The 69,983-nt window shown below is 48.9% G+C and overlaps 3 protein-coding genes across 3 annotated transcripts; all 3 read left to right on the top strand.

Moving 5' to 3' along the window:
- The first annotated feature begins 1,873 nt into the window (after positions 1 to 1,873).
- Positions 1,874 to 8,386, top strand: LOC138812014 (sulfotransferase 2A1-like). Its single transcript, XM_069999966.1, has 6 exons — positions 1,874 to 2,009; positions 3,597 to 3,808; positions 5,088 to 5,214; positions 6,765 to 6,859; positions 7,268 to 7,445; positions 8,274 to 8,386. The coding sequence occupies exons 1-6, from the start codon at positions 1,874 to 1,876 to the stop codon at positions 8,384 to 8,386; spliced, it is 861 nt and encodes a 286-aa protein (XP_069856067.1).
- Positions 8,387 to 36,370: 27,984 nt separating this feature from the next.
- On the top strand, positions 36,371 to 43,144 carry LOC138814539 (sulfotransferase 2A1-like). The gene is made up of 6 exons (XM_070003495.1): positions 36,371 to 36,562; positions 37,872 to 38,083; positions 39,365 to 39,491; positions 41,306 to 41,400; positions 41,758 to 41,935; positions 42,790 to 43,144. Exons 1-6 carry the CDS (start codon positions 36,427 to 36,429, stop codon positions 42,900 to 42,902), a joined length of 861 nt encoding a protein of 286 aa, XP_069859596.1. The 5' UTR covers positions 36,371 to 36,426; the 3' UTR covers positions 42,903 to 43,144.
- A 22,120-nt stretch (positions 43,145 to 65,264) lies between these two features.
- LOC138812002 (cone-rod homeobox protein) lies at positions 65,265 to 67,792 on the top strand. The gene is made up of 3 exons (XM_069999963.1): positions 65,265 to 65,367; positions 66,678 to 66,829; positions 67,193 to 67,792. Exons 1-3 carry the CDS (start codon positions 65,268 to 65,270, stop codon positions 67,790 to 67,792), a joined length of 852 nt encoding a protein of 283 aa, XP_069856064.1. The 5' UTR covers positions 65,265 to 65,267.
- The last annotated feature ends 2,191 nt before the right edge of the window (positions 67,793 to 69,983 follow it).

The following is a 69,983-nucleotide window of genomic DNA, read 5'->3' as shown; positions in this document are numbered from 1 at the left end:
AGGCTCACACTCTACCACCCGAGCCAGAGCTCCACTTCCAGTGCTCTGCCTTGGAACCTCCAGGCCTGCGCCCCCATTCCCTCCTCCTGTCTACAACATAGGGACCATATAGTAGCTCCGTTATTGAAGACCTGTGGCTAAAACAGTAGAGCGCCAGGCAATTAAACCCAAGTATCCACAGAGAAATGGCTGCATCATCCAAACTAGGTTAAGAGATCAAAATGGAATATTACTCAGTGTTGAAAATACAGACAACTCAGACCCATGGGAAGCACATAACACAAGACTGGCATTAACAAAACCTGTGCATTAACTGTAACCTCTCATGTAACTGTAACCTCTCTGTCCAGTATCTTTACAATAAAATTAAATTTAAGAAAATTAGCACTGGGAAGTTGGCTCAGTGGTAGAGTGCTTGCCTCATATGAGTGAGGCCCCGGATTCAATTCCTTACCATCGCATACACAGAAAAAGCCAGAAGTGGCGCTATGGCTCAAGTGGTAGCATGCTAGCCTTGAGCAAAAGAAGCTCAGGAATAACACCTTGACTCAGAGTTCAAGCCCAGGACTGGAAGAGAAAAAAAAAAAAGCCAAGCACCAGTGGCACACACCTGTAATCCGAGCCAATCAGGAAGTGAGGATCAAAGTTGGAAGCCAGCCCAAGAAGCAAAGACCAAGAGACTCTTATCTCCGAGAAGACAAGAAGTGGAGCTGTGGCTAAAGAAGTTGAGCACTAATATTAAGCACAAAAACACAGAGATAGTGCCCAGGCCCTGAGTTCTAGTCCCAGGAATGCAAAAAAATGGCTTTATCTTCCAGAGAGAATATCCCTCGTCCAGGGTACAGCCTACACCAAGCACAAGCCCAAACATTTCCCAGTGCAATGCTATCTAGATTTGCTCGCTCTTGAACATCATAGACATGGTTCCTGGGGGTTGGGAAGGTGACAGAGTGGTAGAGCATTTGCCTCACATTTATGAGGTCCTTGGTTCAATCCTCAGCACTACATAAACAGAAAAGTCCGGAAGTGGTGCTGTGGATTAACAACACTTGAGCTAAAGAACTGAGAGACCCAGGGCCAGTTCAACCCCCTTGAACAACTACAAAAGAAAGGAAACAAGAAAGGAAGGAAGGAATAAAGAAAGGAAGGAAGGAAGGATGGAAGGATGGAAGGAAAGAAAGAAAGGAAGGAAGGAAGGAGAGATATCAGTCTCTGTGGAGTGAACACACACACACACACACACACACACACACACACACACACACTCACTCCATCCCCATAAAGTTACAGAAGTATTTGTTGTTTGTCAAATCTGCAAGGTCAGGATAAAGGAAAGAAGTCTGAGAAACTGTCCCTGCATCCAGGGGCTTGAGGAATCATGGAGACCCATGACTTGAGGGATCATGGCTGCCATCCTGGAGTGGAGAGAGATCCTAGGTGAAACAGAGGAAATTGGAAGGACAAACCAAAGAGGAATCTTGGCAAAGATCTTGGAGTGATATTAGTAGATTGAACTTGGGGTGTTGATCCAGAAGTCCAGCCCTTCCCTCCCAGCGATTTTTTCTCATATCCTACACTTCTTCACAAAATAAAGGATTGGTGTATTAAAAAATATTTGTTAATCGTATACCCTAGCCTATTTCCTCTTGTATTTCTGGTTTTCTGCCATGAACTGTAGATCAGGTGAGCACAGTTCACCCTTTGCATGATTTAACATTTGCCCAATAAAAACCCCTGGGGACAATTACAGGGGTTTATTTATTACCAGCTCACCTTAGTTGATGATAGTCTTCACCATCCAGACTCAGCCACCACTTCCAGGGTAGCAGTGCCACTGGTCTGGGACCAAGAGCCAGACACCCAAGACTCTGCCATGGCTCAGGACTACGTGTGGTACCAGGGCATTCCTTTCCCTGTTGTGGATTACTACCCTGAACGCATAAAAGCAGTCCACGAGGAGCTGGTGCTGAAGGACGAAGACATCATCACAATGACCTACCCCAAATCAGGTGAGCAGAGGGAGCTGTGGCTGCGTGGGAAAAGCCAGAGCTGTGGCCTCACTCCCAACTGTGTTCCACGTAGGAATGGTGTAGTAGCTCATTATTGAAGACCTGTGGCCCTGTGGTATTGTGAGAGTCTTGAGTGCAACAGCTCGCAGACAGCGCCCAGGCCCTGTTCAATCTCCAGTGTTGGCAGCACAGTATTTTAAATAGGCTTTTTGGAGGTGCTCCATAGTTCATAAAATGAAAAGGATGATTTTCAGGTTACCAGGAGAAAAAGCATGATCTCAAATAGAACAATCATGATATGCCATAGTTAGGACCTGGAAAACTTGGGGTAAACACAAGGCACTGACAGGCCAGGGAGCCTGTGTGAAGGGGCACGGGGAGTGGGGAGGGAGCTCTGAGGGCACACTGCAAGGGAAATGTGCTGAAAACCACAGCCAGTGGGGGCACTGCAGGATTTCAGCAACAGCTGACAGCTGCATTAAACCCAAATATCCACAGAGAAATGGCTGCACAATCCCAAACAAGTTGAGAGATCAAAGTGGAATATTATACACTGTTGAAAATGCAGACAGCTCAGGAAAGGATCCATCACATGCTTCCCAGGGGACCATGCAGAGGCAGGCAGGCACAGTAGAATGATGGTTACAAGGTTTATTACAGGAGCCATTTCTCCCCCAGAGAGAGAGCTCATGACCACCTCCACTATCTAGCAGCAGCAGGGGCTGGGGGTAGGAAGTGAGGTAGGTGGGAGCTCAGATGGGTCTGGGTGGAGAGAGGGAGGGGCCAGCTGTATGGCAAGATCTCCAGGACAGGGAGCAGCTCAGAAATGGGTGGAACTGAGGACCAAAGGTGAGCATAATGCTTCCTACTTAGACCCATGCTCTACTATTACCAGGACATTTTGCCATTTGAAACCACATGAGTCAAGGCCATAGAACAAAAAAAAAAAAAACTGTGTACTATTGCACTCAGATACAAGGCCCAGACCTGCCAAAGTGCTGGTGTGATAATACAATGATGGGGGTCAAGGCAGGTGGCAAGAATATCAATATTCAGTTGTCATGGACAGTGTAGACATAGATGACAAAATACTGGCATTAAATGAGCTATGATTAAAATACACTAAACAGGGGCTAGGAAGGTGGCTCAGTGGTAGAGTGCTTGCCTTGCATGCCTGAGGCCCTGGATTACATTCCTCAGCACCACATAAGTAAAAGGAAAAGAGCCAGAAGTGGCGTTATGGCTCAAGTGGTACAGTGCTAGCCTTGAGCTACAAGCTGAGGGAGAGCACCCAGGACCAGAGTTCAGGACCCAGGACAGGATGCAAAAATAAGTACTTAAATAAACAAACAAAAAAATAACTAAAAAATAAATGAATAAAACACTCTAAACCCTACTTATCCATACCAGATTGCATGCCTGAAAAAGTTTATATCCCTAAGGTCTATGTTACATATGCTTTAACATTATATATGTGTGTGGTGCATGTATGTATATGTGTGTGTGTATATATATATATATATGTGTGTGTGTAATATTGTGTATTCACATAGAATTGTGTGACCTCTGCTTTTCTTTCTGCCCCAGGAACCCATTGGTTGATTGAGATTCTCTCTCTGATTCACACCAAGGGGGATCCCAACTGGGTTCGATCTGTGCCCATATACGTTCGTTCCCCATGGATTGAGAATGAAAGTGGATACAAATGCACAGTGGAGAGGAAGGAGGGTCCCCCCCTCATCACCTCCCACCTCCCCATCCAACTCTTCCCCAAGTCTTTCTTCACTTCCAAGGCCAAGGTCAGTGCTCAGTGCCCAATAACTGTTCCATCAAGGCCTTTTCCTCTTAAAAATGCACATAGCCAGCAGGTCTGGCATTCTCCCTCTGTAGTTCATGGAGGACCCCAGACTCTCCTTCATGAATTCAGGGTCCTCAGACCAAACCAGAATCCAAGATGTGGACCATGGCTGTGTAATCCCTGCCAGATGAACTGGATGACTAACTGAAAGACTAACCAAACTGTGTTTTAAGTGGATACCAATGCCTCATGCAGTCGTCCCAGCTAAACAGGAGGCTGAGATCTAAGGAAAGATTACAAAACAGTCCAGGTAGGAAAGGCCAGGTGATTCTTATCTCTGATGACCTATCAAAAACAAAGGCAGAAATAGAGCAGCAGCTCAAGTGGTAAAGCACCAGCCTGAGCACAAAAACACAGGGACAGCACCTAGGCCCTGAGTACAACCACCAGCCATGACAAAAAGGAAATAAAAGAAAAGAAAAAGATAGTTCAGGTTGTGTGGTTTCAATGTCATGTGACCTGGTTTCAGTCATCTGACTCTGAAGGCTGTGCAGTGAATAGATCACACTAGGAGCCTTTGTCCCGCTTCACGAACCTAGGCCAAACCAGACACGATGCACACTCTTCCCTGGTGAAATGCTACCTAGATTTGTTCCTGAACGCCATAGAAATGGGCGCCTGTGCTGTGAAATCTCTGTTGTTGTATCATTTCAGGTCCCTCCTTCAATGGATTCTTGTTGTTTTGTTTTTGTGCCACTCCTGGGACTTGAACTCACAGCTGTCCCTGAGCTATTGTACTCAAAGCTGTTATTCTACCAGTTTGCGCCATATCTCCCCTTCAGGTTTTCAGGTAGTTAATTGGAGATGGGTGTCTCATGAACTGTTCTGCCTGGGTTAGCTTCAAACTATGATCCTCAGATCTGAACTGTCTGAGTAGCTGTGGTGACAGGTGAGAGCCACCCATGCCCAGATGTTTCAATGATGTTTATAGAATAATTCATAAATCTGCAGCCAGCAAAGGCTAACCAGCGTCTGATCTTCTGTGCTTTCTACTTAAATATCCCAGATATGTTTAGGAAATGCATTGTCCCACCATTGTTTTATTTCTGGCAAAGTGATTGGATTGTAGGAACTCTGAGAAGTATTTCACAAACTAATGCACAACCAAAAGATCAACACATACTTCAATGTTGGAGCAAAAATGGCTAGAATTTCTCTGAACACAAAGAGTACAAAAAATGATGGGAATATTGTTTAATTCTCTCCTTTCTCCCTTGAAGATGATCTATGTCATCAGAAATCCTAAGGATGTCCTTATATCTGGTTATTATTTCCGGCGTCTTACAAATCTGGCTAAGAAACCAGAGTCACTGGAACAATATTTTGAATGGTTCTTGCAAGGATATGGTGAGTAAACAATGAGTGAATGGAGAAGGATTTAAACCTCTTTGAGTGTCCCCTCCCTCCAAGGTCTCCTTTAAATCTCACCATCTGTGGGTCCAATGCTTCCTCATCCCAGAACTCACATTGGCTAAAGGCAGCACCAGACTTCTCCCATGAAGGAAGGTCCCAAGGTGTTTTGAGCCCCTGGAGCTTCCGTAGCCATGGAGGACCCACCTGTGTGCTCTACTCCCAGATGTTGGCTCACAGCTTCTCACTGGCTTCCCACACAACCCAACTCTACCTTCCATACATATATTTATGTTTTAAAATCGTTTTGCTGTCCTTGTCAGAGTTTCTCACTTGAAGTTAGGATCACTCTGTGTCTAGTCATGCAAAAGTTCTGGGTCATTCCTCATGCTTGTAATTTTGTCACTTCTCCATGGTTCTGTCAGGGGTCCATGGCCTGAGTTGGGTATGAAGGGTGGGGGGACCCCACATCTGTGCTCTATGTACCTAATCATCTGGTGTCTCAGGCCCTCTGGGTTTAGCTTCACAACCTGTAGAAGCGCCTGATGAGCTGTTTCTCCCCTGATTCAACATCTCTTACCACTTGGATCTATAGTCAGGGATGGTGGATCACGCCTTTAATCTCAGCTACTCAGGAGCTGAGAGCTGAGGGACAGAGTTGGAAGCCAACCCAGGCAGAAAGTCCTTGAGGTTCTCATACCTACTCAATCATCATGATGCAGGGACTGAAGGTGTGGCTCAAGTGGTAGAGAGGAGTGTAGAAACCGAGGGACAGTGCTCTGGCCCTGATTTCAAGCAAAGATGTTTCAAGTAGAATAAAGCACACCAAGGCCTCTGCAGACTGACCTGCTGGGAGCCGTGGGCAGGGATGGAAGGTGCCTCATGTGCGTGTGTCACAGCTCAGGCCTTGGACTCAGACTTGTGCTCAGTTGTGCAAGTGATGGATCTGGGCCAAGCTGGCATGGAATGCCCTCAGCCTGAGTTCTGTGAGGGCCTGTGGAGTTCTTTATTCTGGTCAGAGGTTTTGGTGTGGCCTTTGGTGACCTGCTCCAGATGGGACAAAGGTTGTACTACAGGAAAAAATTGCTTAGAAATCCATATCCTGGCTCCACAGTGCTTGTGTTTGCTCTCTTTCCCTCTCCCTCCCTATCCCTTCCTTCCCCCTCTCTCCCAGTCATGGAGCTTGAACTCTGGGCCTGGGTGCTGTCCCTAAGCTCTTTAGCTCAAGGCGAGCACTCTACCACTTGAGCCACAGCGCCACTTCTGGTTTTTATTATGGTTCATTGGCGATAAGAGTCTCATGGACTTTCTTGCCCAGGCTGGTTTGAACAGTGTTCCTCAAATCTCAGTGTCCTAAGTAGCTAGGATGACAGGCGTGAGCCACCAGTACTCCGCAGTGCTCTCTCTTTGAGACTATAAAGAGGCAGGACTTATTTCTCAGTTACACCCTGTGAAGGTGACAGGGACCAAAGCGATCAGTGCTGAAACCACCATGCAGATCGGGAATGGTGGAGACTTTTCACAATGCCACACTGTTCCCCCTGCAGTACCTTATGGGTCATGGTTTGATCACGTCCGAGGCTGGATGTCCATGAGGGAAAAGGAGAACGTGCTGGTCCTCAGTTATGAGCAGATGAAAAAGGTAACCATTGATTTTACATGTACCCCACCACTGCCCTCTCCACCCATTCTACCATCTCTCCTGCTCCTCCACTATCTTCTTCCCCAGTATCCTCCCTCTAGTCTCCATCCCACCTTCTATGTCAACTTTCTACATCCTGTTGTGTGTTATTCCTTCCTGCATTCCTCTCATGCTCTTTTTCTTCCTTTTTTTTTTTTTTTGTTTCAAGATGGAGTCATGAACTCAGTACCTGATGTTTTGATTTTGGGTTGGTACTCTACCCACTGAGTCACACCCCCAACTTCACAGGCCACCCATCCTTGCTCCTACCAGTACCTTCTTCTGTTTCTGTCTTCTCCTGCTCCCTCCTCCTCAGTCATGCTCTCTGTTGTCCCCTCTCATACCCGAGCCATGTTTTTCTCTCCTTAGGACACAAGGAGCATGGTAGAGAGGATCTGTGGGTTCCTGGGAAAGGCACTGGAACCGCGAGAGCTGGACTTGGTCCTGGAGAACAGTTCCTTCCAGGCAATGAAGGAGAACAAGATGACCAGCTTCCCTGATGTCCCAGAGTGGATTGTTCCCGCTGGTTTCAAAATCACCAGGAAAGGTATGGAAATGTCCTAGGGAAGGAGGTGCTGGAAGCCAGGGAAAGAAATCTGCTCTCCAACCACACACTCCTGGCCAGGGATCAGCCAGGAACAGGCTGGCTGTTCACTTCCAGCTTCTGTTAAAACAAAGTAAACTGGAGGTGGAGCTGGGGTTCAAACGCCAAGCCTTCAGCCAAAGAAGCTCAAGATCAGTGCCCAGGCCCAGACTTTAAGTCCTACAAAAGACAAACAAGTAATGTAATAGTAAGTGGATCTGAAAAGAAAACAAAGTGTAAGTAATAGCTGGGTGTCCATGGCTCAGGCCTGTAATCCTAGCTGCTCAGGAACCTGAGATCTGAGCATCACAGTTCAAATTCAGATAGAGTAGCATAGTCCAGGAGATTCCTTCTCTCCAGTTAACTACCAAAAAAACAGAAAATGGAGTTTTGGATCAAGTAGTAGAGCATGAGGTTTGAGCAGAAATTAACTCCCAAATAGAACCTAGGCACTGTGTTCAAACTCCTGTATAGACACACACTTGCACACACATGCACACATGTACACACACCTAACTCTATTATATAAAAACTCTATTCAACTTCCTATTAAATAAAAATGCTATTGTGTGACAATGAGACCACATCCTGAGCTTCCTGATTCCCACACATATGGGGAGGATGTGCCCCTCTGGTGGCAGGGGGCAGAACTTGAGAGGAGTGCACTGGACATGGAGCGTGGTGGCTGTCTGTGGCCTCAACCTCAGGGCAGGCAGAAGGCAGAAGGGACACCAGGGGACAGGGCCTTCCTGCCCTGACCCAGTCTGGTGTCATTGTTTTTCCACGGCCTAGGTATCACGGGGGACTGGAAGAACCACTTCACCCCAGCCCAGACCCAAGCCTTCGAGGAAAAATTCCGGGAGAAGATGGCGGGACTTCCTCCCGAGCTGTTCTCGTGGAACTAAGCCCAGATTTAGCTCCTTGTGTGTTGGGATGAAGACTTGTGTCCCCACTTATGAAGGTGACAGGACTGGGCGGAGGTCATAGCATTAGTCTGTCACTCAATCAGGAGGTCTGACTTTGCCTGTCACATCTTTAGTGCAATTACCAGGAAGGGTGGCAGCCACATGCAGGTGAGGAGCACAAAGGGACCCGTGTGTGTTCTTGCAGAAATAAATGGAGCCACGGCACCGAGTGCTGACAAACATGCCTTAGTGTTCTGTTTAGCAAAGATGACCTGGGTGAAAGGTTGCGGAGGTCCCTCAGGTGGGGACAGTGGGCTGCCCACCGCAGGAGGTTGCCTGAGAGTTTGCTGGATGTCCTGGGGAAGGGGTTGTCTTCCCCCCAATTGATCTTGAGTGGAAGCTCTGTCCCAACTTGGCACAACATGGGACGAGGCTGGAACAGAAACCAGGTCCTGAAATTGAGGTTTGGGGCACCAGGAGCCTGAAGCCTTTTGCCAGCTTCCGGTGCCCTGAGTCCATTTGACAAGGTATTTATTGAGTAGGGCACAGGGCTGTATGTGTACAAAGTGAGATCACAATTTCCTGACATCACAAGCACCAATACTACAAAACAATCTTAATCACAAGCACCCATTGTGTGGTATCATCTCCCTCAAGTGATAAATAACTCCTTTATCTTAAGCAGCAGGTGTGAGCAGCAAATGACTTAGAGTTCACATAGATTTTTGTCTATCCCAAAGATCCCAGATGGTCTGATGTGGAATTAACCTACACTCAAGAAAGAAATCTGAAGTCCTATCAATCCAGAAGGGATTGACCTTTCCAGGAAGCTCTCAGGATTCTAAGAGTTCATGTTCAGAGGAGGCCTTCCATCCTCCCAATCCTTTCTGCTCTCACAGCTTAGCATTTGGGGGCTCTCACAATCCCCCCTTTTCCTATGATTTCAGAAAGCATAATTCTCATTTCTGTTTGAGCTAGCGTATGCTGCATGCTAGAAGATAAATATTGAAATAGACAGGAGGCTAGCAGGATAATCCATAAAATAGAGGATCTTGGGCCCAGAAAAGGCATCTCATGCATGCAAGGAGAGCACTGTAGCACTGAACCACCTTCCCAGACCTGTCTTTTTTTACACCATCATGACAGATTTTAAGCACTAAAACACAAGATTATTTTGAATGGTTTCGCATATATTTACACTCATACTTATGTACTAGAGTTTTTTTTTGCCATTTTTTGTGTTGTTTTTTTTTTTGTTTTGTGTCCGGTTTTGGGCCCTGAATTCTGGGTCTAGGCACTGTCCCTCAGCTCTGTAGCTCAAGTTTAGTGATCTACCACTTGAGCCACAGCGCCACTTCCGGGTTTTTTCTTTTTGCTCATGTGGTGCTGAGGAATCGAACCCAGGGCCCCAGGCATGAAAGGCAAGCACTCTACCACAATGCCACCTTCCCTGCCCCTATGTACAAGAGTTCTAATGCTCAATTAGATTATAAAAATGAAATTTGGCCATGTGCCTGTGGCTCACAGCTGTAGTCCTAGCTACTCAGGAGGCTGAGACTGTAGATCCAGGTTCAAATCCAGCCCAGGCAGGAAAGTCCATGAGACTCTTATCTCCAATTAACAACCAAGAAACTGGAAATGGCACAGTGGTTAGCCTTGAGCTGAAGAGAACAGAGACAATGCTCAGGCCCAAAGTTCAAACCCTATGACTGACAAAAGAAATATATATATATATATATATATATATATATATATATATATATATATATATATAGGCAATAGATTCTTTTGGAATTCCAATCGCAAAGTACCATTGTTTTGTCCGATATGATAAAACTGTATGGTCAGTGTTAGACAGACAACACAAAGCCAACTATGAGGCAAAATACAAACACAATAAATAACATTTTTCACAGCTATTTGAGAAATAGATGACAAAGAACAGAAAATGTTTAGACAAGTTTGTTAGCAAGGTATATTAGTATACAAATGGATCTTTGAACATGTCCGAGGCTTCTAGTCTTCAGGGTCTGTAAAGAAAATTGGGCAAAAAGAGAGAACTCTTCCTAAATCAATTTATAGATGTAAGAGAAGTTTATAGAAGGTTCTGGCAACCTCCATCCTATCCCAAGAGGGTTATTTAACTTGTACAAGGCTCTGAATTTGTTAGGAGTTCTTACCTTTTGAACAATTCCTTTGTATGTATCCCATTTTTTTCACATCTAAAAAATTTTAAGACATTTTATGGTGTGTAGTGACCGCCTACTCGACCAGCGAGGAAAAACGACCACCACTCCAGGAGTCTTCTCAGATCACGCTTTATTGGAGAGCCTTTTAGTTGTAGGAGAGCTTGGGCGCGAGAGCGCGTGCACCCGAAACACAGCCGCTTATATAGGGAATTCGAACACGGGTCTTTTCTATTGTTGGTCGCCTGCCTTTTACCGTCACCAGGTGTCATGGGATTGGCTGGGGACACTACCTTGCTCGCGCACGCGCACAGCCCAGGCGTCCCGCCAAGCACCGTCTGGAGTGGTAATCCTCAAAACTGCAAGGGAGTGGGCGGAGTCTCGCCTCGGCTCCCTACAGTTCCCCCTTCTTTGTTTTATGGCAACAGGTAAGAGTAGAGGTTGGGCCTCTGTCTAAGACATTAATGAGAGGACCTTGCACTGGCCTTCACCTGAGGGGCGCCTTCCCCAGTGATGACCAGGCCCGTCCGATGCCTTTTTTGCAGAGGTGGGATCTTGGGCATCAACCCACTTGCAACCCAGCATGCTCTTCTTGAGGAGATGAGAACCATCTCCTCAAGTGCAGTGCACTTGCCTTGCACCCTGTCCCAAATTGCAAATTGCATACCTGTCCCGGTGCAATGGGATCCCCTGATCCCTCGGGGTGCTAAGGCTATGCAGGATGGTAAGGCTTAACTGCCTCTCAGGGCCGACAGCCAAATCTGGGGTGAGGATCCACTCTCCAAAGCGGCTAATGCTTGCAAGATAACAACCTTGTCCCTTCTGGTTTGGGCTCGAAGGCGACAGACCAACCATAGGCAGACCACGCATCCTCCCAAGCAGCAGGCTAAAAACATTCGGACTCCCACCCGCTCTTTGACAAAGGACACCGCAGAGGCAATCCAGTCAGTAAATTGTGACAGCCCACAGCATCATCGGTTTAGCTATCACAGGGATTGCTATTAGCACTGTTGCTAACAGCAGGAAGATCAGCTGTATCAGGAGACGAGTGGATGGCATCTTCAAGATGGGGTTCTTCTGCAGTCTCCACTGGCCTGGTCAGTCTCGTTGGCACCCAGTGAGGTACTTCTTGACTCTGTGGAAAAACACAAACAGCTCCCCTGGATCTCGTTATTACCGGATCCGGTCCATACCATTTATTATTAATAACATCCTTCCACATAACCATGTCTTTAGTATCCATGGAGTCTCTTGTCATATGCCGATCTGCGGCAGACTGATCGTTGTCATTTAGAATTAAAAAATTAAGGGTAAAGAGCGCAAGAGAAAGTCTTTCCCTGGGGGACGCGGACTCAGCAACTCCCCCTTTTTGTTTTTGAAGCATTTCTTTTATGCTTCTATTAGCTCTTTCCACTATACCTTGTCCTTGAGGATTGTAGGGCAATCCGGTGGTGTGGGCAACCTGCATTTGTGCGCAAAAGGCGCGAAAACCATGGGAAGTATAAGCAGGGCCATTATCTGTCTTGAGTCTAAGGGGCTTTCCCCAAGCTGCCCAAGCTTCTAAGCAGTGTATTCTGACGTGAGACACCTTTTCTCCTGCCAAAGGTGTGGCATGAATGACACCGGAAAAGGTGTCCACAGACACATGTAAATATTTCAACTTACCAAATTCCGTCAGATGAGTAACATCCATTTGCCATAGGGCATTTGGTCTCAACCCCCTGGGGTTTACCCCCACATGGGGAGGATGAAGAAAGGTAACACAAGATTTACAGGCTTTAACAATATCTCTTGCCACATGCCTGGACAAATTATATCTTTTCCTAAGGGTATTAGCAGGTACATGATACAATCTATGAAAGTCTTTTGCCAATTCTACAGGATCAGCAGCAACCAGAGCCATAGCCCGAGTTGCCTGGTCCACCAAATCATTACACTTTGCCATCGGGCCCGGCAACATAGAGTGGGCACGAATATGTCCAATATAAAAAGGATGTTTTCTGTTTAAGATAAGGGATTGAATCTGTAACAAAACATTAGAAATTGTACTGGCCTGCTTAATTGAAGCAGCAACTTCAAGAGAAGCAACGGCATTTACAACATATAATGAATCAGAAAATAAGTTAAAAGGTTGATCAAATCTTTTAAAAACTTCAAGCACAATTAAACATTCAACAGCCTGTGGGACATTCGGCCGAAAATTAAAGACTACCGGCTGTTTGTGTCCTTGAACAAAAAAGGCACCTTGTCCAGATTTTGATCCATCCGTAAAGATGGTCAGAGCATCAGCCAAGGGCTCCTTTGAAGTGACAACAGGAAAATACACTAAATTTTTGTTAACTATGGCAAGCAGAGGATGCTTAGGATAATGATTATCAATTACATTTGGAAATGAGCAAACAAGAATTGCCCACATATCCATTGTGGCTGCTAAAATTTCAACTTGCTCACGGGTGTATGGAATAATTAATTTATCTGGAATTTTTGCAAAATGCATTAAACAACACTTTATACCCAAAATTGCCTTCTTTTTTTTTTTTAATTTTTAATTTTTATTTTTATTTATTTTTATTTTTATTTTTATTTTTTCTCAGATCAAAATTGCCTGTTTAGCCACTAATTCAGGAAAATATTGAACAGTTTTTGCTCCCACAGAATCATAGCATTAATAGTTAGCCTTTGAAGCAAGGCAGTGGTATAATTGGCCATCACTCCATAAGTCCAGACTGCCTCAACTAAATCCTTAAGCTGGAAGTAGGAAACCGGCTCAAGAATTCTCTCATTAGTAATGGGATTTTCAAAAACTGGAAAAGCAGCCGCTAACGGCGACCAGGTGCTGCCTTTTATAAAGTGACTCTTCCCTGCCGGCGGGCACGGCGGGGGGGGCCGACGGGTGAGGGCCAGCTCCGTTTCCTCTCCCTGGCTGTTGCGGTACTCCCACCCCTAGGGGGCGCCACCCTCCATATCTGTCTGCCACGTGTTCCGCCACAGCCTCTTCTAAGTCTTCACTATCAGCTGGATCGAGCTGCTCTCCCTCCTCCTCTAACATTTCTTCCTCTGAGTCACTCACAAGATTACTATATTCTTGGTCCCGCCCTTCCACATGTAGGGCTGAGAACCGGTTTGCTTTTAAAGAAGGGCACGGAGGTCTCCTTGAGACCCCCTCCCTAAAACCCTTCTCCTTTTGTGAGGGCTGCAGCCCCTCTCGCTTCAATTCTTTAGGATCCTTCTGTCTTTTTTCCCTTTTTCTTTTAGGCCTCTTTTCCTCCCCATTACTGTATACTGACTCTGATAGACTATCCTGATGCTGCGTTAGTACTTTGCGTCCTTCCTGGATTAAATCAAACCCTCCCTCCTCGAGGCAAGTGCGCACCATCAAAAAGACAAGCCACAAGGGAAGAAGCAATGCAAGCAACCAATAAATATCTAAATCTACAGTGAACAGCATACCGGGGGATATTTACCAACGTCTCCTCTCCGCGTGTTGAGTTCTGGCTCCAATTCGGCCTCTTGCGCGGGTCCCGTCCCAGGTTCGTTCCCGGGTTTCAGCACCAGTTGTAGTGACCGCCTACTCGACCAGCGAGGAAAAACGACCACCACTCCAGGAGTCTTCTCAGATCACGCTTTATTGGAGAGCCTTTTAGTTGTAGGAGAGCTTGGGCGCGAGAGCGCGTGCACCCGAAACACAGCCGCTTATATAGGGAATTCGAACACGGGTCTTTTCTATTGTTGGTCGCCTGCCTTTTACCGTCACCAGGTGTCATGGGATTGGCTGGGGACACTACCGGGCTCGTGCACGCGCACAGCCCAGGCGTCCCGCCAAGCACCGTCTGGAGTGGTAATCCTCAAAACTGCAAGGGAGTGGGCGGAGTCTCGCCTCGGCTCCCTACAATGGTGGACCCCATCGTGGGTGCAGCAGAGGAGCCAATGTCATTACAGACTTCAATAAGATTTGTAACACCGCCGTTTGCAGACTCGATGGAGTGTAAATCTTTGGACACTAAATTAGCATCCTTAAATGGTATATATTTGGAGAAGTTAGTCTCTTAACTCAGTTTGCAGTTACAGTTTTATGAAGATTATCTTTAACAGGGCTCTGAAAACAACCAAGGTTACAGGCCTCCTTGCCTGCTATGTACAGAGGTGATAGCTGTTTATCCTGGCTGGGTTACCTCTTCCCTGTTCTGATACCTGATCAATCACGTCATTTTTGCCCAGTACCTGTAGGACCACTCCCAGTCTGGTAAGCTGGTCCTCCTCAGTTACTATGGGAGGGTAGACACATTGATTTTTTTTTTTTGGTCAGTCCTAGGGCTTGAACTCTGGGCCGTGGCACTGTCCCTTAGATCTTCAACTCAAAGCTAGCGCTCTACTGCTTCAGCCACAGTGCTGCTTCTGGATTTTTCTGCTTATGTGGTTCTGAGGAATTGAACCCAGGGCCTCATGTATACAAGGCAAGCACCCTACCACTGAGCCACCTTCCCAGCCCCAAGAATATCTATGGTGGTTTTATGTCTGTGTGTTTGTTGTTCTATTTGTCAGTCATGGGGACGTGTTGATTTTTCAAAGCCTGGAGATGAGCTTCCTCACTCACCACATTTCAAATTGTAGCTATTGACTGGGCTTTAGGCAGGTTTTGGTCAAGTTTTCCTAATCAGGAGTGGAAGAGAGATCGCCTCTCAGGGGACCCCATCACACCTGAGAGAGTGTGATGACATCACAGCCTAGGTCTCACGGGGTCACAGCACAGGCCCTGGGTGGATATGTGCATGGTCACCACCCCCATAATGCCCTGTGAGTCATTCATGTCCTGTGGGTTCCAGACTGCTGGGTATTGCCCAAAAATGTCAGTAGAAATGTAAGTATGGGAATGCATATTCAAGTGTTTGCTGGTCCTGATACTTGAACTCAAGGCCTGGGCACTGTCCCTCAGTTTTTCCCTCAAGGCTCACACTCTACCACCCGAGCCAGAGCTCCACTTCCAGTGCTCAGCCTTGGAACCTCCAGGCCTGCAGCCCCCATTCCCTCCTGCTGCCTACAACATAGGGACCATATAGAAGCTCCGTTATTGAAGACCTGTGGCTAACATGGTAGAGCACCAGGAAATTAACCCCAAATATCCACAGAGAAATGGCTGCATCATCCAAACCAGGTTAAGAGATCAAAATGGAATATTGCTCAGTGTTGAAAATGCAGACAACTCAGACCCATGGGAAGCACATAACACAAGAGTGGCATTAACAAAATCCTGAGCATTCCCTTACTCATGTAACTGCAACCTCTCTGTCCAGTCTCTTTACAATAAAATTAAATTTTAAAAAATTAGTACTAGGGGTTGGGAAGATGGCTCAGTGTTGGAGTGCATGCCTTGCATGCCTGAGGCCCTGGGTTCGATTTCTCAGCACTACATAAGCAAAAAGAAAAAAGCCGGAAGTGGTGCTGTGGCTCAAGTGGTAGAACGCTAGCCTTGAGCTGAAGAGCTTAGGGACAGTGCCCAGGCCCAGAGTTCAGGCCTCACAACCGGACCCAAAAAAAAAAAAAATTAGCGCTGGGAAGGTAGCTCAAATTGGAGAGTGCTTGCCTCATGTGAGTGAGGCCCTGGATTCAATTCCTTACCATCATGTAAACAGAAAAAGCCAGAAGTGGCGCTAAGACTCAAGTGGTAGAGTGCTAGCCTTGAGCAAAAGAAGCTCAGGAATAGCACCTTGACCCAGAGTTCAAGTCCAGGACTGGAAGAGAAATTTAAAAAATCCAAGCACCAGTGGCACACACCTGTAATCCCAGCTAATCAGGTAGTGAGGATCAAAGTTGGAAGCTAGCCCAGGCAGCAAAGTCCAAGAGACTCTTATCTCCAACAAGACAAGAAATGGAGGTGTGGCTAAAGGGGTAGAGCACTAATATTAAGCACAAAAACACAGGGACATTGCCCAGGCCCTGAGTTCAAGTCCCAGGTAGGCAAAAAAAAAAAGTCTTTATCCTCCAGAGAGAATATCCCACATCCCAGGTAAAGCCCACATCAGGCTGCAATGCCGACTCCAGTGGAGTCTGCTTAGCATGGGAAACCATCTATCAGACCTAAAAAAGGGGCTTCAGAGACCTATCTCTGAGTTTTGGGACTTCACCAAAGTCTACCTCAGAGAATGGGGCTTTACAGAGACCTATCTCCAAGTTTTGGGACTTCACCGAAGTCTACCTCGGAAAATAGGGCTTCTAAGAGGCCTACTCCTGGAAAAAGGCTGGCAAGCCCCTGGGAAAGATGTGTTTCTGTCCCTGCTTTTCTTTTCTTCACTGTATAAGAGTGCCTATTAATCTTTTACTGTTTCTGATGCTCATTGTACTTACTCATGCTCAATGTTCCCTTATTCAAAGCTCTTTCTTAAGAGTGTTGACGACTCCAACATCTGATGAGTGTCTTAAAAATATGACTAACTCACCAGAGTTAAGTGCTACCCTGAAAGCCCCTCTTATGGAGGCTAGTAGACAAGCCATAAGCAAATATAAAAATATTGGGGGTTTCACGAAGTCACTTCAGCAGAAGGAATTGTTAGTAAGAGATTTACAAGAAGCTGTAGGTGTGGCTAGAACAGAAAGAATGTATGGCAATTGCTGAGATAACTACTTAGGAGAAAGAACTTCCTGTTACTCTCTTTCATTTACTAAGATACTTGCTAGATCTTGGCCTCTGTGACCTTACTATTAAAGAAGGAACAGGAAAGATCTTATGGGACAGTTAAGGCCTCTATAGAAATAAGGTAATGTTAGTTGGTGACAAACGTCGAAACCCATTATATTTCTTAGAGATAAGCCGGAAACAAGTGCCTTTCAGGTGACCAGCTGGTGACCACCCAAGAATGAAGCCCTGCAGCAAGATTGTGTAACCTTTTGCCCTTTCTTATGAAGACTTCTGTTATAAAAGTTTGTTATCCTCTGCATTAAATCACACTCAGCACTCAGCATCCACTCCTCTTGTGTGTGAGTTGTCTGTTTGCCATCTCGCCGTCCTATTCCAGGTTCCTCCCCTAGGTATCCTCCGTCGTCCCGACAGAACCCGGTCCGCGGCACCCATCCAACTCTTCCCCAAGTCTTTCTTCACTTCCAAGGCCAAGGTCAGTGCTCAGTGCCCAATAACTGTTCCATCAAGGCCTTTTCCTCTTAAAAATCCACATACCCAGCAGGTCTGGCATTCTCCCTCTGTACTTCATGGAGGATCCCAGACTCTCCTTCATGAGGTGAGGGTCCTCAGACCAAAGCAGAGTCCAAGATGTGGACCATGGCTGTGTAATCCCTGACAGATGAACTGGATGACTAACTGAAAGACTAACCAAACTGTGTAGTCCTTCCAGCTAAACAGGAGGCTGAGATCTGAGGATCAAGATCAGAAGTCAGCCCAGGTAGGAAAGGCCAGCTGATTCTTATCTCTGATGAGCTATCAAAAATAAAGCCAGAAGTAGAGCAGCAGCTCAAGTGGTAAAGCACCAGCCTGAGCACAAAAACATAGGGACAGCACCTAGGCCCTGAGTACAACCACCAGCCATGGCAAAAAGGAAAGAAAAGAAAAGAAAACAGAAAAAGAAAGTTCAGGTTGTGTGGTTTCAATGTCATGTGACCTGGTATCAGTGGTCTGACTCTGAAGGCTGTGCAGTGAATAAACACCTGATGCTCATGGCCAGATCAGATCAGGAGCCTTTGTCCCGCTTCCCCAGCCTAGGCCACACCAGACACAATGCACACTCTTCCCTGGTGCAATGCTACCTGTCCAGAGCCCTGCAGGGAGTCTCTCTGCATGATAAGCTTGACTATCTCACTGGAACATTTCTTGAGGCTATTTACAGAATCTGGTCTTTGCATCCTGCCCCAAACAAAGACCAGGTAGCTGCTATTGACCACCTTTTCACATTGCCCTAAGCAAGCATCCTGCAGCTGCTATGCCCAATGAAAAAGCTTCCTTATTCTAAGCATATAAATACCCCTTTGTGTCTCTTGTCCCTTCATTCCTTCTTGTTTGGGTTCATTGCCCTGGTTGAAGTCCTGCGGGTCGGGACAACTGGCACCCAACGTGGGGCACGAGCCTCTGACTAAGGAAGGAACGCCGTCCTCCGGGAAAACTTGGCCAAGTACAGTCCGAGATCACGAGATCGCCTCGACAGACCCCGCCGAGAGACAGATCCAGGAGGAGAGTGGGGATGGCGCATGGTAAGTGACCCACTATGGGACAAGCAATATCGTCACATGATCTATTTCTGTCAGACCTCAGTGAGGCCTTCAAGACACGAGGAACACAGGTTAAGAAAAAGGATTTAGAATTATTTTTCTCATTCATAGAGGACTTGTGTCCTTGGTTCTCCTTTGAAGGAATCATAGATGCAAAAAGCTGGCAAAGAGTAGGAGATTGTTTAAAAGATTATTATGAAACCTTTGGTTCAGAAAAGGTTCCTGCTATGGCCTTTTCCTATTGGAATTTGATTAATGACATTTTAAAATGTTCTCTGTTTGATAGTGGAATTTTAAAACTTGTAAAAACGGGAGAGGAGGTTCTCCAACAGGCCTCTCGGCCCCCCGCGGCTTGCCCATCGGTTGTATTAGATCTTGAAACTCCTTCTCAAAAGGTAGATGAACATTATTATCCTGTACCCCAGGCTGCCCGTTCCCCTCAGAATAATTTAAATCCCGAGGAGGAGGCCACCCTGGAAGAGGAGGCGGCTCAATATCGTCAGCCTGATTGGCCCCCCTTACTCAGTCACCCCCTACCTCAGACTAAACCCTCTACCTCAAATATTCCGCATTCCTCCTATGCACCCCCTCCCTTTTGTGACCCGGCCTTTCAAGACCCCACTGCCCCTCCAGATCCAGATGTTTTTCTCCCCCCCCCTTTACCTAACCTGGCACCTTTACGCGAGACTCTTCAACATAGGCGAGAACACCTTCAACTTTTAAAAGAACTGCGGTCCCTTGATTATGAACTCCACATACTGGCCTTGACCAATACGCCAAAAACGCCTGATAAAATTAAGGTTAGATCAGGCCATCAATCAGTTCTCGCCTTTCCAGTAACTTGGAGCCAGACAGATAGGACCTCAGAGGGTGAGGAGGATGAATCAGAAGAGGAGGAAAAGGAGGATGAAGAGCAGGATACTGGGGATGAAGAGGAACAACCCACCCAGGGAAAAGGCCAACAAGAGTATAAGAGGCTTAGCCTCGGGTTTGTTGAAAAGCTTAAAAATGCATGTGCCCAATATGGCCCGACTGCGCCTTATACGTTAGCCTTGTTAGAAAACCAAAGTGCGCGCTGGCTCACCCCTAATGATTGGAAGTTCCTGGCCCGTGCCACCCTTAGTGGGGGTGATTTTGTTTTATGGAATGCGGACTTTAAGGAACAATGTAGAGAGACCGCGCAAAAAAATTTGGCTAAAACATCTTCAAAAACCTGGACCTATACTAAACTTTTGGGTAATGCGCCCTTTGATACCAATGCTAAACAGGCGCGCTTTCCTACCGGACTTTTGGCACAAATTCAAAATGCTGGCCTTTATGCTTGGAAGCGTCTCCCTCAAAAGGGATCGGCTACTACTTCCCTGGCAAAGGTTAAACAGGGGCCAGAGGAACCCTACAGTGACTTTGTCTCGCGGCTTAACTTGGCTACAGAAAGGCTTCTTGGGCCTAGTGAAAGTGAAAGTGCCTTTGTTAAACATCTTGCCTTTGAAAATGCTAATCCGGCATGTCAAGATGTCCTCCGACCACATAAAAACAAGGGTGACCTCTCTGAGTTCGTCAGGCTTTGTGCTGGAGTAGGGACCGCTCATGCCATGGGACTCGCCATAGGTGCTGCCTTTACCAAGGCATTTCAAGGTTCAGTCCCCAGCTCGCATACTTGCTTTGATTGTAAACAACCTGGTCACTTTGCATGTGAATGTCCCTTCGGCAAACAAAGCCAAGGGGCAATCCCCTCCCAAGCTACAGGTAGACCACTCCCTGCCACTTTTTGTCCCAAATGCGGTAAGGGCCGTCATTGGGCCAACGAATGTAGATCCAAAACAAATGCCCTTGGACAGCCCATTCTCTCTCGTTTTTCAGGAAACTTCCCTCGGGGCCAGCCCCTGGCCCCGACCATCCCCAAGACAAGCCCAGGGGCGATAGGGTTTGTCCCCTCCCAAACTCCCAGTCCTACACAAGCCCCCCACCTCTCTCCATAATTGCCTCCCTCCAGCAGGCAACCCCAGGCAGTGCAGGACTGGACCTGTGTGCCGCCACCGACACAGTACTAGACTCTATATAAGGACCTCAAATAATACCCACTGGGACCCTGGGAACCCCTCCGTCTCATATGTGTGCCTTTATTCTTGGAAGAGCCTCTGCAACCTTACGAGGTGTCCAAGTTTTTCCTGGTATTATTGATAATGATTATACAGGAGAAATAAAAATTTTGGCCACGGCCATTAATGGGATTGCAGCTATTCCAGCTCGAACTAGGCTTGCACAATTGATACTGCTCCCATTAAATTCAGGGGGTTCTTCCACTGCTCAGACCACACCGCGAGGAACTGCTTCTTTGGGGTCTTCTGATGCATATTGGGTTCAGCCTATCACTCAAAAAAGACCCACCCTCACCCTGCGAATTGAAGGAAAGGAGTTTCAGGGAATTTTGGATACTGGTGCAGATGCCACAATTATTTCCCAAAAACATTGGCCACCAAGTTGGCCCCTTACCTCGTCCCTAACTGACCTTAAAGGCATAGGGCAGTCAAAAAACCCTTTGGTAAGCTCCAGGGTTCTTAATTGGACTGACAAAGAGGGCAATAAGGGAACTGTTACTTCTTTTGTTGTTCCTGACCTCCCTGTTAACCTATGGGGCCGGGATATCTTGACCCAGATGAAAGTTATCCTTGCTAGTCCCAATTCTGTGGTTACACATCAAATGCTCCGTATGGATTTTGTCCCTGCTACGGGTCTTGGAAAATCAGGACAAGGAATCGTTGAGCCCATCCAAGCTACCCAAAAAACAGATAAACATGGGCTTGGGTATTCGGATTTTTAGTATCGGCCCCTGACCCTCCTGTGCCCCATGCAGATAAAATCATTTGGGAATCCCAAACCCCTGTGTGGGTGGATCAGTGGCCCCTTACCCAAGAAAAATTGGAAGCAGCCTCCATGTTAGTACAAGAACAGTTGGTGGCAGGCCATATAGAGCCCTCTACTTCACCATGGAATACTCCTATTTTTGTTATAAAGAAAAAATCAGGCAAATGGCGCCTTTTACAAGATCTACGCGCCATTAATAAAGCTATGTGCCCAATGGGAGCGCTACAGCCAGGCATTCCCACACCGGTGGCTATTCCCAGGGACTATTACAAAATGGTTATTGATTTAAAAGATTGTTTTTTTTACCATTCCCCTACATCCTGAAGACAGACCCTATTTTGCCTTTAGCCTTCCTCGCATTAACTTTCAAGGCCCCATGCAAAGATTTCAATGGAAGGTACTTCCCCAAGGCATGGCTAATAGCCCTAGCCTTTGTCAAAAATATGTTGCCCAGGCAGTGGACCCTGTGAGAAAACGATGGCAGCGTGTCTATATATTACATTATATGGATGACTTGTTGCTTGCTGCACCTGATACCCACGAACTTAGAAACTGTTATTTAGACCTTTATAAAGCCCTTACTGCCCTGGGACTACAGGTTGCCCCCGATAAAGTTCAAACACAGGACCCTTATACTTATTTGGGTCTAGAACTCCAAAATAATCAAATTCGGGTTCCTCAAATTCAACTTCGTTTAGACCATCTTCACACCCTTAATGATTTTCAAAAGCTGCTTGGAGATATTCAATGGCTTAGGCCATACCTAAGGTTGCCCACCAGTGTGCTTTTGCCTCTTAATGAGATTTTAAAGGGGGATTCTGACCCCCTCCTCTCCTCGAGAGCTTACTCCCAATGCATGAAATGCCTTAACCCAAGTTACTGAGGCCATTGCCCAGCAGTTTGTTACACAGATTTCCTATAATCTTCCTCTGGTCTTAATTATTTTACATACCCCTCATATACCCACAGGATTGTTTTGGCAACAGATTCCCCACTCCAATAATAAGGGCAGTCCCCTGCTTTGGGTCCATTTACCCACCACATCCCCCAAGGTTATTGCTGTTTACCCTGCCCAGGTAGCCTCTATCATTATCAAAGGTCGCTTGCTCTCTCGACAATATTTCGGCAAGGATCCTGATACCATTTTAATTCCATACACCAAAGACCAGACTCAATTTTTACTTCAGACTGGAGATGAATGGGGCATCACCCTGTCAGGATTTTTAGGACTAATTGACAATCATCTCCCCAATGATCCCCTTTTACACTTCGCCCAGCTACATCCATTTGTTTTTCCCAAGGTTACTCAAAAGGCTCCCATTCCTCAAGCCCTCACTGTCTTTACAAATGGCTCAAGCAATGGCCGTGCGGCCTTCGTTGTTAACAACCATACCACCACCTTTGATGCCCTTTACCAATCAGCCCAGCTTGTGGAGTTATTTGCTATAACACAGGTTTTTATGACGTTTTTTGATAAGCCTATTAATATTTATACAGATAGTGCTTACATTGCTCATTCTGTTCCCTTGCTAGAAATTTCACCCGCTATTAAAGTTTCCTCCAATGCGGCATTTTTATTTACTCAGCTTCAACAGCTAATTCAGGCCAGGAGACATCCATTTTTTCTGGGACACATTAGGGCACATTCTGATCTCCCTGGCCCTCTTACACAGGGTAACGCTCAAGCTGATGAGACCACTCATTCCATTTTTCCAGTTTTTGTTGGGTCTGTCCAAAAGGCTACAGAATTACATAATCTCCACCATCTAAATTCCCAGAATCTTCGATTGCTTTGTAAAATTACTAGACAGCAAGCACGGGAGATAGTAAAGACATGCCCTGCCTGTGTTGTCTCCCTTCCTGTACAACATCTGGGTGTTAACCCCCGTGGACTGCTACCCAATCAAATCTGGCAAATGGATGTTACCCATTTTCCTGAATTTGGAAAAACAAGATATATACATGTCTCCATAGACACATTTAGCGGGTTTGTTTTTGCTTCACCACACACAGGAGAAACTGCCAAAGATGTTCTCTCTCACCTTGTTTTAGCCTTTTCTGTAATGGGAAAACCAGCCCACATAAAGACAGACAACGGCCCAGCCTATACCAGTGCCAAGTTTAAACAGTTTTGTGCTATTTTTCAGATTTGTCATACTACTGGGATTCCCTATAACCCCCAAGGTCAGGGCATTGTAGAACGAGCCCACCACACCCTAAAAACCTGGCTTACTCTCCTCAAAGCCTCTGCCTTTTCATTTTCCACTCTTAGGGATCGCCTTAGTCACACATTGTTCACCCTTAATTTTCTAACTCTGGACAATGAAGGCCACTGACAGGCATTGACACCCATCTTCCAGTCTACTGCTCGCCCGTCTGTCATGTGGCAAGACCCCCTTACAGGCAAATGGAAGGGCCCAGATCCTGTTCTTACCTGGGGGCGAGGTTCAGCCTGTATTTTAGATCAAGAACAAGCGGCCCCAAGGTGGGCCCTTTATCAAGCTTGATAAAGCAGGTTAATGGCTTACCACAACCCAGGGGAAACCTTCCCCCCGAGGATGATGCCTTTTCTCTTGCAGATGCAGCTAGAACTCCAGACATGGACCATCCTGTTTGAATTTATTAAATAACAGATTAATCTCTTGGTTTCTAAGCCCATACAGGTTCATCACCATCGCCTTGATATGGCAGACCAAGGCATTGAGATCTAGGATTTACCCCAGGCTTTAATTAGTGTTTTGCCATGAGCTTGTTCCAGTGGGAAACAGCCCCCCTTCTTTTTCTTATTTAGAAAACCCTCCTTATTCATACCTCCTGACCATTCAACGGGCAAGACCTATTGCCATAAGGGATAGGGTCGCCCCTCCTCCTATAGGCCCCTCCGCTTGGGGGAGGATGCAACTATGGGAGGAAGAAAAAATGCTCTAATCAAGGGTGCAGGTAAGACTGCAGGGGGATGGATCCGCAAGATCCCAAAACCCAAGACCCCTGAGTGGCAAGGTCTGGTGCATGTCAGTTGGCATGCATACCCACAAGCCGTCTCTTCAAAAAACATACCAAGGCCTGTAAAATTCCCCTCCCCGAGTGAGGACGCTCACTCAGAGCAGAGAAAAACCCTGGCCCTTAGAGGACCAGAGCCTCTGTCACCCCCTTAAAAAGAGCAGCCAACAATTGATGGTCCATTTTCTAAATAAGAAAGGGGGAGATGTCAAGAGCCCTGCAGGGAGTCTCTCTGCATGATAAGCTTGACTATCTCCCTGGAACATATCTTGAGGCTATTTACAGAATCTGGTCTTTGCATCCTGCCCCAAACAAAGACCGGGTAGCTGCTATTGACCACCTTTTCACATTGCCCTAAGCAAGCATCCTGCAGCTGCTACACCCAATGAAAAAGCTTCCTTATTCTAAGCATATAAATACCCCTGTGTGAAAAATAAAATTTGGCAGCTTGATCAGAATCCTTGTCTTGCTGTCCTTCTTTGTGTCTCTTGTCCCTTCATTCCTTCTTGTTTAGGTTCATTGCCCTGGTTGAAGTCCTGCGGGTCGGGACAGCTACCTAGATTTGCTTCTGAACACCATATAAATGGGCGCCTGTCCTGTGAAATCTCTGTTGGTGTATCATTTCAGCTCCCTCCTTCAATGGATTTTTTGTGTGTGTCCGGTCGTGGGGCCTGAACTTTGGGTCTGGGCGCTGTCCCTCAGCTCTTCAGCTCAAGGCTAGCACTCTACCACTTGAGCCACAGTGCCACTTCCGGCTTTTTTCTTTTTGCTTATGTGGTGCTGAGGAACCGAACTCAAGGCCTCAGGCATGCAAGGCAAGTGCTCAACCACTGAGCCCCCTTCAATGGATTTTTGTTGTTTTGTTTTTGTGCCACTCCTGGGACTTGAACTCAGTTGTCCTTGAGCTTTTGTACTCAAAGCTGTTATTCCACCAGTTTGTGCCATAGCTCCCCTTGAGGTTTTCAGGTAGTTAATTGAAGATGGGAGTCCCATGAGCTGTTCTGCCTGAGCTACCTCCAAACTATGATCCTCAGATCAGAGATGCCTGACAAGCTGTGGTTACAGGTGAGAGCCACCCATGCCAAGATATTTCAATGATGTTTACAGAAGAATTCATAAATCTACAGCCAGCAAAGGCTAACCAGCGTCTGATATCCTGTACTTTCTAGGTAAATATCCCAAATACGTTTAGGAAATGCATTGTCCCACCATTGTTTTATTTCTGGCAAAGTTCTTGGATTGTAGGAACTATGAAAAGTATTTCACAAACTAATGCACAACCAAAAGATCAACAGATACTTCAATGTTGGAGCAAAAAATGGCTAGAATTTCTCTGAACACAAAGAGTACAATAAATGATGGGAATATTGTTTAATTCTCTTCTTTCTCCCTTGAAGATGATCTATGTCATCAGAAATCCTAAGGATGTCCTTATATCTGGTTATTATTTCTGGCTTTTTACAAATCTGGGTAAGAAACCAGAGTCATTGGAACAATTTTCTGAATGGTTCTTGCAAGGATATGATGAGTAGACTGTGAAGTGAATGAAGAAGGATTTAAACCTCTTTTAGTGTCCCCTCCCTCCAAGGTCTCCTTTAAATCTCACCATCTGTGGGTCCAATGCTTCCTCATCCCAGAACTCACATTGGCTAAAGGCAGCACCAGACTTCTCCCATGATGGAAGGTCCCAAGGTGTTTTGAGCCCCTGGAGCTTCCGTAGCCATGGAGGACCCGCCCCCTCCTGTGTGCTCTACTCCCAGATGTTGGCTCACAGCTTCTCACTGGCTTCCCACACAACCCAACTCTACCTTCCATACATATATTTATGTTTTAAATTTGTTTTGCTGTCCGTGTCAGAGTTTCTCACTTGAAGTTGGGATTGCTCTGTTTCTAGTCATGCAAAAGTTCTGGGTCATTCCTCATGCTTGTAATTTTGTCACTTCTCCATGGTTCTGTCAGGGGTCCATGGCCTGAGTTGGGTATGAAGGGTGGGGGGACCCCACATCTGTGCTCTATGTACCTCATCATCTGGTGTCTCAGGCCCTCTGGGTTTAGTTTCACAACCAGTAGAAGTGCTTGATGAGCTGTTTCTTCCCTGATTCAACATCTCTTACCACTTGGATCTATAGTCAGGGCTGGTGGATCCCGCCTATAATCTCAGCTACTCAGGAGCTGAGAGCTGAGGGTCAGAGTTGGAAGCCAACCCAGGCAGAAAGTCCTTGAGGCTCTCATACCCACTCAATCATCATGATGCAGGGAGTGAAGGTGTGGCTCAAGTGGTAGAGAGGAGTGTAGAAACCGAGGGACAGTGCTCTGGCCCTGATTCGAAGCAAAGATGATTCCAGTAGAATAAAGCACACCAAGACCTCTGCAGACTGACCTGCTGGGAGCCATGGGCAGGGATGGGAGGTGCCTCGTGTGCGTGTGTCACAGCTCAGACCTTGCACTCAGACTTGTGCTCAGTTGTGCAAATGATGGATTTGGGCCAAGCTTGCATGGAATGCCCTCAGCCTGAGTTCTGTGAGGGCCTGTGGAGCTCTTTGTCCCGGTCAGATGTTTTGGTGTGGCCTTTGGTGACCTGCTTCAGATGGTGCAAAGGTTGTGCTACAGGAAAAATATTGCTTAGAAATCCATATCCTGGCTCCACAGTGCTTGTGTTTGCTCTCTTTCCCTCTCCCTCCCTCTCTCTCCCTTCCTTCCTCCTCTCTCCCACTCATGGAGCTTGAACACTGGGCCTGGGTGCTATCCCTCAGCTCTTTAGCTTGAGGCGAGCACTCTACCCCTTGAGCCACAGGGTCACTTCTGGTTTTTTGATGGTTCATTGGCGATAAGAGTCTCATAGACTTTCTTGCCCAGGCTGGTTTGAACAATGATCCTCAAATCTCAGTGTCCTAAGTAGCTAGGATAACAGGCATGAGCCACCAGTACTCAGTAGGACTATCTCTTTGAGGCTATAAAGAGGCAGAACTTATTTCTCAGTTACACCCTGGTGAAGGTGACAGGGACCAGAGCAATCCCTGGTGAAACAAACATGCAGACCTGGAATGGTGGAAACTTTTCATGCTGCCCCACTGTTCACCCTGCAGTACCTTACGGGTCATGGTTTGATCACGTCCGAGGCTGGATGTCCATGAGGGAAAAGGAGAAAGTGCTGGTCCTCAGTTATGAGCAGATGAAAAAGGTAACCATTGATTTTACATGCACCCCACCACGGCCCTCTTGACCCCTTCTCCCATCTCCCGTGTTCCTCCAGTATCTTCTTCCCCAGTATCCTCCCCCCAGTCTCCATCCCACCTTCTATGTCAACTTTCTACATCCTGTTGTGTGTTATTCCTTCCTGCATTCCTCTCATCCTCCTTTTCTTTCTTTTTTATTTTTGTTTCAAGATGGAGTCTTGAACTCAGTACCTGATGTTTTGCTTTTTGGCTGGTGCTCTACCCACTGAGTCACGCCCCCAACTCCACAGGCCACCCATCCTCTCTCCTGCCAGTGCCTTCTGCTGTTTCTCTCTTCTCCTGCTCCCTCCTCCTCACTCCTGCTCTGTTGTCCCCTCACGTACCCGAGCTGTGTTTTTCTCTCCTTAGGACACAAGGAGCATGGTAGAGAGGATCTGTGGGTTCTTGGGGAAGGCGCTGGAACAGGGAGAGCTGGACTTGGCCCTGGAGAACAGTTCTATCCAGGCCATGAAGGACAACAAGATGTGCAACCTCCAAGATCTCCCAAAGGAGATTTCTCCCACTGGTTTCAAAGTCACCAGGAAAGGTATGGAAATGTCCCAGGGAAGGAGGTGCTGGAAGCCAGGGAAGGAAATCTGGTCTCCAACCAACACTCCTGGCCAGGAATCAGCCAGGAACAAGCTGTCTGTTCCTTTCCAGCTTGTTTTAAAACAAAGTAAACTGGAAGTGGAACTGGGGTTCAAATGGTAGAGTGCCAAGCCTTCAGCAAAAGAAGCTCAAGATCAGTGCCCAGGCCCAGAGTTGAAGTCCTACAACAGACAAACAAATCATGTGATATTAAGTAGATCTGAAAAGAAAACAAAGTGTAAGTACCAGCTGGGTGTCCATGGCTCAGGCCTGTAATCCTAGCTGGCCAGGAACCTGAGATCTGAGCATCACAGTTCAAATCCAGACAGCTTAGTATAATTCAGGAGATTCCTTCTCTCCAGTTAACTACCAAAAAAACAGAAAATAGAGTTGTGGCTCAAGTAGTAGAGCACGAGACTTGAGCAGAAAATAATTCCCAAATAGCACCTAGGCCCTGAGTTCAAACTCCTGTATAGACACACACATGCACACACATGCACACATGTACACACATTTAACTCTATTATATAAAAACTCTATTCAACTTCCTATTAAATGAAAATGCTATTGTGTGACTATGAGACCACATCCTGAGCTTCCTGACTCCCACACATCTGGAGAGGATGTGCCCCTCTGGTGGCAGGAGAAAGAACTTGAGAGGAGAGCACTGGACATGGAGCGTGGTAGCTGTAGAGTCCATCTCTCAGGGAGATCTGTGGCCTCACCCTTGGGGCATGCAGAGGGCAGAAGGGACACCAGGGCACACTGCTTTCCTGCCCTTACCAAGTCTGATGTCATTGTTTTTCCACGGCTTAGGTATCACGGGGGAGTGGAAGAACCACTCCTCCCCAGCCTAGACCCAAGCGTTCGAGGAAACATTCTGGGAGAAGATGGCGGGACTACCTCTGGAGCTGTTCTCGTGGGACTAAGCCCAGATTTAGCTCCTTATCTGTTAGGATGAAGACTTGTGTCCCCATCTTATGGAGGTGACAGGACTGGGCACAGATCATAGCATTAGTCTGTCACTCGAATCAGGAGGTCTGACTTTGCCTGTCACATCTTTGGTGCAATCACCAGGACGGGTGGCAGCCACATGCAGGTGAGGAACACAAAGGGACCCGTGTTTGTTCTTGCTGAAATAAATGGGGCCACGGCATCGAGGGCTGACAAACATGCCTTAGTGTTCTGTTTAGCAAAGATGACCTGGGTGAAAGGCTGTGGAGGTCCCTCGGGTGGGGACAGTGGGCTGCCCATGGCAGGAGGCTGCCTGAGGGTTTGCTGGATGTCCTGCAGAAAGGGTTGTCTTCCCCTCCCCATTGATCTTGAGTGGAAGCTCTGTCCCAACTTGGGACAACCTGGAATGAGGCCAGAACAGACACCAGGTCCTGGAATTGAGGTTTGGGGCACCAGGAGCCTGAAGCCTTTTGCCAGCTTCAGTGCCCTGAGTCCATTTGACAAGGTATTTATTTATTTTTTTATTTTTTTGGGTTCGGTCTTGGGGCCTGAACTCTGGGCCTGGGCGCTGTCCCTCAGCTCTTCAGCTCAAGGCTAATGCTCTATCACTTGAGCCACAGCGCCACTTCCGGCTTTTTTCTTATGTGGTGCTGAGGTATCGAACCCAGGGCCTCGAACATGCAAGGCAAGTGCTCTATGACTGAGCCACCTTCCCAGCCCATGACAAGGTATTTACTGAGTAGGGCATGGAGCGTTCGTGTACAAAGTGAGATCACCATTTCCCTGACATCACAAGCACCAATATTACAATACAATCTTAATCACAAGCACCCATCCTGAGGTGTCATCTCCCTCAAGTGATAAATAACTCTCTCATCTTAAGCAGCAGGTGTAAGCGGCAAATGACTTAGAGTTCACATAGATTTTTGTCTATCCCAAAGATCCCAGAAGGTCTGATGTGGAATTAGCCTACACCCAAGAAAGAAATCTGAAGTCCTATCAATCCAGAAGGGAGTGACCATTCCAAGAAGCTCTCAGGATTCTAAGAGTTCATATTCAGAGGAGGCCTTCCATCCTCCCAATCCTTTCAGCTCTCACAGCCCCCCTTTTCCTATGATTTCAGAAAGCATAATTCTCATTTTTGTTTGAACTAGCATATGCTGCATGCTAGAAGATAAACATTGAAATAGACAGGAGGCTAGCCGGATAATCCATAAAATAGAGGATCTTGGACCCAGAAAAGGCAAAAAAAAAAAAAAAAAAAAACAGGAAAACTATTCTGGAAATCCCCAGTTATCACTGAATTTTAACTTTTTCACCTCCTGTTTGAGCTGCTCTAGCTGGTTCTGAATCCTTTGAGAATTGCCATTTATCTTAAAGCAGCTCCGTCCTTCAAATAGTTCACAACCTAAATGGTTTTTCAACAGCAACGAATCTGTGGCGCTTCCAATGAGTCAAATTATTGTTCTTCCCTTTTCCATTTCTTCATTTCTTGATTGATTGATTGATTTGTTTATTGATTTCTTGATTTATTTATCTGTCACATGGTTAAAAATACAATGTAGTCTGCTTCACTCTTTCTGGACACCTTATTCAAATCTAGGGACAGGCAGAATAAAGCTGCAGCTACAGCCCTATGAATTTAACAGCATTAAGTTATCACAATTTCGAGTGAGATCTTGTCTTATGCATCTCTTATTCTGATGGGTCAATTTACTAAGACAGACAGGCACCATTCTCCTAACATAACAGTCACAGATAATTTTTCTTTAGAGCGCCACCTGCCTTTCATCCACAAAAGAAAGAACAGCCAATGCCCATTCTTTTTCCTTGAGGCAAACAGAGTCTTGTCAGTGATGAGCAGTTGCTAAGGTCATTTCCACAGCTGAAACATGAACACTCACAATGAACTATAAATTCAAGGTCCAAAGTTAATTCATTCTCTAAAATCTCATCTTCTTGACGACCAATTTCATCCTGAGTTATAGTTTTACTTCTTTTATACTGACAGCATGTCCTACTAAACTTTGTGTTAGAACATTTTGCACAGAAGAGCCTTCTTTGATACAAAAGGAAGTTTCATTCATTGTCTTTTTTTTTTTTTGGTTTGTCATAGGGCTTGAGATTTGGGTCTGGGCACTATCCCTGAGCTCTTTAGCTCAAAGCTAGAGCTCTATGATTTGAGCCACAGCACCACTTCAAGTTTTCACCACTTCCCGCCTGGGCTGCCTTTGAACTGCAATCCTCAGATCTCAGCCTCCTGAGTAGTTAGGATGACAGGCATGAACCACTGGCAGCCAGTCTGACCAAATATTTTAACTCCATCTTTATATCACTGGACAGGTCCCATTTCTGAGTTGTTACATATCACAGTACAATTTAAGTGCAACAGTTTACCCAGCATAGGAACCTCCCAAACAGAGGCTTATACTGAGCAGGAGGCACCAACCATCTGAATAAGCACTATCATCATTATAAACAACGATGATGCATTCACTTCCTGTCTATTTTAATGTTAAGTGCTCTAATTGTTCTTTTACTAATTGCTTGTACAACCACCTTTTGTTATGTGTCCTGTAAATATGTCTAAAACCTACTCTAGAACAAGCCCCACGTCTGGACTCTAAAGTGGCAAAGACTGCTATCCCATCCCTTACTAATGTTAAAGGGCTAATGACATTGTTTGGCCTGGGAATGCTTTTGCTGATGGTTTTTCTATGCCTTCCTTGCATTATACATGCACTGCAAAACTCTTATGAGCCAGCCAGTTACATAAGATCAAGCTCCAAGTAAATAAATTTCCCCTAGAGGAACCGCAGCCAGAGACAGGTAAGAGGGGGTGCCAGTCGGACCTAAGACAGGGACTTCAGCTTTGCTCTGAAGAAGTTCCCGATGACGGGAAAGACAGACAAGGCAATCCACCCAACCTAAGACAGGCGGGTTCACTTCTTTAGACAAAGACAGGTGTTGGGAGCTGACAGTAAAGCTTTAAAGGTCATCTTGACCCCTGTACTCACTTGAAGGCACGTACAAGGAACTGGCTTACTTGAAAGACACCAGGTGCCCGGGATTGCTTTGCTATGTCTGCACAGTTTGTTTTAAATTTTACGGCTTGGGACATTTCTAACTCTAACTGTGGTGGGACTGATGTTTATTATTGTGCTAGGTCAGGATGAGAGGTAACTGGGACAGGCTCTTATGCACAAGGGCCCTCCTTCCCCCCAGACTTGCCTCCAACCCCCTGTGTGGCCAAATGTAATCCTGTTAAAATAACCTTTACAAAGGAGGGGGAAAAGATAACTAACTGGGAGGTGGATCTGCCATTAAAACAAAAAGGGTGAATATGTGAGGGGTAGCAAAGATGGCCCTGAGAGGAAGTTGAGTGGGCAAAGCCCGATTTGCTTAGGTTCAGTGTGTAAACAACTCATGGAAGCTTAGGTGCATGATAAGGTGTGGCCTTTCAGCGATTGGTTGGTTCCATTTCCTCTCCTCCCACACAGTCTTTTGCTTTAAAAAGGAGATGCTCCCTGTTAATAAGTGAGTTCCTGCTTGACTTGACACCCCTCTGCTTCTGATTGTCTCCTGGGCTAAGGGAGGCTGGGGAACGGGCCAGCGGCCACAATTTGCACTTACCTCTCCTCAGACCCCGTCCATCCAAAGACAGACGAAGACCCAACACATACTCATATCATTATACCTGTACTTGAACCTTAAGTGGTTAGTCTTATTCATTTCTATATTTTGAAACGAATATTTAAGACAAGTCTTACCTCCCAAATGCTTTTCTCGGCTCAAGGAAACTTTCTTTGGTTTTTGGTGTTGTGTTTGTTTGTTTTTGTCGGTCCTTGGGCCTGAACTCTGGGCATGGGTGCTATCTCTGAGCTCTTCAGCTCAAGGCTAGTGCTCTACCACTTGAGCCACACCACCACTTCTGACTTTTTTTGCTTATATGGTGCACATGAATCGAACCCAGGACCTCATGCATGCAAGGCAAGCACTCTAGAACTGAGCCACCTTCCCAGAACTATTTTTTTACACCATCATGACAGATTTTAAGCAGAAATACTAGATTATTTTGAACATTTTCACATACACTTACACTCATACTTATGTACAAGAGTTTTAAAGCTCAATTAGATGATAAAAATGAAAGTTGGCCAGGTGCCTGTGGCTCACACCTGTAATCCTAGCTACTCAGGAGGCTGAGAATAAAGATCCAGGTTCAAAGCCAGCCCAGGCAGGAAAGCCCATGAGACTCTTATCTACAATTAACAACCAGGAAACTGGAAGTGGCACAGTGGCCAGCTGTAAGCTAAAGAGAACAGGGACAATGCTTAGGTCCAAAGTTCAAGCCCTATGACTGACTTATGTGGTCCTGAGGAATTGAACCCAGGGACTCATGCATGCAAGGGAAGCACTCTACCACTGAGCCACATTCCCAGCCCCAAGAATGTCTATGGTGGTTTTTTTGTTTGTGTGTTTGTCGTTCTTTTTGTTGGTCATGGGGATGTGTTGATTTTTCAAAGCCTGGAGCTGAGCTTCATCACTCACCACATTTCAAATTGTAGCTATTGACTAGGCTTTAGGCAGGCTTTGGTCAAGTTTTCCCAGTCAGGAGTGGAAGAGAGATCACCTCTCAGGGGACCCCATCACACCTGAGAGGGTGCGATGACATCACAGCCTAGGTCTCACAGGGTCACAGCCCAGGCCCTGAGTGGATATGTGGGTGGGCACCACCCCATAATACCCTGCAAGACATTAATGTCCTGTGGGTTCCAGACTACTGGGTCTGGCACAAAAATGTCAGTAAGAAATGTAAGTATGGAAATGCAGCAAGCACCATGTTATTCAAGTGTATGCTGGTCCTGTGACTTGAACTCAAGGCCTGGGCACTGTCCCTCAGTTTTTCCCTCAAGGCTCACACTCTACCACCCGAGCCAGAGCCCCACTTCCAGTGCTCTGCCTTGGAACCTCCAGGCCTGCAGCCCCCATTCCCTCCTGCTGTCTACAACATAGGGACCATATAGTAGCTCCGTTATTGAAGACCTGTGGCTAACACGGTAGAGCACCAAGAAATTAAACCCAAATATCCACAGAGAAATGGCTGCATCACCCAAACCAGGTTAAGAGATCCAAATGGAATATTACTCAATGTTGAAAATGCAGACAACTCAGACCCATGGGAAGCACATAACATAAGACTGGCATTAACAAAAACCTGACCCTTACCTTACTCATGTAACTGTAACCTCTCTGTCCAGTATCTTTACAATAAAATTAAATTTAAAAAAATTAGCACTGGGTAGTTGGCTCAGTGGTAGAGGGATTTTCTCATACGAGTGAGGCCCTGGATTCAATTCCTTGGCAGAACATAAACAGAAAAAGTCGGCCGTGGTGCTATGACTCAAGTGGTAGAGTGCTAGCCTTGAGCAAAAGAAGCTCAGGAATAGCACCTTGACCCAGAATTCAAGCCCAGGACTGGAAGAGAAAATTAAAAAAAAGCCAGGCATCAGTGGCACACACCTGTAATCCCAGCTAATCAGGAAGTAAGGATCAAAGTTGGAAGCCAGCCCAGGCAGCAAAGGCCAAGAGACTCTTATCTCCAACAAGAGAAGAAGTGGAGCTGTGACTAAAGTGGTAGAGCACTAATCTTAAGCACAAAAACACAGGGACAGTACCCAGGCCCTGAGTTCAAGCCCCAGGAAGGCAAAAAAATAAATGGCTTTATCCTCCAGAGAGAACATCCCACATCCCTAGTACAGCCTACACCAGGCACAACCCCAAAGAGTTCTCAGTGCAATGCTATCTAGATTTCATCGCTCCTGAACATCATAGACATCGGTTCCTGGGGGTGGTAGAGCATTTGCCTACATTCATGAGGCCCTGGGTTCACTTCCTTAGCACCACATAAACAGAAAAGGCAGGAAGTGGTGTTGTGGATCAAATGCGCTTGCCTAGAGCTACAGAACTGAGAGAGCCATGGGGCTGGGAAGGTGGCTCAGTGGTAGAGCGCTTGCCTTGCATGCATGAGGCCCTGGTTTGATTCCTCAGCACCACCTATGCCAAAAGAAAAAAGCCAGAAGTGGCGCTAAAGCTCAAGTGGTAGAGCTCTAGACTTGAGCTGAAGAGCTGAAGGACAGCACCCAGGCCCAGAGTTCAGGCCCCACGACTGGACCCAAAAAAAAAAAAAAGAACTGAGAGACCCAGGGCCAGTTCAAGCCCCATGACCAACTACAAAAGAAAGAAAAGAATGAAGGAAGGAAAGAAGGGAGGAAGGAAGGAAAGAAGCAAGGAAGCAAGGAATCAAGGAACGAAGCAAGGAAGGAACGAAGGTGAGAAATCAGTATCTGTGGTGTGTACACACAAACACACACACATACACACATACACACACACACACACACACACACACACTCACACCATCCCCATAAAGTTACAGAAGTATTTGTTGTTTGTCAAATCTGCAAGGTCAGGATAAAGAAAAGGAGTCTGAGAAACTGTCCCTGCGTCCAGGGGCCTGAGGAAGTGTGGAGACCCATGACCTGGGGGATCCTGGCTGACATCCTGGAGTAGAGAGAAATCCTAGGGGAAACAGAGGAAATTGGAAGGACAATGCATTGAGGAATCTTGGCAAAGATCTTGGAGTGATATTAGTAGATTGAACTTGGGTGTTGATCCAGAAGTCCAGCCCTTCCCTCTCTATGATTTTTTCTGATATCTACAACTCTTCTCAAAATAAAGGATTAGTGCATTAAAAATATTAGTTAATCTTATGCCCTAGCCTATTTCCTCTTGTATTTCTAGTTTTCTGCCAAGAACTGAAGATCAGGTGAGCAGAGTTCACCCTTTGCATGATTTTACAGTTGCCCAATAAAAATCCCTGAGAACAATTACAGGGCTTTTTTTTAATCACCAATTCATTTTAGTTAATGATTGTCTTGACCATCCAGACTCAGCCACCACTTCCACGGTGGCAGTGCCAGTGGCCTGGGACTAAGAGTCAGGCACCCAGTACTCTGCCATGGCTCAGGACTACGTGTGGTACCAGGGCATTCCTTTCCCTGTTGTGGATTACTACCCTGAACACATAAAAGCAGTCCATGAGGAGCTGGTGCTGAAGGACGAAGACATCATCACGGTGACCTACCCCAAATCAGGTGAGCAGAGGGGGCTGTGGCTGCATGGGAAAGGCCAGAGCTGTGGCCTCACTCCCAACTGTGTCCCAGGTAGGAATGGTGTAGTAGCTCATTATTGAAGCCCTGTGGCCCTGTGGTTTTGTGCCAGTCTTGAGCACAACAGCTCATGACAGCGCCCAGGCCCTGTTCAAGCTCCAAGGCTGGCAGCAGATTTTTTTTAAATAGGCGTTTTAGAGGTGCTTCATAGATCATAAAATGAAAAGGATGATTTTGAGGTTACCTGGAGAAAAAGCATGATCTCAAATAGAACAATCATGATATGCCATAGTTAGGACCTGGAAAACTTGGGGTAAACACAAGGCACTGGCAGGCCAGGGAGCCTGTGTGAAGGAGCACGGGGAGTGGGGAGGGAGCTCTGAGGGCACACTGCAAGGGAAATGTGCTGAAAACCACAGCCAGTGGGGGCACTGCAGGATTTCAGCAACAGCTGACAGCTGCATTAAACCCAAATATCCACAGAGAAATGGCTGCACAATCCCAAACAAGTTGAGAGATCAAAGTGGAATATTATACACTGTTGAAAATGCAGACAGCTCAGGGAAGGATCCATCACATCCTTCCCAGGGGACCATGTGAAGGCAGGCAGGCACAGTAGAATGATGGTCACAAGGTTTATTACAGGAGCCATTTCTCCCCCAGAGAGAGAGCTCATGACCACCTCCACTATCTAGCAGCAGCAGGGGCTGGGGGTAGGAAGTGAGGTAGGTGGGAGCTCAGGTGGGTCTGGGTGGAGAGAGGGAGGGGCCAGCTGTATGGCAAGATCTCCAGGACAGGGAGCAGCTCAGAAATGGGTGGAACTGAGGACCAAAGGTGAGCATAATGCTTCCTACTGAGACCCATGCTCTACTATTATCAGGACTTTTTGCCATTTGAAACTACTTGAGTTCAGGCCATAGTTCAAAAAACAAACAAACAAACTGTGTACTATTGCACTCACATACAAGGCCCAGAACTGCCAAAGTCCTGGTGTGATAAGAGAATGATGGGGCGGGTGGCAAGCAAATCAATATTCAGTTGTCATGGACAGTGTAGACTTATTAGATGACAAAATAATGGCACTGAGTGAGCTATGGTTAAAATACACTAAACACTACTTATCCATATCAGATTGCATACCTGAGAAAGTTTATATCTGTAAGGTCTATGCTACATATGCTTTACCATTATATATCTGTGTGTGTACATGTATGTATATGTGTGTGTGTGTGTGTATATATATATAGTGTATTCAGACAGAAATGATTGACCTCTGCTTTTCTTTCTGCTCCAGGAACCCATTGGTTGATTGAGGTTCTCTCTCTGATTCACACCAAGGGGGATCCCAACTGGATTCGATCTGTGCCCACATATGTTCGTTCCCCTTGGATCGAGACTGAAGCTGGATATAAATTCAAAGTGGAGAGAAAGGAGGGTCCCCCCCTCATCTCCTCTCACCTCCCCATCCAACTCTTCCCCAAGTCTTTCTTCACTTCCAAGGCCAAGGTCAGTGCTCAGAGCCCAATAGCTGTTCCATCAAGGCCTTTTCCTCTTTAAAATGCACATAGCGAGCAGGTCTGGCATTCTCCCTCTGTGCTTCATACCCCAGACTCTCCTTCATGAATTGAGGGTCCTCAGAAAAAACAGAGTCCAAGATGTGGACCATGGCTGTGTAATCCCTGACAGATTAACTGGATGTCTAACTGAAAGACTAACCAAACTGTGCTTTAATTGGATACTCAGGCCTTGTGTGGTCATCCCAGCTAAACAAACAGGAGGCTGAGATCTGAGGATCAAGATCAGAAGTCAGCCCAGGTAGGAAAGGCCAGGTGATCCTTATCTCTGATGAGCTATCAAAAATAAAGCCAGAAGTGGAGCAGCACCTCAGGTGGTAAAGCACCAGCCTGAGCACAAAAACACAGGGACAGTACATAGGCCCTGAGTCAAAAAAAAAGAAAAGAAAAAAGAAAACTAAGGCTGTGTGGTTTCAATGTCATGTGACCTGGTATCAGTGGTCTGACGCTGAAGGCTGTGCAGTGAATAAACACCTGGTGCTCATGGCCAGATCAGACCAGGAGCCTTTGTCCCGCTTCCCCAGCCCAGCCCACACCACACACGGTGCACACTCTTCCCTGGTGCAATGCTACCTAGATTTGTGCCTCAACACCATAGAAATGGGCGCCTGTGCTGTGAAATCTCTGTTGTTGTATCATGTCAGCTCCCTCCTTCAATAGATTCTTGTTGTTTTGTTTTTGTGCCACTCCTGGGACTTGAACTCACAGCTGTCCCTGAGCTTTTGTACTCAAAGCTGTTATTCTACCAGATTGCGCCATAGCTCCCCTTGAGGTTTTCAGGTAGTTAATTGGAGATGGGTGTCTCATGAGCTGATCTGCCTGGGCTAGCTTCAAACTATGATCCTCAGATATGAGCTGCCTGGGTAGCTGTGGTGACAGGTGAGAGCCACCCATGCCCAGATGTTTCAATGATGTTTACAGAACAATTCATAAATCTGCAGCCAACAAAGTCTAACCAGCATCTGTTCTCCTGTGTTTAGTAGATAAATATCCCCAATATGTTTAGAAAATGCCTTGTCCCACCATTGTTTTATTCCTCGCAAAGTAATTGGAGTATAGGAAGTCTGAAAAGTATTTCACAAACTAATGCACAACCAAAAGATCAACACATACTTCAATGTTGGAGCAAAAAAAATGGCTAGAATTTCTCTGAACACCAAGAGTGCAAGAAATGATGGGAATATTGTTTAATTCTCTCCTTTCTCCCTTGAAGATGATCTATGTCATCAGAAATCCTAAGGATGTCCTTATATCTGGTTATTATTTCTGGCGTTTTACAAATCTGGCTAAGAAACCAGAGTCACTGGAACAATATTTTGAATGGTTCTTGCAAGGACATGGTGAGTAGACTGTGAAGTGAATGGAGAAGGATTTAAACCTCTTTTAGTGTCCCCTCCCTCCAAGGTCTGCTTTAAATCTCACCATCTGTGGGTCCAATGCTTCCTCATCCCAGAACTCACATTGGCTAAAGGCAGCACCAGACTTCTCCCATGATGGAAGGTCCCAAGGTGTTTTGAGCCCCTGGAGCTTCCGTAGCCATGGAGGACCCACCTGTGTGCTCTACTCCCAGATGTTGGCTCACAGCTTCTCACTGGCTTCCCACACAACCCAACTCTACCTTCCATACATATATTTATGTTTTAAATTTGTTTTGCTGTCCGTGTCAGAGTTTCTCACTTGAAGTTGGGATCGCTCTGTGTCTAGTCATGCAAAAGTTCTGGGTCATTCCTCATGCTTGTAATTTTGTCACTTCTCCATGGTTCTGTCAGGGGTCCATGGCCTGAGTTGGGTATGAAGGGTGGGGGACCCCACATCTGTGCTCTATGTACCTCATCATCTGGTGTCTCAGGCCCTCTGGGTTGATCTTCACAACCTGTAGAAGTGCCTGATGAGCTGTTTCTCCCCTGATTCAACATCTCTTACCACTTGGATCTATAGTCAGGGCTGGTGGATCACGCCTATAATCTCAGCTACTCAGGAGCTGAGAGCTGAGGGTCAGAGTTGGAAGCCAACCCAGGCAGAAAGTCCTTGAGGCTCTCATACCCACTCAATCATCATGATGCAGGGAGTGAAGGTGTGGCTCACGTGGTAGAGAGGAGTGTAGAAACCGAGGGACAGTGCTCTGGCCCTGATTTCAAGCAAAGATGTTTCAAGTAGAATAAAGCACACCAAGGCCTCTGCAGACTGACCTGCTGGGAGCCATGGGCAGGGATGGGAGGTGCCTCGTGTGCGTGTGTCACAGCTCAGACCTTGCACTCAGACTTGTGCTCAGTTGTGCAAGTGATGGATTTGGGCCAAGCTGGCATGGAAGGCCCTCAGCCTCAGTTCTGTGAGGGCCTGTGGAGCTCTTTGTCCCGGTCAGATGTTTTGGTGTGACCTTTGGTGACCTGCTTCAGATGGTGCAAAGGTTGTGCTACAGGAAAAATATTGCTTAGAAATCCATATCCTGGCTCCACAGTGCTTGTGTTTGCTCTCTTTCCCTCTCGCTCCCACCCTCCCTCTCTGTCTCCTTCCCACTTTCTCTCTCTCCCTCCCTTCCCTTCTCTCTCAGTCATGGGGCTTGAACTCTGGGCCTGGGTGCTATTCCTCAGGTCTTTTTTTTTTTGGGGGGGGGGGGTCTGGTCGTGGGGCCTGAACTCTGGGCCTGGGTCCAGTCCCTCAACTCTTCAGCTCAAGGCTAAAGCTCTACCACTTGAGCCACAGCGCTACTTCTGGTTTTTTTCTTTTTGCTTATGTGGTGCTGGAGAATCAAACCCAGGGTCTGAGGCATGCAAGGCAAGCACTCTACCACTGAGCCACTTTCCCAGCCCCTATTCCTCAGCTCTTTAGCTCAAGGTGAGCACTCTGCCACTTGAGACAAAGTGCCACTTCTGGTTTTTTGGTAGTTCATTGGCAATAACCCTCTCATGGACTTTCTTGTCCAGGCTGGTTTGAACAGTGATCCTCAAATTTCAGTGTCCTAAGTAGCTAGGATAACAGGCATGAGCCATCAGTACTTGGTAGTGTTCTCTCTTTGAGGCTATAAAGAGACAGGACTTATTTCTCAGTTTCACCCTGGTGAAGGTGACAGGGACCAGAGCAATCAGTGCTGAGACCACCATGCAGATCGGGAATGGTGCAGACTTTTCACACTGCCCCAGTGTTCCCCCTGCAGTGCCTTACGGGTCATGGTTTGATCACGTCCGGGGCTGGATGTCCATGAGGGAAAAGGAGAACGTGCTGGTCCTCAGTTATGAGCAGATGAAAAAGGTAAGGATTGATTTTACCTGCACCCCACCCCACCACGGCCCTCTCCACCCATTCTACCACCAGTCTCCATCCCACCTTCTATGTCAACTTTCTACATCCTGTTGTGTGTTATTCCTTCCTGTATTCCTCTCATCCTCCTTTTCTTTCTTTTTTATTTTTGTTTTAAGATGGAGTCTTGAACTCAGTTTTGCTTTTTGGCTGGTGCTCTACCCACTGAGTCACGCCCCCAACTCCACAGGCCACCCATCCTCTCTCCTGCCAGTGTCTTCTGCTGTTTCTCTCTTCTCCTGCTCCCTCCTCCTCACTCCTGTTCTGTTGTCCCCTCTCATACCTGAGCCCTTGTTTTTCTCTCCTTAGGACCCGAGGAGCATGGTAGAGAGGATCTGTGGGTTCCTGGGCAAGGCGCTGGAACCGGGAGAGCTGGACTTGGTCCTGGAGAACAGTTCCTTCCAGGCGATGAAGGAGAACAAGATGTCTAACTTCAGTACCATTCCAGAGGAGCTTGTTCCCACCGGTTTAAAAATCACCAGGAAAGGTATGGAAATGTCCCAGGGAAGGAGGTGCTGGAAGCCAGGGAAGGAAATCTGGTCTCCAACCACACACTCCTGGCCAGGGATCAGCCAGGAACAGGCTGGCTGTTCACTTCCAGCTTGTGTTAAAACAAAGTAAACTGGAAGTGGAGCTGGAGCTCAAATGGTAGAGTGCCAAGCCTTCAGCAAAAGAAGCTCAAGATCAGTGCCCAGGCCCAGAGTTTAAGTCCTACAACAAACAAATCATGTGATAGTAAATGGATCTGAAAAGTAAACAAAGTGTAAGTACCAGCTTGGTTTCCATGGCTCAGGCCTGTAATTCTAGCTGCCCAGGAACCTGAGATCTGAGCATCACATTTCAAATCTAGATGGCATAGCCTAGTCCAGGAGATTCCTTCTCTCCAGTTAACTACCAAAAAAGAAAAAAAAACAGAAAATGGAGTTGTGGCTCAAGTAGTAGAGCACGAGGCTTGAGCAGAAAATAACTCCCAAACAGTACCTAGGCCCTGAGTTCAAACTCCTGTATAGACACACACATGCACACATGTACACACACTTAACTCTATTATATAAAAACTCTATTCAACTTCCTATTAAATGAAAATGCTATTGTGTGACTATGAGACCACATCCTGAGCTTCCTGACTCCTACACATCTGGGGAGGATGTGCCCCTCTGGCGGCAGGGGAAAGAACTTGAGAGGAGAGCCCTGGACATGGAGCGTGGTGGCTGTGGAGTCCATCTCCCAGGGAGATCTGTGGCCTCACCCCCGGGGCAGGCAGAGGGCAGAAGGGACAGGAGGGGACAGCACCTTCCTGCCCTGACCCAGTCTGGTGTCATTGTTTTTCCATGGCCTCAGGTGTCACAGGGGACTGGCAGAACCACTTCACCCCAGCCCAGACCCAAGCGTTCGAGGAAACATTCCGGGAGAAGATGGCTGGGCTTCCTCCAGAGCTATTCTTGTGGGACTAAGCCCAGATTTAGCTCCTTGTGTGTTGGGATGAAGACTTGTGTCCCCATCTTATGGAGGTGACAGGACTGGGCAGAGATCATAGCATTAGTCTGTCACTCGAATCAGGAAGTCTGACTTTGCTTGTCACATCTTTGGTGCAATCACCAGGACAGGTGGCAGCCACATGCGTGTGAGGAGCACAAAGGGACCCGCGTGTGTTCTTGCTGAAATAAATGGGGCCACGGCACCGAGGGCTGACAAACATGCCTTAGTGTTCTGTTTAGCAAAGACAACCTGGGTGAAAGGCTGCGGAGGTCCCTCGGGTGGGGACAGTGGGCTGCCCATGGCAGGAGGCTGCCTGAGGGTTTGCTGGATGTTCTGGAGAAGGGGTTCCCTTTCCCCACATGGATCTCCAGGGCAACTCTCGGCTGCTCTTCACGCTGGGCAGCTCCAGCCCGTCCTTCCAACAGAGCAAACCCTGCCAGCTAGACAGCAGCGCACTGCCCAAGGTGTCCACACCGACACCTGTGTCCTGCAAACACCAAGCTCCTAGGGAGCTCAGCATGACTAGCATTTTCCCAATGCCACTGCAGACTAGAAAAGTCCTTTCCATGACCCTGAAGTCCCGAGTGCAATCAAGAAAGGGGAGAGGAGGATGTGGGGGTACAGGTAGGGAGCTCAACCAAGCCTCTTGCAGGCAGTTACCATGGAAAGAGGGTGGCCAGAGGCAGGGAGCCTGTCCCCCGTGGTCTCCATGCAGTTCTGATTGTACTGCGCTAGGTACAGGAAACCCGTCCGTGCTGTGCTTTTTGTTTCTGGGTGGGAGGAGGTGTACTGGGGCGTGAGCTTAGGACTTTACTCGTGCTGGCCGGGTGCTCTACTGCTTGAGCCACACTGCCATTCCTAATTCCCCTCTCTGGGTTTGTTTGAGACTAGGTTCTTACTTCTTGCCAGGACTGGATTGGACCTTGAGCTTCAGATTTGTACTTGCTGCTTTAGCTGGGATAACATGACGCACCACCCTATCCGGTCTTTTTTTTGTTGGGATGGGGAGAGGTTCTCTCAAGGTTGTTAGTCTAGTCTGGCTGGGAACATGGATTCCACCTGATCTCAGCTTTTCACATCTCACAGAGCTGGGATGGCAGGAACACACCCTTGAACCCAGCTCTTGGTTAAGATGTGGGCTCACCAACTTTTTTTGCCCAGGCTGGCCTTGAACTGCAATCTTCCTGATCTCAGCCTCCTGTGTAGCTAGGATTACAGACATGAGCCACCAGTACCTGGCTCCTTTCTTCCAGAAGATTTGGCTCTTCCTTACAATATACTAGCAAACTACTCTTTTCCAGCTAATTAATTAGAAACCTCTTTGGTGACAGGAGCAATCAGTTGGCGACGTGACCCTCTGTTTACCCAAAGTGCACAGCTGCGTGTGCAGTTGCAGGAGAAAGACACAGGCATTAGAAGGGTTTTTACACATGGCCTTGATTTTTTTTCCCCCAAGCAAAAATGAAGAGTTTGGTGATGTGAAATTAAGTCCCAAATGAAACCCAAATCATAACCCCACCAACACAATGAAGCCTACCACTCCTCAAATGATGGGTTTAAATGCAGCTCATTTAAAATGTCCCTGGTCGGGGAGCTGCGTTAGTCACTGCACCCTTAGCATTTCTTAGTGAACACAAGATTGTGTCTTGTTTGCAAAAACGATGAGCAACATTTCTCACTTCCTCAGAGTGTTATTCTAATATTGCTAAGTCTTATAGAAGTGGTGGCAACACGATTCTAGAAAGTTCTCTGTTAAGGGAAACTGAGGATCCTAGAAACCTGGCATCTCTGCTCCAACCCTGGTCCAAGTGTTGCAATGCACCTCAAGAAATTGTTCCTTTGGGACACCAGTGGCTCACTCCTGTAATCCTAGGAGGCTGAGATCTGAGGATCATGGTTTGAAGTCAGCCCAGGTAGGAAATTCCATGAGACTCTTATCTCCAATGAACTACACAAAAAAATACCAGAAGTGGTGCTGTGGCTCAAATGGTAGAGTTCTAGCCTTGAGCACAGAACCCAGGCCCTGAGTTCAAATTTCAGGAACAGAAAAAAAAATCCTGATTCGCACAAGTTAATCTGAAGTTTAGCCTCAATGCTTCTCAGTCTTTTTTTTTTTTTTTTTTTTTGTCAGTCATGGGGCTTGAACTCAAGGCCTAGACATTGTCCCTGAGCTTTTCTTACTCAGGCTAGTACTCTATCACTTTGAACCTCATCACCACTTCCAAGTGTTTCTGTGATTACTTGGAGATCAGAGTCTCAAGGACTTTGCTGCCCCGGATGGCTTCAAACCACCATCCTCAGGTCTCAGCCTCCTGAGAGGCTAGGATTATAGGCATGAGCCACCAGAACCCAGCTCTCCGTTCTTTTACAGGTGAATATATTGCACCAGTGAATAGATTCAACAGATTTGGGGGTGGTGATGGGCGTGAGGTGAGAGAAATGATGATGGATTGAAGATGCAAACTGTAGATTACATGGTTAACTTAGCTGTAGAAAAGTTAAAGTGGGGGCTGGGAAGGTGGCTCAGTGGTAGAGCGCTTGCCTTGCATGTATGAGGCCCTGGGTTCAATTCCTCAGCACCACATAAGCAAAAAGAAAAAAGCTGGAAGTGGCACTGTGGCTCAAGTGGTAGAGCGCTAGCCTTGAGCTGAAGAGCTGAGGGACAGCACCCAGGCCCAGAGTTAAGGCCCCATGAACGGACCCAAAAAAAAAAGAAAATTTAAAGCGCTATTATTTTGTGGTACTAGATTGTTGACTAACTCACTTGGCACACACGGAACCTCGCTGCAGATTAGATTACTGCTGCCGCTGGGAGGGCTTTATCTTTCCCACTTCACCTTGCCACAGGAACCTGGTGCTCGCTAGCAACAGGCACCCTGAACCCAGAAAGCTTCCCTGCTTCCATGAACAAACCCCAGCCAGATTCTAGTGGTTTCCACTGCAGACTCCTTTGAACTGGAAGAGGTGGCAGTTGAGGTGAGAGAGACAGGAAATCATCACCTGGAGAAGAGAGTTAGCTTAATTACAGGTTAGTACAAATACAAGAGTCTCTGGGGGAGGTTCCTTCCCACCAAGGCACTGTGTGATCTGTGGAGGGGTGTGTGGCCCATGGGGGCCCCGGGGACTGGGGAGTCCACCGGCAGTTCCCCAGGCTGGAATGAAGGGTAATGGTGTCTCCAGGGAGATCGGGGCCTCGGGGGCTTGCCTTGCCCCTGGGAGTGGAAAGGAGCCTGGGAGAAGATAAGGGTGTGTAAGAGATGACAAGTTCCCTGGAGGCTGAGGATCGAGATGGGAGAAGGGAAAATGGAAGGTGGCTGGGGGCAGGGAAACTGAGTCAGGCGGCCAGAGCAGCTGCACATGACTGGGCAGTGGTGGCAGGCTCGAAGGGGCAGGTGACAATACAAACAGGGAGACAAGAAAGACAAGGCAAAAAGAGGCCCCCCCCCCACCAGAGGCAAACCTCCTCAGGTCTGTGTGCTTTCCCTTGGGGTCCCAGGTATAATAGGAGTGCCTGTCCCATGGTTGCAAGTTCTCACTGGCCAGGTGCAGACCAGAACAGTCCCAAAGGCAAAGGAGAAGCTCAGGGACAGTGCCCAGTCCCTGATTTCAAGCCCCAGGACTGTCAAGAAAGAAAGGAAGGAAAGAAGAAAGGAAGCAAACCACAGGAAAATAAGAATGTGGCAGGAGGGCTGGGAAGGTTGCTCAGTGGTAGAGTGCTTGCCTCGCATGCATGAGGCCCTGGGTTCGATTCCTCAGCACCACATAAGCAGAAAAAGCTGGAAGTGGCGTGGTGGCTCAAGTGATACAACATTTGCCTAGAGCTGAAGAGCTCAGGGACAGTGCACAGGCCCAGAGTTCAGGCCCCACAACCAACAAAAAAACAAAAAACACACAAAGAACGTGGCAGGAAACATGACAATACTCTCCATAGTGACCTTTAAACAGTAATAGACTCCATTTCCCAATGAAAACCTATAAACAAGATCCAAGCTGGGAGCCAGTGGGTCCCACCTGTTAGCCTAGCTACTCAAGAGACTGAGATCTGAGGATCCAGATTTGAATACAGCCCAAACAGGCAAGTCCGTGGGGCTATTATCTCCAGATAATCACCAGAAAACTAAAAGTAGAGCTTGGCTCAAAGTGGTGGAGCACTAGCCTTGAACAAAAGAAGGTCAGGGACAGCACCCAAGCCTAGAGTTGAAGCCCCAGGACCAGCAAAAAGTCATAATAACAAAAGATCCAACCATTTGTTGTCTTCAAGAAACCCATCTCACAGTCAAAGATAAATACCAATTCCGTGAAAGGATGGAGAAAGATCTTTCATGCAAATGCATCATGCAAGAAGACAGGCGTAGCCATACTGATATCTGACAATCATTTAAAAGCAATACAAAGAAACAAGGAAGGGCTTACGTATTAATAGGGGAATGATTCATAAAGAGAAAAAATCATAGTGGTTAATATTTATGCGCCAACTCACGGAGCATCTAAAATACATTAAACACTTTCAGGCTTGCAGAACATGATAGACCCAACACAGGAATAGTGGAAGACTTAACACTCCATTCTCACCACAGGACAGGCCATCCAAACAAAAGATCAGCAAAGAGGGCTGGGAAGGTGGCTCAGTGGTAGAGCGCTTGCCTTGCATGCATGAGGCCCTGGGTTCAATTCCACCAGCACCGCATAAGCAAAAAGAAAAAACGCCAGAAGTGGCGCTGTGGCTCAAGTGGTAGAGCGCTAGCCTTGAGCTGAAGAGCTGAGGGACAGCGCCCAGGCCCAGAGTTCAGGCCCCACGACTGGACCCCTCCCCCCCAAAAAAAAGAAAGAATAAAATAATGTCATTTGCAGGGAAATGAATGGAACTAGAACAAATCATGTTAAGTCACGTCAGCCAGCTGGGCACTGGTGGCTCATGCCTGTCATCTAGCTACTCAGGAGGCTGAAATCTAAGGATCGAGGTTCAAAGCCAGCCTGTGCAGGAAAGTCTGTGAGTCTCTTATCTTCAATAAACCACCAGAAAACCGGAAGTGGCGCTGTGGCTCAAGTGGTAGAACGCTTGCTTTGAGCTGAAGAGTTGAGGGACAGCGCCCAGGCCCAGAGTTCAAGCCCACGACCAAAAAAACAAAAACAAAAAGTCAGGTCACCCAAGTTCAGAAAGACAAACAGTGCATGTTCTCTCTGATATGCAGACATTAGTTCTAAAACGCACTGGGAGATAACCAATTATACAGGATTCTAGATACTCACACACAGTGAGACCAAAGAGGATTTCTCTTAGGAGAGAAACACAAAGGCTCAATGCCTAAGTGCCTCTTCATATTTGTATAAAATAATATACATACTGAAACAAACTCCAAGACATGGAAACTAAGGGCTCCTTTTAAATTTTTTGATGATTCTGTCTTCTTTACCTTATGTATGATATATTCATGTACGTATCTTAGGAGGAGGAGGGAGAGGACACAGAACTTGAGGCAAAAGGGGCAAAAAATGTGGCAGTGGAGCTCACTGGACATGGATGAAAGTGTACTATACAACTCATGGGTGGAGACGGGAGGGAGGGACTGGGAGAGAATGAGGGAACAGAAGACACTGTTCAAAAGGAAATGTACTCATTACCTGACTCATGTCATTGTAATCCCTCTGTACATCCCCTCTATAATAACAATAAAGTAAAATAATTTAAAAAAAAAGAATATGGCTAGGACATGGGTCAAGGGCCTTTGTGGAAACACCAACACCAGAGAACCAGTACTGATCACCGGCACATTGAAAGGTTTAGCTTTTCTAAACCTTTCATTTTAGATTGGTTATAGTACTTGATTGGTTTTTCCTTTTGGTTTCCCAGGGTTTGAACTCAGGGCCTCATATTCACTGGGTTTGCTTGCTACTCTAGCACTCTGGAACCAGGCTTCCATTCTTGATTTTTTTCTGGGCCTGGGTGCTGTCCCTGCCCTCTTCAACTCAAGGCAAGCGCTCTACCACTTGAGCCACAGCACCAATTCCAGTTTTCTGAGTGGTTTATTGGAGATAAGAGTCTCATGGGGTTTCCTGGCTTTGAACCGTGATCTACAGATCTCAGCTTCCTGAGTCGCTAGGATTATAGGTGTGTGAGCTACCAGAGCCCAGTGTTGTTGTTGTTGTTGTTTTTCCCTAGTCCTATTAAGTGTTAAACTCTGCCTAGGTGCAGTTCCTAAGCTCCTTTTGCTCAAGGCTTAGTCCTCTTCCACTTGAGATACAGCACTACTTCTGGCTTTTTCTTTTCTTTTTTCTTTTTTTTTTTTTTGGGGGGGGTCCGGTCATGAGGCCTGAACTCTGGGCCTGGGCACTGTCCTTCAGCTCTTCAGCTCAAGGCTAGCGCTCTACCACTTGAGCACCATTTCTGGCTTTTTTTTTTCTTTTTGCTTATGTGGTGCTGAGGAATCGAACCCACAGCCTCAGGCATGCAAGGCAAGCGCTCTACCACTGAGCCCCACCTTCCCAGCCCTTCTTCTGGATTTTTCTGTGATTAGTTGCAGATAAGAGTCTCAAGAAGCCAGGTGCCAGCCTTGGCAGAAAAGTCCTCATGAGACTCATCTCCAGTAAACCACTCAAAAGTCAGGAGTAGCGCTGTGGCTCAAGTGGTAGAGCACTAGCCTTGAGCACAACTCTTTGTGCTCAGGAACAGTGCCAGGCCCTGAGTCCAGACTAACAGCTGAATTAAAAAAAAAAAAAAAGGCTGGGAAGGTGGCTCAGTGGTAGAGTACTTGCTTTGCATGCACGAGGCCCTGAGTTTGATTCCTCAGCACCACATAAGCCGAAAAAGCCGTAAGTGGCGCTGTGGCTGAAGTGGTAGAGCTCTAGCCTTGAGCTGAAGAGCTGAGGGGCAGCACCCAGACTCAGAGTTCAAGCCCCACAACCAAAAAAAAGTCTCATGGACTTTTCTGCCCAAGCTGGCTTCGAACTGAGAACCTCAGATCTCAACCATCTGAGTAACTAGAATCACAGGTGTGAGCCACTGGTGTTCAGTTTCGTCTTTGTTTTTTGATGGTAATTTTGGAAATGGGGTTTCATAGACTTTTCTGCCCAGATCCTCTGGGTCTCAGTCTCATAAGTAGCTGGTATTCCAGGCATGAGCTACCGGCACCCAACTTAAAATGGTTTGGGTTGAACAAAAATAAATAGAAAGAAGCTGGGCACCAATGGCTTAGGCTTGTCATCCAAGCTACTCAGGAGGCTAAGATCTGAGGATTGCAGTTCAGAGCCAGCCCAGGCAAGAAAGTCGGTGAGACTCCTATCTCTATTACCAAAAAAAAAAAAGCCAGAAGTGGTTCTGTGGCTCAAGTGGTAGAGTATTAGCCTAAAGCAAAAGGATCTTAGAGACAGTTCAAGGCCCAGGATTGGCCAGGAAGAAAAAAAAGAAAAAGCAGTTTAGTTCCTGATTGCCTTGTTTTATAACAACTATGTACTGTGAGACCTGGCGACCAATAAAAGCTGTACTTTACCATTACAAAAGCAATCCTCAGGGAAGATGAAGCCATGAAATCTGATTGCCATCAGGACTCTGCAGGACTGTGGCTGGATGGGGTGCAGCTCAAGCTCCCTGGGCCCTGCTACAGCACCCCAGTACCGGGAAACTCAAGGCAGGGCCTGGTGTCTCCGTTCTGTGGGGCTGGGCCCTGTGGCGCTGTCCGTGGTGCTGAATCAAATCAACCATGGACTAGCCTCCAAAGCACCCAGAGGTGCCCAAGGGGGCTTGCTGGGGCCCTAAGTATCTAGGTATCAAGTAACAATGGATGGGACCCTCATCCAAAAGTCCATCCTTGGTTCCCCCACAACAGAGAACAAAAGGCAGGTTGGAAAGGAAGGTTGAGGAAGAAGGCAGAGGATAGGCAACAAAGACAGATGCTGTGAGTTCAAAGCCTGCACAGAATCAACTTTGTCTTTGTGGCTTTCTTCCCATGTTCTTTGCTAGTCTTATTTTTCCCTCCCTTTTGATGTGTGTGTGTGTGTGTGTGTGTGTGTGTGTGTGTGTGTGTGTGTGTGTGTGTGTGTGTGTGTGCACGCAGGCACACACCCACGTGGGTCTTGGATTCAGGATCTGGGCGCCTCCTCTTAGCTTTTATTTTTCATGGACTTCCTACCCAGGTTGGCTTTGACCCTTGATCCTCAGATCTCAGCCTCTTGAGTTGTTAGGATTGCAGGCGTGAACCACTGCCATCTGGATCTCTCCATTTTTTAAAATTTTATTTATTTTCTGTTGGTGATGGTGGTTCTGGGGCTTGAACTCAGAGCCTGAGTGCTGTCCTTGAGGTTTTTGTTTTGCTTTGTTTTTGCTCAAAGCTAGCACTCTACCACTTTGAGCCACAGTTTCACTTCCAGTTTTCTGGTGGTCCATTGGAGATAAGAGTCTCCTGGACATTCATGCCTGGGCTGGCTTCAAACCATGATCCTTAGAGTTCAGCCTCCTGAGTAGCTTGGATTACAGTCATGAGCCACCAGCACCCCATTTTCAACTGTTTTTGTGTGAGTGTGTATGTTTAATTTTCTTTTGCCAGTCCTCGGGCTTGAACCAGGGCCTAGGCACTGTCCCTCAGCTTCTTTTGCTCAAGGCTAGCACTCTACCACTTAAACCACAGCACCACATCCAGCTTTTCCTGTGTATGTGGTGCTGAGGAAACAAATCCAGGGCTTCATACATGCTAGGCTAGCACTCTACCACTAAGCCACATTGCCAGCCCTTTTTTAATTTATTTTTTATTTTTTATTTATTGTCAGTCATGGGGCTTGAACTCTGGGCCTGGGCGCTGTCCCTCAGCTCTTCAGCTCAAGGCGAGCGCTCTACCACTTGAGCCACACCACCACTTCTGGTTTTCTTGTGGTTTATTGAAGATAAGAGTTTCACGGGCTTTCCTGCCCAGGCTGGCTTTGAACCGCAATCCTCAGATCTCAGCCTCCTGAGTAGCTAAGATGACAGGCGTGAGCCACCAATGCCCAGCTCCTTTTTTATTTTGTTATAATTTTTATAATTTGCACATTTCTGGCTCTGTGTGTGACCCAGGAGCCACCATCTCTGAAGTCATGCTGAACTTGGACATCTGTTCCACACAGCTCAAGACCATGGCTCCATCCCTAAGGTTTCCTGCCTCTTTGGAAACTCAAAGCTTGCAGGCCTAGTCATTGTGCAGAACGTATTTTAGATAGATAGATAGATAGATAGATAGATAGATAGATAGATAGATAGATAGATAGATAGATAGATAGATAGATAGATAGGTAGGTAGGTAGGTAGGTAGGTAGGTAGGTAGATAGATAGATAGATAGATAGATAGATAGATAGATAGATAGATAGATAGATAGATAGATAGATAGATAGATAGAGATCACATCTACCCAGGACTGCACACAAGCCTGGGCTGAGGCGTAAAGCCTTGCTCACACAGACAGGCAAGCAAAGGGAAGAAAACTTCCAGTGGAGAAATCCTAACTCCCACCTGTGAGGACCAAGGGCAACATGGGAAGCCATAGGTCTGATGTAGAAAATGCCCTTGGGAGTGGATGAAGAGATGCTTTATCTCTGTGACTTTCTAGTCCCAATCTCTGGGCTCTGATTTATTACCACAAACCGAATAACAGCCATGAAAAATGCCTGACTGGTGTTTGTCTAAACTGCCAAGGCTGAGAGAGAATGAGAGGAGACAGATAAAGAGACAGAGAGAGGACAGAGACAGACACAGACAGAGAAATGAGAGACAGAAAACAAGATAAGAAGACAGGCAAAGAGAGGAGAGAGACAGAGAAAGAGGAGAAAGAGAGACAGAAAGAGAAACAGAAAGACAGACAACCTAGGGTGGTAGCTCATGCCTGTCATCCCAGCTACTTAGGAGGCTGAGATCTAAGGATCATGGTTCAAAGCCAGTCTGGCCAGGAATATTCATGAGACTCTTATCTCCAATGAACCACCAGAAAACCAGAAGTTGAGCTGTGGCTCAAACTGGTAGAGCGCCAGGGACAGCATCCAGGCCCTGAAGTCAAGCCCCACAACTAACAAAAAAAAAGGAAAAAAAAGCCAGAAGTGGAGCTGTGGCTCTAGTGGCTCATTGGAGATAAGAGTCTCACTTTCCCACCCAGGCTGGCTTTGAACCGCAACCCTCACTCAGATCTCAGCCTCCTCAGCAGCTGGGATTACAGTTGTGAGTATGGTACCCAGCTCACCATGTACTTTGACTATGTTCTTCCCTGTACTACACTCCTACAACCCTCCATCACCACCTCCCCTTTCCCAACAGGTCTTGGCAGGGTTCATTATCTGCTCCAAGGCAGCCTTCCGCTAGGTCTCCTAAGCCATGCATAAACCCCGGGCTGGAATGGAAGCATCTAGGATGTGGGATTGGCAGGATTTCATTCCTAAAAGGTTGTTCCCTTTTAAATGCCATAACCCAGCAAGCGCTCCATGTACTTGCTGAATTTGTGCTTTCTGTTTGGTTTGACTTTCCATGACACTAAGGGAACCAATGGGATATTGGTTCTGTGGCTTCTCCCCGATCTTTTCCAAATCCTCAGGAAGCCCAGTGGGGCTTGGGGAGGTAGGGACCCAGGACCACCACCCCCTCCACCTCCCACCCCTCCCCCGCCCCGGGCTGGACCTATGGTCTTCTGCTGCCCCCTGGTGTCCGCATGGGTACAACCGCTGGGTGGGTGACCCAGAGGTTTGAATTCAGGGTGGCCTCACCCACCTGTGCAGGTCCATCTTCTTTTCTGTTCCTTTTTTTCCCCCTTGTCTTTTTGTACCAGTCCTGAGGCTTGAACTCAGGGCCTGAACACTGTCCCTGAGCTTCTTTTACTTAAGGCTAGCACTCTACCACTTGAGCCACAGTGCCATTTCCGGCTTCTGTGTATGTGATTCCTGAGGAATCAACCCCAAGGCTTCATGCATGCTAGGCAAGCACTGTATCATTGAGCCACATTCCCAGCCCACTGCTAGCTTTTTTGCTGGTTAATTGGAGATGAGTCTCATGGACTTTGTTGCCCAGGCTGGTTTGGAATCGTGATCCTCAGATCTCAGTCTCCTGAGTAGCTGGGATTACAGGTGCGAGTCACAGTGTCTGGCTCTTAGAATCTTTCATGGGCTTCATCATGCTATTGTACATGTGTATGATCTACTGTAATCATGTTCACCCTCCTCACCCTCTCTTCCTCCTGTTCTGGCTCTCCTCTCACAATTAGCCTCCATATCAGACACATACATACATACATGCTAACAATGTACATATAGGAGTTGGGAAGGTGGCTCAGCGGTAGAGTGCTTGCCCTGCATGCATGAGGCCCTGGGTTCCATTCCTCAGCACCACATAAGCAGAAAAAGCTGGAAGAGGTGCTGTGGCTCAAGTGGTAAAGCGCTAGAGCTGAAGAGCTGAGGGACACTGCTCAGGCCCAGAGTTCAGGCCCCACGACCAACAAAAAAAAAAGTGAATGTACATACAACAATCTCTTCATTCATTCTTGCACAGACCAAGAGGGTAGTCCCTCAATCCACCATCCGAGTTGAGCCTCCCTTTCCTCTTCCTCCCAGAAAACACCAGGGCTCCCTTGTACCTCTGCTCCCATCCCTCCCAGAGACCAGATCCCTGGATGTTGGTGTTTTGTGAGTCCCTCCCTTCTTGGCTTCCCCATCTCTGCCTCCCCCACAGGGATCTAACTCTGCCCCAGCCAGCTTGGAGCTTTGGCTCACCAGGATGCAAACAGGGCCAGAGGCCCAGCTATGGGACAAATCCAGGGGCACCAAGGCCACCAGGGGGCGGCAAATGATACAGAAGGAAGACAGGAATTAGCCTTAAGTGAAAAAGTCAACCCAGCCAGGCACTGGTGGCTCACGCCTGTCATCCTAGCTCTTTAGGAGGTCTGAGAATGGAGATTCAAAGTCAGCCCAGACAGGAAAGTCTGTGAGACTCTTATTTCCAATAAACCACCAGAAAACCGGAAGTGGTGCTGTGGCTCAAAGTGGTAGAGCTCTAGCCTTGAGCTGAAGAGATCAGGGATGGCACCCAGGCCCAGAGTTCAAGCCCCACGACCTACAAAAAAATAAATAAAAGCCAACTGAAGAAAACAAGAAACCACACCAGGAATCGTGTCTCACGCCTAATCCTGTCTACTCAGGAGGTTGAGATCAAAGGATCAGAGCTCAAAGCTAGCCCCGCAGGGCAATCCTTGACTCTTACCTCCCATAAACTACTCAGAAAAAGCCATACATGGCTCTGTGACTCAAGTGGTAGAGCACTAGCCTTGAACAAAAAGAGTTCAGGGAAAGCACCCAGGCCCCCAAGTTCAAGGCCCACACCAAGTACAACAACAAAGAGTACCTGAGTTCAAGCTCCATAGCAGCACAGAAAAGAATGCAATAATATCCTATATATTTGGAAAATCATTGGTGGTTTTTTGTTTCTATTTTTAACTAATACATCAGTCAAGCAGTGAATTTTGTGTGTAACTACCAGGACTTGAACTATGCCGCCAGCCATGCTTTTTGCCAATGTCTTGGAGATAGAATCTGACTTCTATAGAATCTGGCTGTCTTTGAAGTACAGATCCTCTAGTCAGCTCCTTGCCTACCTATGGGCCACCAGCATTAAGCAATGAATATTGTTAACAGTAAGCAAGAGTGAAATAACCACAGACATTATTACATTTTCTTGCCAAGCACTGGTGGTTCATGCTTATAATCCTAGCTACTCAGGACATTGAGATCTGAGGATCATGGTTCAAAGACAGCCTGGGTAGGAAAGTCCATGAGACTCATCTCCAATGAACCACCAGAAAACTGGAAATGGCTCTGTGGCTCAAGTAGCAGAGTGCTCGCCTTGAGCAAAAAAGCTCAGGGACAGCTCCCAGGCCCTGAGTTCAAGCCCCACAACTGAGCCCCAAAACATTAATTTTTCCCTTGAATATTTTATTCCATGAAAGTAAAAAGTCACATGCACGCAAAAGATAGAAGCTAAGAGCTACAGCCTTTATTTTCCCACAAGAATTTCCCATGAAGGCCGGGTGCCGGTGGCTCACGCCTGTAATCCTAGCTACTCAGGAGGCTGAGATCTGAGAATCTCGGTTCAAAGCCAGCCCGGGCAGGAAAGACTGAGACTCCTATCTCCAATAAACCACTAGAAAACCAGAAGTGGCGCTGTAGCTCAAGTGGTAGAGTGCTCACCTTGAGCTGAAGAGCTGAGGGACAGCACCCAGGCCCAGAGTTCAAGCCCCATGACTGACAAAAAAAAAGAAAAAAATTCCCATGAAGAAATAATGTATCTGAATGAAATCAAAACACACTGGACAAGAACTCAAGGGTAAGAATGTTTATTTTCTCAGTCCTCCAGGGAAACATCTGTTGCTCAGTGGTAGAACAATCTAGATTTACCTGTTGCTACTCAGGATGCTGAGATCTGAGGATTATGGTTTGAAGCTAGCCCAGGCAGAAAAGTTCATGAGATTCCTTTTTTTTTTTTAATTTTACTTTTATTGTCAAAAGATGATATGCCATTGGAGTTGCAGCTACATAAGGTAGTAAGTACATTTCTTGTCAAACTTGTTACCCCTTCCCTCATTTTTCTCCCACTCTCCCTCCCAATCCCTGCCCCGCCACCCCCTCCAGGAGCTTTTTTTCTTTCTGCTCTACCACTTGAGCCACAGCACCACTTCCAGTTTTCTGGTGGTTCATTGGAGATAAGAGTCACAGACTTTCCTGTCCAGGCTGACTTTGAACCCCAATTCTCAAATCTCAGCCTCCTGAGTAGCTAGGATTACAGGAGTGAGCCACCAGTGCCCAGCCTCCATGAGATTCTTAATCTCCAATATGTGTGTGTGTGTGTGTGTGTGTGTGTGTGTGTGTGTGTGTGTGTGTGTGTGTGTGTGTGCCAGTCCTGGGCTTGAACTCAAGGCCTGGGCACTGTTTCTGATATTTCTGTGCTCAAGGTGAGCATTCTACCACTTCCATTCTACCACTTTATTTCCAGTTTTTTGGTGGTTTATCAAAAATAAGTCTCACAGACTTTCCTGCCCAGGCTGACTTTGAACTGAGGTCTTCAGATCTCAGCCTGAGTAGCTAAGATGACAGGTGTGAGCCATGATGCCCAGGTTTAAAAAAAAAAAAAAAAGCCAGAAGTGGAGCTGTGGCACAAGAGGTAGAGCATTTAGCTTTGAGCAAAGAAAAGCTCAGGGAAGTGCCCAGGTCCTGAGTTCAAGTCCCAGGACTGAACTGCACCAAGAACAATGTAGCTCATCCACGCACTGGCCCAGTGCTCTGAAGCTCCTGCACCCCCATCCACCATTTGGGTGAAATAAATAGAATAAACAGGTTCAGAACTGTCCTGGGTCTAGGGACAGCGGGACAGGAGAGAGGCCGGCCATTAGGTGAAGAAGAGATCTGGGAAGAGCTGAGTGTTGGTGGAGTTCAAGTCCTCTTGGATCAGGGCCAAGATGTCTATATCCTCAAGGAGATCATCAGGCACTTCTTCGTTTGGGGCTAGTGCTGGGGCCTGGGCCTGGGTAGAGGCCTGGTCCAGGGCCTGATCAGGGGCCTGGGCTGGAGCAGAGGCAGGGGCAAGGGCCTGGTCCGGGGCCGAGGCCAGGACCTCCATTGGAACTGGAAACTCAGCAGAAGCACTGGCTGAAGCAGCTGCTCCAGCTGGGGCCTCCAGCAAGCTGTACCCCAAAGCCTTCTGTGCCTGGCCCAGGCCGGAGCAGGTAGGCTCCACGGGTGGGCAGGCGAAAGGCCCGGGCACCGGGGGGTAGGGGCAGCAGCCTGGGCCTCCGGGGTCCCCACCGTCCCAGTTGGCAGAGGCTGGCATAGGCCAGGCCATGGCGGGCCCCCAGCTCGGGGCCGGGTGTGAGGGCGCAGGGGGGGCGCAGGGGGCGTCCTGCCTGTCAGACAACTGCTCTTTTCTCTGCCCATTCCGAGCCTGCTTCGCCCGACGGTTCTTGAACCACACCTGCAGGGGGATGGGGACACAAAGGGACCTTGAGATGGGCCGAGGGGGTGGGGCAGGGAACTCAGACTCAAACCGCAGGCAGGCCCCCAGAGAGGGGCAGGGGGTCACCACAGCACGAGGTGTGGGGAGGCTGGCGTGAACCCCAGGATCCCCTGTGGAAGGGTGGGGGTTCGGCCTGCAGGGCCTTTGGCGGGCACCTCTCAGGCCCTAACCCAGCCGGTGCTAAAGGAGGCCAGGGGAGGACAGGAGGGGGGAGCGGAGGGGGACAGGTGGGGGGACAAGTGGGAGAATGGAAGGGGGAACGGGGGAGGAGGTGAACCTACTTGAATCTGATGCTCCTCTACTTTCAGTTTCTTTGCCAGTATCTCCCGATGGTAGAAAGTGGGGTACCGGGTCTTGAGGAAGACCTTCTCCAGCTTTGCCTGCTGCTCCTTGGTGTAAACCGTGCGCTCCTGCCGGTGCTTCCGCGGGGGGCCCCGGGACTGGGGAGAGGGGCCCCGGGACTGGGGAGAGGGGCCCCGGGACTGGGGAGAGGGGCCCCGCCTGGGCGTGGGGGCGGCCTGGGGCCTGGGAGAGAGGGCTGGGCCCGCCAGTGCAGGCACTGGAGGCAGGAGGGGCGCAGCAGGGCCCGAAGGAAACCGGGGTCCCCCCAGTGCCTGAGGCTCTGGAGACACGGGGGCGGCCAAGGCCTCAGGCCCCGGCGCAGGCCCCGGCGCAGGCCCTTGGAAGCAGGGAGGAAGCCAGGGGCCTGGAAGCTCGGGGCCACCCAGGGCCGCGGTGGGGACGTGGGGCCCCGAGAAACCTGGGGCCAGGTAAGGGTCCAGGGCTGCGGGAGGCAAGGGCGGAAACGGGGGGCTCACTGGGAAGCCTGGAGGAGAGAGGAAGCCGGTAGGGGGAGGTTAGGGGGGCAGCACACAGCCGGCCAGACCCTCCGACTCTCAAGCAGCCCTTCTCTGGCCTCAGTGGTCCCATCTTTGAAATGGGCTTTAAAACCTCTTTAGCCCCAGGGCTCTGGTGGCTCACGCCTGTCATCCCAGCTACTCAGGAGGCTGAGATCTGAGGATAACGGTTCAAAGCCAGCCCTGGAAAAGTCGGTGAGACTCTTATCTCTAATAAACCACCAGAAAACTGGCAATGGCGCTGTGGCTCAAGTAGTAGCTTGAGCTTGAGCTGAAGAGCTCAGAGACAGCGCCCAGACCCAGAGTTCAGGCCCCATGGCCCCACGGCCCCACGACCCCTCTGGGGTTTTTAGACCCTCTCCCCAGGGAGACCTCAGCAGCCTCCTCACCAGAATGCCCTGGGTAGCTGGGGGTGGTGGGTGTCCAAGCTCCCCCACGCCCCCATTAAGGGCCCCAGGGACCCCTGAGATTTGCAGACCAAATGTTGGTCTGCTCAACTTCTTTCCCCAAACTCCACCGGGTCTCCCCCATCCTGCAGGGCAGGAAGCTCATGCTTGGGGAGACATTTAGAAAGCGCTCTCAGAAGCCTGGGCCACAGGATCGAATCCTGTCTCCCGCACTGGGACAGCCTCCCAGTCCTCACTTACCTTGCAGATCATTGGAGTCTTGCATCCTGCCTGGAGCTTCTGGTCTCCAGCCTCCAGTGTCCAGACTCTGATCCTCCAGCCTCCTGCACCGAGATGGTCTACCCCAGTCCAGGTTTAAGACAACGCTTCTAATTGTGGGACTTGGTTTTTAAGACCTCTCCTTGGGCTATGCCTTCCCTCCCTCGACCCTCCCTACCCCAACCCACCCTGTAGACTCCACCCAGGACTAATTGTGACTTACCTGAGCACTATGACCACCCAGGTGCAGAGAGGTTTTGGGTGAGCTATGGGTTTGGTTTGGGTTTTTGTTTTTTGTGGCTTTTTTTTTTTTTTTTTTGCTTTGTTTTTTGTGCTGGTGACTTAAGAAATCCAAATGGTAAAGTCAGCCTGGGGCCGGCCCTCAGGGGTTCCCAGCCCTGAAGCAATGAGGGGTTCCATACAGGGCCCCCCCACAGCCAGCCAGCCCACCCCTACCTCCTTCCTAACACAGGGACCCCCTCATCTCCCACATCTCCCCCACCTTCTTCCTGGATTCCCTTCTTGCTTTCCTCCCAGTGTGGACGGTGTGTTCAGCTTCTGTGTTGCTGGCATGGTGGAGTGTTTGTTTTAATTTTTTTTGGGGGGGGGGCCTGGTCGTGGGGCCTGAACTCTGGGCCTGGGCGCTGTCCCTCAGCTCTTCAGCTCAAGGCTAGCGCTCTACCACTTGAGCCACAGTGCCACTTCCGGCTTTTTTCTTTTTGCTTATGTGGTGCTGAGGAATCGAACCCAGGGCTTCATGCATGCAAGGCAAGTGCTCTACCACTGAGCCACCTTCCGAGCCCCAAGTGTTTGTTTTTATTATGCAGTGTTGTAGATCGAACCCCAGGCCCCGTGCACATGCTAGCTGAGTCTCTGGGGCCTTGTTCCCCATCCTGGCTTTCGCTCGGGTCTGGTGGGTCACACACCCCCTTGTGTGTTTGGAAGTCTTCTGGTTTATCCATCGACCCCCTGAGTCTATTTCCCATGAGTGCAGACTCTCTGAGCACAAAAACCCCCCAGAGAACTGTCACTTTGTGCCTGCGTCCATGGGTGGTTGAGGTGGGGGAGGGGGCTGGGGGGGAGGAATTCCATCAGACTCCATTCAATCCATAGAAGGTGGAAATGAAATAGAAAATCAAGTCACCAATGACGGAGTCAGTGGCTCACACCTGTAATCCCAGCTACTCAGGAGACTGAGATCTTAAGGTCACACAGCTCAAAGCCAGAATGGGCAGGAAAGTCCATGAGACTCCTCTCCAATGACCCACCAAAAAGCCAGAAGTGGAGCTGTGGCTCAAGTGATAGAGCACCAGTTGCGAGTGAAAAAGTTCAGGCACAGCGCCCAGGCCCTGAGTTCAAGGCCCAGGACTAGCCCCAAACTAAACAACCCCCCTCAACAACAAGAAGGACAGACCACCCAGGGCACATGACCCGCGTGGACAAGGCGCTTTCCTATTCACGCACGCGTTTTCTTTGACCTCCACCCACCATGATGTCCTTGTTTTTAGTAATCCCCTGAAAGCGGGGAGCCCATCCTTTGGGAAGGACCAGACAAGGGTGAGTTGGTGGGAGAGAAATTGGGGTGTCAGGGCCGGCTTTCTGGGAGCGGTGAACAAACCCCTCATTCCCAGAGGTCCCTTTCTGGATGTAGACTCGGCCTAAGTTGGCATCTTCCCTGTGCACCACCACCCCCAACCTGGGCAGACTCTGGGGGAAGTTTCTAGAACCTTCTCCCCCCCCCCCCCCGCCTAAAGGGCAGTGTGTCCCCTTTCTCTGCTCCTAGGGGGACATCTTGTCCCCTCAGAGCGGCTGTCAGCCCCTCCTCAGTCTGATGAGAGCCGCCCTGGCTGGGCACAGCCTTAATCCCTCCCAGCAGGAGGCTGGGTGCTGGGAGGGAGGAGGGGAGGGGAGGGGAGGGGGGTTGGGAGACCCAGGGCCGGGACAGGGGGGATTATGGACGGCTGGGCCCATGTGGGTACCAGAAGCTCAGAGATATTAATAAATGTTAATTCAGAAAGACAGACAGACAGGGGAACAGACAGAAGGAAACACAAAGACAGGGAGAGCGAGAGGGGGGGAGCAGGGGGTGGGGGCGGGGGGGGGCTTACACAGACAGAAAGATAGCAAAGTGAAGGACTGACCAGTAGAGAGCTGGGGAGACCCAGAGTCAGACGGACAGACGGACAGAGAGACAGGTGTATACACAATACACCGAAGACGAGAGAGAAGGAGAGGAGGAGAAGGAGGAGGAAGAAGAAGGAAATCTTATGCCCAAAGACATAGAGACAGCAAGGTTAGGGATGAGACTGAGATCAAGGCAAAAGCAGGCCCAAAAAGGGAAACTGAGGTAGGCAGCAAGAACAATCAGGCCGTACACTGATGAATGTAAAGCCTTGTGCCCGTCTTTTTTTTTCCCAAACGATCTCTCACAATCCCTCCCTCCCCCTCCCCCCCCACACACACATTTCCCTCCTTCCTCTTGGATGCGTCCCTCTTGGGACAACAGCCAAAGCTGGAAGGACACCAGTTAGACACAAGGCAGGACTTCCCTGCCAGGGGGAGGAGGTGGAAGCCGGGGCTTCCCTTCCCCACCAACAATAATTGCCCAGATGTCCCAGGGAAGGGGAGGAGGGGATTAAGTGGAGGGGTGCCCCTCCCCTGAAGCCCAATGTCACCTCCTGGAGCCCAGTGGGGGGGAGAGCCCCCACTTTGGTGGGGATTACCCTCCCCAATCCAGGCCATAGCAGATGACATCACTGCCCACGGGAGCTTAAATCCGCCCTCGCGCAGAGCTTGGCTTCCTCTGCTCCTGAGATCCCAAGGCTCTGGCCCAACAGGCATTGCCAACCTGTGCTTCTGAAGCAAAAGAGTCTTCTGGAAGGTAAGAGGGAGAAGTGGGGAGAAGCAGATTTCCTAGGGCACAGCATGAGGAGGGATTGAGGTTAGATGGAAGGGGGGACTGGTCGCTGCCGCGCACAAGGCTATGAAAACCGAAGGCTTTCTTCAGGCTGCAAAGGCAGCTCCTATTCAAGTCATCTTCCTGTTGCGTTTCCTCCCTGCTTCCCTTTCTCCTTCCTTCCTTCCACTCTTTCTTTCTGGCAGAACTGAGATTTGAACTCAGAGCTTCACACTTGCTAGGCAGACACTCTATCCCTTGAGTCTCTACCCCTAGCCTGTGAAGCTTTTGGGTTTTATTTGCTTTGTCTGCCAGTCCTAGAGCTTGAACTCAGGGCCTGGGCACTGTCCCTGAACTTCTTTTTCGCTCAAGGCTAACGCTCCACCACTTGAGCCACAGTGCCACTTCTGGCTTTTTCTATAATTAGTTGAAAGTAAGAGTCTCAAGAACTTTTCCTGCCCAGGCTGGCTTGAGATCTCAGCCTGTTGAGTAGCTAGAATGACAGGTGTGAATACTTTCTCTTGCTTTTGTCCCAGGACTGGCTTGGGATCTAGATTCTCCAACCTACACCTGCCATGTAGCTGGAACCACGAGTGTGCACCACCATACTCAACTTGTTGGTTGAGATGGCATCTCGCTATTTTTTTATGTACTTATTTATTTGTCCTCAGGCTGCTTTGGTCCTCACTCTTCCAAATCGCTGCCTCCCAAGAGACTGAGATTTCAGACATGAGCCACCATGCTCGGCTTTGCAATTTTGTACGGACTTCGCTCCTTACGAAACTGCAATTCTCTTCCCAGTGCCTGGCATGTGCCGGCTGGCATGTGCCAAATATTGGTTGACTCAAAGGATAGCTGAACGACAGAGATAGAATGGATAAACACGGGTGTCGTGGCCCATATCTGTAATCCCATCATTTGGGGAAACTGAGGCAGGAAAATGCAGGGCTCCAGGAAAGCCTGGGCTAAATAAGACTCAAAAAAAGAGGGAGAGGGAAAGGGAGAGGGAGAGGAAGAGAGAGAGAGAGAGAGAGAGAGAGAGAGAGAGAGAGAGAAAGGGAGGGAGGGAAGAAAGGAAGGAAGGAAGGAAGAAGAAGAACCAAGATTAAGTGGGATGGAATTCGTACATACAGGAGAGACCAAGGACCTCTGGCTACTTCAGGAGAGATTAAGTGTGTGCACTACAGGACCAGCCAGGGGGTTTGTGAGAGGGTCATCTTGGAGTTACCACATTGGGATGGATTCCTTAGCGTTCCTATTACACCCAGGGGCTTTGATTTCCCATCTCCCATACCCTTTTCCCCCCACCCCTGAGGGCAGAGCTGGAGGGATCTGGCCCAGGACTGACCTGGAGCTACGTGAGTCTCTTTTTAGTCCCTTTCTCTTCGTCTCTGTGTGACCTTGTGCCCTTCATGTGGCCTCTCTGGGCCTCAGTTTCCTCCTCTGAGACGTGAATCTCTGGGGTCTGGGGGGCAGAAGGGAGAGAATCTTAGGGTGAGGGGTGGTCAGAGCATCCAGGCTCCGACCTGGTTCTCCTCTGAGCCTCAGTTTCCCTGCCTGTAAGGGTGAAGCTCGGAGCAAGTCTCTGCTGGGTTTTTGCTCTGTCCTGAGTCCTTGTCCCTAAACCCTTGGCAGTGACTCAGAGAGTGTCCCCGGATGAGGGGCGCTGTTCACAGGCAGCTGTGACCGTGGAAGCCCCACCTGGGAGGGGAACTGGTCACGTGAGACCCAGGACACCTGGGACCCAGGACACCTGGGGAGGCAGACACTGGAAACTCCAAGACCTACACACACAGTGGTGAGCCAGGCAGGGACCAGAATATCTGTAACTCTGTGTGTGTGTGTGAGAGTGTGAGTGTGTGTGTGTGTGTGTGTGTGTGTGTGTGTGACAGTTCTAGGGCTTGAACTCAAAACCTAGATGTTGTCTCTGTCCAGGCTGGTGCTCTACCACTTGAGCCACAGCTCCACTTCCCACTTTCTCTGGTGGCTCATTGGAGATAAGAGGCTCAACGACTTTCCTGCCTGGGCTAGCTTCGAACTGTGGTCCTCAGATCTCAGCCTCCTGAGGAGGTGGATGACAGGTGTCAGCACCAGCGCCTGGCCTGAGCCTCTTGATGGCCCACCTGGCTGCCTCTAGGAAGCCACGCCCCTGCGACGAACCACGCCCCCATGCAGAGCCCCGCCCATCACTAGACTTGCCCCATCATAGGGCCACGCCCCCGTCACAGCACCACACCCCATCATGGAGCCACAGCCACCTTATTGGATGGCAACTGCACAGAGTCACGCCCCTTCACCAGACCACACCCTGCAGTAGGGCCACGCCCCCAAAGAGTCACATCCAGCCATGGGGTCATGTCCACCGAGAGGCCACGCCCCCAATGCATAGCCACGCCCCGCTGTACCACGCCCTCTGCACAGAGCCCCGCCCTCGCTGTCTTTTCAGGGAGACCCAGCCCTCCCAGCTGAGGACTGTCCCAGGTTTTGCGCCCTTTGCCCTGATCTCCCCGGTTGTGCCCAGGGCTGAGCCCCATCTCCCTGGGCTCCTGGAACAAGACCAGACCAGAACTTCCCGTTATAAGCCATGGTGGCCTCTACTTCTCTCCCTCTACTTCTCCCTAGCGTATTTGTCACACGAGGAAACTGAGGCACAGGGACATGGGATAAGACCAACCCCCTCCAAAAGAAGAGACCAGGCCTGGCATGGTAGTGCACACCTGTCATCCCAGCACCAGGGAGCCTGAGGCAGGAGGATTGAGTTCCAGGCCAGTCGTCATGAGACCCCCCTCAGCCTGAACTTGAAGAAGAGACCCGGGGTGGAGCAGGACTCGAGCCGCTGCCCCTGGTGCCCATCCATCAGTGTCTGCTGCCCCCCTGTCTTACAGGCCCCCCCCAGCCTGGGCCCACACACCTGGAGACCATGATGGCGTATATGAACCCCGGGGCCCACTACTCCGTCAACGCCTTGGCCCTGAGTGGCCCCAGTGTGGATTTGATTCGCCAGGCTGTGCCCTACCCGAGTGAGTGCCCGGCTGGGGGGGGGCAGGGGGGCAGGGGGGCATCTTCTGGGGTCCTTGCTGTCAGGAGGAGGGCGCCCAGGCTGGGACGCGGGGTCACACACCTGCTCCCTGTCCCTCTGCCACAGGGCAGGACAGGTGGACAGTCTCAGGGGTGTGGGAGGGGCTGGTGTGGTGGGGCACACCCGTCGTCTCCACCCACAGAGGCTGGGGCGGGAGATCAGGAGGTGGAGGCCGGAATGGACTCCATGACAAGATCTCCATTGTAAACATCAAATGATAAAGAAAGCCAGGAGTGGGGCAGGGTGGGTACCCCTGTAATCACCGCACTCAGGGGTTGCAGGACTGAGAGCCGGAGGAAAACAAGGGAGGGGAGAAGAAGGAAAGAAAGAGAGAGGGAGGGAGGGAGGGAAGGAAGAGAAAGGAAGGAAGCAGGAAGCAGGAAGGAAGGATGAGGGAAGCGAGGAAGGGAGGTAGGAGAAGGAAAGGGAGGAGGAAAGAAGCAAAGAAGAAAGGAGGGAGGGAAGGAGGAAGAAAGGGAGGAACTGAGGGAGGAAGGAAGGAAGGGAGGGAGGAAGGGAGGGAGGAGGAAGGGAGGAGGAAGAGGGAGGGAGGAGGGAAGAGGGAAGGAAGGAAGGAGGAGAAAGGAAGGCAGAAGGAAGAAAGGGAGGAAGGGGAAGGGAGGGAGGAAAGATGAGGGAAGGAAGGAAAGAAGGGGGAGGAAGGGAGGAAGGATGAGGGAAGGAAGGAGGAAGGGAGGGAGGAAAGGGGAGGGAGGAAGGAAAGAGGAGGAAGGAAGGAAGAAGGAAGAAAGGAAGAAGGGGGAGAGAGGGAGGAAGGATGAGGGAAGGAAGGAAGGAAGAAACGAAGGAAGAAGGAAGGAAGAGGGAGAGAGATAGGAAGGGGGAGGGAGGAAGGAAGGAAGGAAGGAGGAAAGATGAAGGAGGAGGAAGTGGGAGGAAGGAAGGAAGGAAGGGAGGGAGGGAGGGAGGAAGGAAGGGAAGGAAGAAGAAGGAAGGAAGGAGAGAGGGAGGGAGGAAGGGGGATGGGGGAAGGAGGGAGGGAGGGAGGAAGGGGGAGGGGGAAGAAGGGAGGGAGGGAGGGAGGAAGGGGGAGAGCATGTCGGTCACCAGTTGAAGCCGGTTTTGTCAGCACCAGGGCTGAGTGAGCTCTGAAGCCTGGTTTCAGGGGCGTCGGCGTCAGGGGGCAGACGTGGGCTCTGGGTGAGTGGGTGACACTCAGAAGCACCTCCTCCCCTGCCCCCCGGAACCCACACCTTGGGGCCGGCCGCTGAGGGTCTCCGTCACCCCCAGGCGCCCCCCGGAAGCAGCGGAGGGAGCGGACCACCTTCACCCGCGGCCAGCTGGAGGAGCTGGAGGCCCTGTTCGCCAAGACCCAGTACCCGGATGTGTACGCCCGCGAGGAGGTGGCCCTGAAGATCAACCTCCCCGAGTCCAGGGTCCAGGTGCCATGTTGGGCCCCCCACCCTCCCAGACCCCCCCATGCCCATCCACACCCCCAACTCAGAGCCTGAGCCTTAGCCCTCAAGACTGGCACCTGACCACTTGAGCCACAGCTCCATGCCCAGCTTTTTGCTGGCTCAGTGGGAGAGAAGAGTCTCCCAGCCTTGTGCCGGCTTTGCATGGCAATCCTCAGATGGCTCCTGAGTACGCCGGTATTACAGGCGTGCGCCGCGGCGCCCGTCTGACGGTGTGTTTCTAATATACCTTACCCAAGTACAATGCTCACTGTCCTGAGCTGCCCGGGGGGTCATGGGTGCTTACATCTCATGTCGGCCCCCCTTCTTTACCCTCCCCCGACTCCCCAGGTTTGGTTCAAGAACCGCAGGGCCAAGTGCAGGCAACAGAGGCAGCAGAAACAACAGCAGCAGCCCCCTGGCACCCCGGCCAAGGCCCGGCCCAGCAAAAAGAAGGCCACCATGTCCCCACAGCCGGCCACCGACACGTGTGAGGACCCGCTGGGCATCTCCGACTCCTACAGCCCCCCTCTGCCTGGCCCGTCGGCCTCCCCCACCGCGGCCGTGGCCTCCGTGGCCATCTGGAGTCCAGCCTCGGAGTCCCCTCTGCCCGAGGCCCAGCGGGCTGCGCCCTACGCCATGACCTATGCCCCGGCCCCGGCCTTCTGCGCCTCCCCATCGGCCTATGGCTCACCCAGCTCCTACTTCAGCGGCCTAGACCCCTACCTCTCTCCCATGGTGCCCCAGTTGGGGGGCCCTGCCCTGAGCCCCCTGGCCGGCCCGACCCTCGCCCAGTCCCCCAACTCTTTGTCAGGCCAGGGGTACGGAGCCTACAGCCCCGTGGACAGCCTGGAGTTCAAGGATCCCACGGCCACCTGGAAGTTCAGCTACAACGCCATGGATACCCTAGACTGCCGGGATCAGAGCGCTTGGAAGTTCCAGATCTTGTAGGGGACCCCCCCTCAGTCTCCCCCCCCTCAGCCCCCCTCTTGCCTAGCCACTTCAGATCAGAGACTGCAACAGCACACCTCCCCCGCCTCTTCCTCGGGTCCTGGGACAGCGAATCTCAGGATGTCCCAGATGCTGAGCGCTTGCTCCCTTCCTGGAGGGGCGAGGCGGGGAGGGAAGCAAAGCAAATCTTGCTGCTGGCTTACCACCGGGGTCACTCCTAAAGCACCGAAGCAAGGATCTTTCTAGAAATTCCCCTCCCCCCATGAAGAAAAAACCAAAAACAGATTCCCATTGTCTCCACTTAGGTCGATGATACAGTTCACATTATGAAGTTAACCTGGATACAATTCCATGCTTACATTATAATGCCTGGATACGTGACATTCTAAAACTAACTTGGAGCGGGACTTGGTGGTCTACACTTGTAATTGCAGCTACTAGGGAGTTAGAGGTCATAGTTCATACATATGTTCTTCTTGTATAATAATGTATACACATCCATATTCTTAGTTTCTTTCCTCCTGTGTCAGTCCTGGGGCTTGAACTCAGGGCCTGGGCACTCTCCTGGAGCCTTTTCCCTCAAGACTGGTGCTCTACCACTTGAGTCACAGCTCCACTTCGTTTTCCGGTGGTTCATTGGAGATGAGAGTCTCATAGACTTTCCTACCTGGGCTGGCTTTGAACCACGATCCTCAGATCTCAGCCTCGTGGGTAACTTTATAAGCATGAGCCATTGGCACTCTCTGGTTTTTCCTTTTCCTTTTATTTTTTTTTTTTCTTTTTGATACAAGGCTGGCCTCAAATTCACTATCCTCCTGCCTCAGCCTCCCGAGTGCTGGCATTACAGGCATGCCCTACCATGCCTGGCTGTGTTTTAGAATTTTCTACTGGAAAAGTCCACCCCAACACACTGATAGAATCGGGGTAGCTGGGTGGGGGAGGGGCGGCCCCTCATAGTTGTCTTTAAGGGAAAACATTTTCTCCTTTGTAGATATGGGGAGACCGACAAGGTCTGGAAGCAAAGCCTTCATCTCAAATATACTCTTCCTCTCCGAGCTTTTCGTGCTGTTTTTTTAGTGTGGGTTAGCACATGGGGCTTGGCCAGGGGCTGAGATCTCCTTGGTGTGGGGGTGGGGGGCAGGAAGGGGCGGGAGCCAAACGGGCTGATTGACAAGGCGGGATGAGGACAGACCATAAGGAGCAGGGAGGCGGATGGCAAATCTCTGATTTGTGCCATTTGCCTAGTTCCCTGGCTGGTTTCAAGTTAGTCACGAGATCTCCAGCCTGGGAGCACCCGGGAGCACCATGTGAGAAGAGGTTAGGGGAAACAGCAGATTTCTATGTCTGAGGGAGGTCCTGGGACTTGAACTGGGGGCCTTGAACTCTCCCTTGTCTTTTTTCACCCAAGGCTGGCGCTCTACCCCTTGAGCCACAGCTTCCCTTGTGGCTTTTTGGTGGTTCCTTGCACATAAGAGTCTCACGGACTTTCCTGCCCTGGCTGGCCTCAAATCTCAATCCTCAGTACTCAGCCTCCTGAGTGGCTGGGATATCAGGTGTGAGCCACTGGGACAGGTGCATCAGCCTGGACACACACATACACAACACACACACCCCAAATCTGGGCATTCCTCAAGGGCCACACAGGGCTCCGGGATGGAGCTAAATCCAGTTTAAGACACAGGGTTGAATAAGGATCGTGTGAACAAGGATCAATCTAGCATGATTTCCAGTCTCTGGGCTGGGGACTGCGGGGGTGGGGGGTGTTCCTCAGGCCTGGGAGGGTCCCCCTCCCCCGACTTCTGCAAAATATTCAAATAAAGTCTGAGTCTGCTGTGAGGTCATCAAGGATGAATGGAATGTTCTAGAAGCCAAGAGGTCCCAGTTAACAGGAGGTTAGACTTCAAGAAGTCCCATGGGGGGGTGGGGGGGGTAAGCTTCATTCAGGCACCTGCCAGACATCCTGGGTTCCCTTTTCCTGGACCAGGGTGACACCAAAAGGAGGAGACCAGTGCCCCCCCTCCATTCCTCCTGGACATCTGGTCCTTGCCCGCTCTCTGGCTGCCCTCAAAGGGAAACTGATTAAAAGTGTTGGATCCTATACAAAGTCTGGCGTGCTTGATTGTCTTCACGTCCCCACCTCACCCCCACCCCAGGGTTTTTCTCTTGCTCTGTGGACGCTCGACCACCTGAG

This window comes from Dipodomys merriami, unplaced genomic scaffold (genome assembly GCF_024711535.1).
Source record: "Dipodomys merriami isolate MVZ:Mamm:240054 unplaced genomic scaffold, mDipMer1.0.p SCAF_106, whole genome shotgun sequence".
NCBI classification, from domain to species: Eukaryota; Metazoa; Chordata; class Mammalia; order Rodentia; family Heteromyidae; genus Dipodomys; species Dipodomys merriami.
Note: the sequence above shows the minus strand (reverse complement) of the source record. Positions and strands in the feature narration are given on the sequence as shown.

What these genes read in the sequence shown, in the direction of transcription:
- LOC138812014 (XM_069999966.1), top strand. Translation starts at nt 1,874, where the DNA reads ATGGCTCAGGACTACGTGTGGTACCAGGGCATTCCTTTCCCTGTTGTG. An exon ending in ATGGTTCTTGCAAGGATATG is followed by an intron (nt 5,215 to 6,764) that starts GTGAGTAAACAA and finishes TTCCCCCTGCAG; the next exon opens with TACCTTATGGGTCATGGTTT. An exon ending in TTTCAAAATCACCAGGAAAG is followed by an intron (nt 7,446 to 8,273) that starts GTATGGAAATGT and finishes TCCACGGCCTAG; the next exon opens with GTATCACGGGGGACTGGAAG.
- LOC138814539 (XM_070003495.1), top strand. Translation starts at nt 36,427, where the DNA reads ATGGCTCAGGACTACGTGTGGTACCAGGGCATTCCTTTCCCTGTTGTG. An exon ending in GTTATGAGCAGATGAAAAAG is followed by an intron (nt 41,401 to 41,757) that starts GTAAGGATTGAT and finishes TTCTCTCCTTAG; the next exon opens with GACCCGAGGAGCATGGTAGA. An exon ending in TTTAAAAATCACCAGGAAAG is followed by an intron (nt 41,936 to 42,789) that starts GTATGGAAATGT and finishes CCATGGCCTCAG; the next exon opens with GTGTCACAGGGGACTGGCAG.
- LOC138812002 (XM_069999963.1), top strand. Translation starts at nt 65,268, where the DNA reads ATGATGGCGTATATGAACCCCGGGGCCCACTACTCCGTCAACGCCTTG. An exon ending in CCAGGCTGTGCCCTACCCGA is followed by an intron (nt 65,368 to 66,677) that starts GTGAGTGCCCGG and finishes CGTCACCCCCAG; the next exon opens with GCGCCCCCCGGAAGCAGCGG. An exon ending in TCCCCGAGTCCAGGGTCCAG is followed by an intron (nt 66,830 to 67,192) that starts GTGCCATGTTGG and finishes CCGACTCCCCAG; the next exon opens with GTTTGGTTCAAGAACCGCAG.